Source organism: Lactuca virosa, chromosome 9, assembly GCF_052849685.1.
Source record: "Lactuca virosa cultivar CGN04683 chromosome 9, Lactuca_virosa_CGN04683_v6, whole genome shotgun sequence".
Classification (NCBI taxonomy): Eukaryota; Viridiplantae; Streptophyta; class Magnoliopsida; order Asterales; family Asteraceae; genus Lactuca; species Lactuca virosa.
The window spans coordinates 45,539,634-45,611,722 of NC_136434.1; the positions used below are offsets into that span (position 1 = coordinate 45,539,634).

A 72,089-nucleotide genomic window follows, 5' to 3' on the forward strand; every position below is an offset into this window, starting at 1 on the left:
CGGACTTTTCAGTACCGGGACTTCGATAATACGAAGCCCCCGGCCTATGATGGAGTCCAGAACCCGATCATAGCCATGAGGTGGCTATCTAATGTGGAGGGATGCTTATTCACGTGTTCATGCCCTGCTGACCAAAAGGTCAGATACGCTCTGAACCTCTTGAGGTCTGGAGCGAAGGACTGGTGGAGACTTGTTACAGGATCATACTCCGATGAGCAGAGGGCTGCAGTATCTTGGGATCAGTTTAGAGATATGTTCTGCGCCCGCTACATTCCTCGGGTCGAGCGGGAGAGGTTGGCTCAGGAGTTTCTGGATTTGAGACAGGGAACGGCGACGGTGACGGAGATCACCCGGATGTTTACCGAGAAGACGATGTTTTTCCTGGAGTTTGCTTCTGAGTGGGCTCAGATGATTCGTTATCTGAGCATGCTCAAGACTGACATCACACAGTTTGTTGCTACCCAGCGTTGTGATACTTTACTGGAGTTATAGGAGGCCGCTAGGCGGCGTGATCTTGAGATTGAGTTGCAGTTGAGAGAGCAGAGACAGGCCCCGACGTAGTTGCAGTCGGTGTCGAAGCGGTTCAAGACCGCCGATTCCAAGTCTAGAGGTCAGCACGGCCGCACTTGTGGGAAGTGCGGAAAGGCTCATTCTGGAGCATGTCGATCTGGTAGCAGGTGCCACAAATGTGGCAATGAGGGACATTATGCGAGGGATTGTCGTCAGTCTTCCCCGGTTCCGAGTATGAGGATCTGTTACCACTGTGATCAGGTTGGCTACATGAAGGTCAACTGTCTATTGCTGGCCGCCAAGCCGGCGCAGGCTCCCGCGCCAGCTACCTTGAGGATTACTGACGGGAGTCAGGGTAGAGCAGAGTCCCCGTGGGCTCGAGGACGCACTTTCAAACTCACGGCCGAGGAGGCCAGGACAGCGCAAGATATGGTGGCTGGTATGTTTCTATTCCTTATCTCATTGATTATATTCATTTTATGCTCATATGTTTGTACTTATGTTAGGTACGTTTTTAGTGAACTCCTTGCCTGATCTTGTATTGTTTGACTCGGGGGCGAGTCGGTCATTTGTCTCTCGATCGTTTAGTAGGGAGTTCGGTTTGCCTTTAGGAGAGCTAGAGTGTCCGTTGCGAGTCTCCATCGCCAACGAACACGGGATTTCTGCTTCTTCAGTCTATCGAGGTTGCGTTCTAAAGATCTTTGGGGTATCATTCCCGATTGACTTGATCCCAATTCCCATGGGGGTGTTTGCGTTATTGTGGGTATGGACTGGCTAAGTCGTTTCGGTGCCATGATCGACTGCTAGGGTCAGCGTGTAGTAGTTCGAACCCCAAGTGGAGGAGAGCTGGTTATCTATGGTGAGGGCACCAGGTTGGGTTCGGGGTTCTGCTCAACCGCCAGGGATCGACAATATATTCAGCATAGGTGTGCGGGTTATTTGGCGTATGTGGTGGATACGCGGGTCAGGGATCAGGTCTAGGTTTCAGAGGTTCCAGTCGTCAGAGAGTTCGTTGATGTGTTCCCGGAGGAATTACCCGGAGTGCCTCCTGAGAGGCAGGTCGAGTTCAGGATCGACCTTGTGCCAGGTGCGGCCCCAATTGCCAAGGCGTCGTATCGATTGGCACCACCTGAGATGCAGGAGTTGTCATCTTAGTTACAGGAGCTGCTAGGTAAGGAGTTCATCCGTCCGAGCAGTTCTCCATGGGGAGCACCGATTCTCTTCATCAAGAAGAAGGATGTATCACACTGGATGTGCATTGGTTACCGGGAGTTGAACAAGTTGATGGTGAAGAACCGTTATCCACTTCCGCGGATAGATGATCTTTTCGATCAGTTGCAGGGAACATCTTGGTTTTCCAAGATAGATATGAGGTCCGGGCATGAAGGTTTTTTACTAATGAATCGATAGTCAAACTCATTCCATACAGTATCTTTTACTCGATCAAAGCGGCGGATTTCTAAATTTTCATAGGGCCCTCTCGGAATTCCTTCTAGGGCCTGTTGAATATTTTTTATGGATTCTGTCATTTCACTGATTCGTACTAAATAACGAGCTAATGAATCCCCTTCTTTTTGCCATTGGACTTCCCAATCAAATTCGTCGTAACACTCATAATGATCAACTTTACGAAGATCCCATTGTATTCTGGAAGCTCATAGCGTGGGTCCCGACAAACCCCAATTTATTGCTTCCTCTCCACCAATAATGCCTACTCCTTCAACTCGTTCTAAAAACATGGGATTCCGTGTAATAAGCTTCTGATATTCAACAATTCCTGTTAAAAAATAATCGCAAAAATCCAAACATTTATCTATCCACCAATACGAAAAAAATTGTGCATCATTCGCATACCGGTGGCAGCTTCGAATAGGTCATATATCAATTCTCTTTCTCGAAAAATATAGAAGAAAGGAGTCTGCGCCCCAATATCTGCCATAAAAGGGCCAAGCTATAAGAAATGTGAAGCTATACGACTTAACTCCAACATAATGATTCTGATATAACTGGCCCTTTTAGGGACTTGAATATTTCCTAATTGCTCTGGTGCATTTACAGTTATTGCTTCTGTGAACATAGTAGCTAAATAATCCCAACATGTTACATAAGGCAAATATTGTATAATTGTTCGATTTTCTGCAATTTTTTCCTTACCTCTGTGTAAATAACCCAATATTGGTTCATAGTCAATAACATCTTCACCATCTAGAGTAACAATGAGTCGAAGAACACCGTGCATTGATGGGTGGTGAGGTCCCATATTGACTATCATGAGGTCTTTTCTTGTAGCTGGTCCGGTCATAGGTTTTTCCTGATTCATTCTTCCATGAATTGCTGAAAGCGAAAAGAAGTTCATCAAACTTTAAGCGATAATTCAAACTAAGTCTTCAAATTAACGAGTTTTTCTCTCTCGAATATTCAACTGACCTATTAACTCTTTATAACGTGCTCTATTTTTTTTGACAAATAAGCCAGCAACCGTTGACGTTTTCCCAGAATTTTCCGCAGACCTCTCTGAGATAAATAGTCTTTTTTGTGCAATTCCAAATGTGAAGTAAGTTTACATATCTTATTGGTGAAACTTACTACTTGAAATTCAACAGATCCTCTGTTTTCTTTGTTTTCTTCTTGTTCTTGAAAAATAATTGAAATAAATGAATTTTTTACCATAAAATAATTTCACACTCCCCTTTTTACAGATATTGATTTTATTAAGCAGTAACAATAATGTCAGAAATTTTAATGTAGTATACACAATATTCACAATTTTTTTATAGACTCCTGATTTTATCAATTAATAAATCCTATTTTGGAATTCATTTGTATAGTAAAAAGACGATACCAAATAGTTTAGTACGAAAATTCTGTTGATTAATTTCTAGCTTTAATTGATACGACATTTTTCCTATGTCATTTCCTTATTATTGCACTATCCTAGACTGGAATGTAAGACAGTGCATATGTTCATTTGGTTGCTTGCATATAACATGGATATATTTACATCACGGACAGAACTGATTGATAGAACAACAGAATATCTAGGAAACTCAAAATTGTTAATCATGGATACATAGATATCCTTAACATACTCAAGCGGCTCCCATTATTGGTATCAAACCAATACCGATTCATACAAGCTAAATCTTCTAATCAATAATTAGGCCAAAAAAGAACTTGAATTTAATTAATTCATTTTTTTATGTCAAAATCTTGATTTTCATCCAAAAATTGACTCCATTTTTTATCTTGTTCTCGTTGTAAACTAATGTGTTTCTATCCACACCAGTGTTATTCTTTAAATTCAAATTAAAAGAAATGAGAATTCTTAATTCTCTACGGCGTCTAGACGATAAAATTTTTTCAGGAACAAGCAAATCAGAATTCTTTTTGTCTATATTTTTAGCAACATTTTCTTGTTTTTGGTATCTTTGATTACTTTGGTACTTACTTTTATGAACCAATGAAATACCTATGATTTGATACATAAAAATTTGTCCGTCATTTTTTAGAGATAGGCGGGCAGGTTCCAGAATTAATATTCCTGTTTTCATTAATTGTGTAAGATTTAAATTCCTACTCATTATACCCAGATCCATTTCTTTCCTTTAAATATAGGATATAGTAATTTTCTGACATTTATGAGGCTAAGTAGTAGACCATATATCTGGATATTATTCATTATTTTTTGATTCAATTGATTGACACGTCCAGCCCATCTTAATTGCAAAGGAAAATCCCCTTTAAGGAATATTTTTAGTTTTTCGGTGGATTCTAAAAAGTATTCTTCAATATTGTTTTGATTATTTAATTCAAAATATTGTTTTGAATTTGATGGACTAAATTTGAAAAAAAATCCTCTTCTTGCTTTCCGTTGATATTTTGATTTTTCACTAAAATTGGAATTGATATTCAAATTAAAAAGAAGTAATTTGCTTGGAATAAACCAAGGTTTCTCTTTATATTTATGATAAAGTCTCACAAACTTTGGAAAGAAAAAAACTTTCGGATTGGATATGAGGCAATTTAAGATTAAGATTTTTTTCATTCATTCCCATCCAATCAAAAAATACATTTTTGTAATTTATTTCCAAATTTGAATCAATCGGAATATAAAAAAGACCATTATTATGAACTTTGTCCTTTATTTGGTCCTTATTTTTATCCTTTATTTGGTCCTTATTAGGTTCAACCTTAATATTTTTATTAATTTTATACAAAAATTTTCTATCTTTATTTATTTCCATATATATAATATCGCTTTTTCCTAAATAATTCTTGCTAGGAATATTCTTGAGCATCCTAAAAAAAATTTCTTTATTTCTGGTGGAATTTTCTTGGTTATTATTTGTTTCTAATGATGATCTATAAATATAGTAGTTATTTTTAGTTTCAGAATGAATATATTTATATGATAAAAGATCATATCTATAGTTTTTTTAAAATTATCCTATTTATTTGCTAATAAATAGACTTTCGAATTTTGTTTTTTTTTAATCAAGTAATTGGTCTTTTTCAGAGGAATACCATTTGTTTAAATCTTTATTTTGAGACGTCTGGCATTGGTTGATTCTATTTCGCCATTTTTGGGGGATTAATCTAGACGATGTAATCTGAGATAAATCGTATTGATAATGACCTCTTAACCAGTTTTTCCATGGATTCATTCTTATTATGTCTTAATTCGGAATGAAATATGTCTTGTCTTCCAAAAAAATCCTTTATTTCAGTCTTAAGAAAAAAAGACGGTTCATTTTATTGAAAAATAGATCTTAACTTATAGAAGTTAATAATCTGCGTTTGTGATAATTTGAAAAATACATATTTTTGTGACAAGTAAGATAAATCAAAAAAAATATCTGACTTCCGCTTACTATTTCTAAGATTATCAAAAGCCCTTTTTATAGTCATAGACAAAATAAAGTCAATTTTATTTTGTTTTGTTTTATTAATCCTTTCTTGATTTGTTTCATTATTGTTAATGTATTTATCATTATCAATAATTTTTTTGTTGATTGGATAAAAAGTTGTAGAGGGATTCTGCGCATATTAATGATACATAGAAAGATCTCTATGTATATTTTTTCAATGAAAAATTTAACTAATAATTCAATATTTTCAAAATTTTTTGGGATGATTCTGCATTATTAATTTTATTTTTTTTCATTATTTCTATTTCATTTCTGATTGTCTTTCTTCTATCAATCCTATGTTTCATTTCTTCTTCTGCCTGTGAATAATTTGTCCAACCTGTAGATCGAATTTGACTAAGTGATTCATGAATTATCTCATTGCTGATTATGGAATCCTTTTCTGTTTGAGTTTCACTTGATTCATATATTTTTCTAGATAGAAATAATGGAATTTTATTTCCTTTTAAAAGTTCTTTTATTTTTTGTTTTATAAAGAAAAATGCTTTTGCTTCTTTCTTTTTTATTTTTTTAAAAAATCTTCGAACTCTAAAATTTAATTTTCTGATTTCGACTTTATAGTCTATATCTTTAAAAATGGGTTCAAGAAAGGAAGGTGTTTTTCGAGGAGGACCAAAAGGATATTCCGTTTCCATTCCCAAAATTGTTAAAAAACAAGAATTAAAATCCTCTTGTTGCTTTAGATCTCTATCAGAATCATAGAGTCTTAGCTTAGATCTGTGCCAAGGTTTCAAATGAAAAGGATATAGGATTTTTATCTGAAAACCTCCGCTTAACCAATTTTTAGGAAATTTTGTTTTGGAGAATTGAAGACCATTAGAGCTGCATCTAGCACAAGAAAGTCGAAGTATATACTTTACTCGATACAAACTCTTTTTTTTTTGAAGATCCACTATGATAATGAGAAAGATTTCTGTATATACGCCCAAAGCGGTCAATAATATCAGAATATGAGAAATCGGCCCAAATCGCCTTACCAATAGAATGCCCCAATGCATTACAAAATTTAGATTTAGCTAATGATCCAATCAAAGGCATAATTGGAACAATAGTCTCAAACTTCTTAATAGCATTTTCAATTATAAATGCATTTTCTAGCATTTGACTGCGTACCATTGAAGGCTTTAGCCGCACACTTGAACGATAACCCAGAAAGTCAGGGGAATGATTGGATAATTGGTTTATATAAATCCTTCCTGGTTGAGACCACAGGTAAAAAGAAGATTTCGCGAAATTGACAAAGTAATAGTTCCATTTATTCATCAAAAGAAACGTCCCTTTTGAACCAAGAATGGATTTTCCTTGATACATAACATAATGCATGAAAGGATCTTTGAACAACCATAAATTCGCTTGAAAAGCCCTGGCAAAGACTTCCATACAGAGTGAGGGAGGAGGACATGACGTGGAGAAGACCGTGTTTCGGAGTCGTTATGGACATTACGAGTTTGTGGTGATGTCGTTTGGGCTCACCAACGCACCAGTAGTATTCATGGACCTGATGAATCGGGTATGCAGACTGATGCTCGATCGCTCGGTTATCGTGTTCATAGATGGCATCTTGGTGTATTCTAAGACCAAAGAGCAGCATGAGGAGCACCTCCGCGAGCTACTGAGAGTTTTGAGGCGAGAACGGATTTATTCCAAGTTCTCGAAATGCGAGTTTTGGTTGCGAGAGGTTCATTTCCTTGGAAATCTCGTTAACCAGGAGGGGATTTTGGTCGATCTGGACAAGATCGAGGCGGTGATGCAGTGGGAGGTTCTGAAATCTCCCTCGGATATCAGGAGTTTTCTGGGATTGGCAGGGTACTACCAATGATTTATACAAGATTTCTCCAAAATTACAGTACCCCTCACTCGTCTGACGAGGAAGGGGGTGAATTTTTGGTGGGGCCCTGAGCAACAAACAACATTTGAGACCCTCCGACAAAAACTTTGTGAGGCTCCATTTTTGACACTCCCTGAAGGAGTTGAGGATTTTGTGGTTTTCTATGATGCATCCATCACCGGATTGGGAGCGGTCCTCATGCAGAGACGACGAGTGATAGCCTATGCCTCGCGAAAGTTGAATTCGCATGAGACGAAATATCCCACACATGATCTTGAGTTGGGAGCGGTAGTTTTCGCCCTCAAGATCTGGAGACATTACCTCTACGGGATCTGATGTACCATATACACTGACCACAGGAGCTTGAGACACATCATGGATCAGCCGAACCTGAACATGAGGCAGCGCAGGTGGCTGGACGTAGTCAAGGATTATGAATGCGAGATTCTTTACCATCCTGGTAAAGCGAACGTTGTGGCGGACGCCCTGAGCCGCAAGTCGGCAGGATCTTCGGTTCCGGCGTAGTGTATGAGGATATCTGTGGATTCTCCACTTGTGAGCTTGATTAGGGAAGCTCATAATGAGGGTGTACGGCATGAGAATTGGAAAATTGAGAGGACCAGGGGTGAGATCACCAAATTCGTACAGAATAGTCGTGGTTTATTGACCCGTTGTGGTCGGGTTTGGGTTCTTGTGTCTGGTGGGGTTAGACACATTGTATTGGAGGAGGCTCATAAGTCTCGTCTTTCTATTCACCCGGAGGCCACCAAGATGTATTGGGATCTGAGTTTGAGTTACTGGTGGTCGTGCATGAAGAGAGAGATCGCTTGGTACGTCGAGAGGTGCTTGACCTGCAGGATGGTCAAGGCCGAGCATCATAGGTCGCATGGCAAGCTGCAACCCCTGGAGGTTTCCATGTGGAAATGGGAGTAGATCACGATGACTTTATCACCAAGTTGCCTAGGACGGTGAAGGGATATGATGCTATATGGGTCATCATGGATCGACTGACCAAGAGCACCCATTTCATGGCCATTCGGAAGAGTTCATCGGCCGAGAAATTGGCCGATGTATATATCCGCGAGATCGTTGCTCGCCATGGGGTGCCGGTCTCTATTGTCTCAGACCGTGATGTTCGATTCACCTCCCGTTTCTGGCAGAAGTTCCATGAGGGACTGGGCACGAGACTGCATTTTAGCACCGCCTACCATCCGTCGACAGACGGCCAGAGCGAGCGGACCATTCAGACCCTTGAGGATATGTTGAGGGCCTGTGCCATTGATTTTGGTGGGAGTTGGGACTCTTACCTACCCCTTGCAGAGTTCTCCTACAACAACATCTTTCACTCCAACATTGGTGCTCCGCCTTTTGAGTTGTTGTATGGGCGAAGATGGCGTACCCCAGTCTGTTGGGACGAGGTTGGTCATAGAATGATGGGTCAGACCGAGGTGGTTCTGCAGACTACCGAGATGATACAACAGATCAGGTAGCGGTTGCAGACTGCTCATAGTCGGCAGAAGAGTTACGCCGACCGGCGCCGATCTGAGTTGGAGTTTCAGGTCAGTGACATGGTGTTATTGAAGGTCTCACCCTGGAAGGGTGTGATCCGTTTCAGGAAGAGGGGAAAGTTGGGTCCCCGATACATTGGACCATTCCGGATTATTGCCATAGTTGGCAAGGTGGCGTATAGACTAGATCTTCCGGAGGAGCTCAGTCAGATTCACAACACTTTCTACGTTTCACAGTTGCGGAAGTGTATATTAGACAAGGGTACGGTAGTGTCGTTGGATGACATTCAGGTCGACTACCACTTGAATTACGTTGAGAAGCCAGTGGCTGTCTTAGAAAGGAAGATAAAGGTCATGCACAACAAGGAGATACCTTTGATTAAGGTACAGTGGCAACATCAGAGGGGATCCGAGTGGACTTGGGAGCCTGAGGCCGAAATGCGGGAGCATTATCCGGAATTGTTCACCGCAGCAGGCTTCGAGGACAAAACCTAGTTCAAGTGGGCGAGAGTTGTAACATCCCAAATTTTCAGGTATGAATTTAAAAGCTTATATGTATTTTTAGGGCAACTCGACGAGTTAGAAGGCTCCAACTCGTCATGTAGAATGTTTAATGCCCGCATATATTTTAATATCTACTCGACGAGTTGGAAGGCCCCAACTCGACGATTTGAAGGCTGGACATGAAAACCCTAATTTTTAGGGTTTGCACCCTATTTAAAGGCCTTAACTCTCATTATTGGCCTCCTACATCGCCTCCTTGTATAGAGAAAAAACCCTAGTTCGTGCTTTTGCCCTCTTTGTGTGTGTGTGAGCTTAGAGAGTGATTTTGGTGCTCTTTTGGAAGGAACAAGAAGCTTGAAGAAGTTGGATGAAGGGAGAGATTGTAGATTTAGTGTTTACTCTGTTTTGGCAACCATTCTGAGGTATAAAGTCGAAACCTTGGCCTCTTATTGCTTAGATCAACTTCTATGAAAAGATATTGTTATTCTTGGTCCATATTGGAGTCATTCTTGGAATGATGCATTATTTGAAGTTGCCACTTCAGATCTGGATGTTTTGTGGCTCTTTGAGCCTAAAGTTCCAAGCTTTATCAAGTATTGGCCCTCCTTCATGCCCTAAACCTCTTACTAAGCTATGAATAAGTGTTTTAGCCCCATGATGTCATGCATGGACGTAAAACTTACAGCTTTACGTGGTATCTCAACCCTAGAGGACCAAATCTATAGTTTGGAGGCATTAGACTCACTTGGAAAGCGACTGAATGGATGAAGACTAGGACAACTCGACGAGTTGCCTAGCTAACTCGACGAGTTGAGTCGGGTTTTCCCGCTTTCTGGATGATGAAGAACTCGACGAGTTACCCTGGTAACTCAGCGAGTTGTATCAAGCTTTTCATGATTTTTCTGAGATAGGAAGGAACTCGACGAGGCAGTAGATGCACTCGACGAGTTGGGTCAACATGGACTGTTGACCTTGACCACTGACCTTGACTGTTGACTTTGACTTTGACCATGGTTGACCAAGTTTGACCTTGAGGGTATTTCGGGATTTTGATGAGGTTAGTCACATGGTGGTTGTAGGCAGCCGAGATCGGAACTGAGAGTTGGGGTTTGATCTTCTTGATTCAACACTACTTGTGAGGTGAGTTTTCCTCACTGTACTAACTGTTGGGTTTTAGTATACTACAACATCCTATGGTGCACATACAACCCTAAATACCTTGGATCTATGTTTTCTCTATTATACATGCAAATGGTTTCCAAGGCATTAAACCTATAACTAGCATGCATTTGACATAAACCATATAATATACTAGTTAGGGAAACATACCTTTTATGTGGCTTGAAGTCTTGATGTATTTGGCCTTAAGAGCTTAGCACCAATAGTATGAAATGCCTCAAATGGAATCACAACACACCTAGGACAAAGGTGGCTCTTGAGAGAGAATTCCATGCACCAAAACACCTCTATATTTCTCTAAGAAAAGAAGTGGTGATTTTGGCTATGGAGTAACCTATTTATATGTAGGATTCCAAGGGTCATGGGTATAACCCATAATCCATACCCATGGGTTTTATGATCCATGGTTCATGTGGCCCAACTCTTTATGTATCCATACATAAACTTGGTCCAACATGGATCATAAGCCCAACACATATAAATATAACTAATTATCATAATTAGTCCCCATAGATTTAATTAGTCTCTTTTGATCACTAAATTAATTCCAAATTAATTCTTGATCGATACTAATTAAAACATATGATTTCATATTAATATATTATAACTTATAATATATTAATAAACCATAAATAACCTTCTCTCAAAAGTCCATCCTAACAAATTGTCCTGATGATATGCAACCCAAATGGACCATGCTACTCTCGGGTCAAGTACATACCAATAATAGTTATGGGCTTAGACATCTAATCCAACAGTCCCCCACTTGGATAAGTCTAAAACTATTATTGCAAGTACGACTTCATAACCCGACTAGCAATCGTAGCTCTTAAAGCCGCTGTCGAACTCTGAACAAATCAATGACGCGTCCATTAGATAAGGGATCATATATTCCTCCATTCTAGATATCATATGGACTGAGACATGGATTATAATCATTCTCTCTGTCCATTTGTTGTTTCTCGATTTTCGATTTATGATGACTGACTGATTGAACAAATCAAATCAGTCCTGGCTTGGCCAAGCACTCACATGTGTCATCGCTAAATCATCGAGGGCCCCACAGATATCGCTTTTATCCCGAAGGTAAAAGGAATGGATAAACTTCGACTCATATGGCTTGTTCTACTACTTGTTGAATCATACACAAAGGCACGTTTTATAACATCGAGTTACCAAATGCGTTTTCGTGCAATCAATGTATAACCAACTCATAGTAACAACTCATATCTCTAGGTTTGAAGAATATAAGATATTATCGTCTCATGATCACTCGTGATAAAATCCATGAAGTGATTCAAATGAGCGCGGGTTGAATCCAATACTCAGAACTTATGAGCACTCATGAGTGTTGTAGCACCACTTTGTCCACCAACTTGGACCTCTACAAACCAACCCATGACAGTCTTGATTCATATCTACTTCCAACATATGACCGACTGTGGATGGTTTGAATAACTTAATCATTCAGGAAGAGCGACTTAGTTATTTTGGAAGTCAAAACATGCAAAGTGAAACACAAGAATAAATGAATCAAATATGGTATCAAACCCTATGAATATAAATAAACACTTTTATTTATCACCATACTGATTACTTATTATTCATTGTTTCGGTTTTATCAACTTTATACTTGAATTAAAAACACTAGTTGTCCCATGCTCCAAGCATGTACACTATGTTTTTCTTAAACAATAGCTTTGCCATACACCAAGTATGCACTCTATGTTTGTCTATGATCCTTACTTTGTGAAATAAACCAATTGAACATAATTTCAATGATTCTAATTTCACACTCCCAAATCCTTATCGAAAAATGTGAGAATTTCAAATTCCTATCATTTATCGAAATCTGTTTGGATTTTAAACTTATATGCACTGACCCTCCTGTAATGAATATGTACAAAGTCACAAAGACTTGTCAACAGTCATTATAAGGTATTCCAATGGAGATCAACTCCATGGAAACTAAGTCTCATATTCAAAGTACATTGCTTTGGACATGCTTCTTGCATTAAGTTTTCTAATCTTACACAGATAACTTCCACCTATGGAGACAACTCCATATTCTCATTTTGACTATCACTTCTGAATAAGAGATGCCTCTTTTCAGAATATGTCAATATGGTCCTTCCAAAATTAGCACTATACTTCCAACTGTCCCTGAGCAACCAATCTTTGGTAAACCTCAGATTGTCCTCGACAATTGCTTAATCATTTTAGTCATATCCAATTCTAGACCTTTTCCCTTCTTAATGCCTCTGGGCATTTGGAAAAATTTAGAAATGACAAATATTATAGCACATGCAATCGATCGTGTACCCAAAGCAAATGGTACACGATTCATGATGTCTCACATAAAGACATGATTCTAGACTAGTCTTTTGCTACAATATTTTTATTTGCCATGTTTTCAAAATTTGACTATGAAGAGGGATGCCGTAATCATAATCGAATTTTGAGAACGCAATATATAGAATTTCCTTAAGTTGGACCAATCCAACATGAAATTCATATATATATATTTTTGACTAAAGATGATTAAGGTCTCAATCTAAGCCTTTAGAACTGAAATGAAGTATATCCTCTCCCTTAATTATAGCAAAACAACTTTTTCAATCCCTGCAGCCTCACGAATTGAAACTTTTGTTTTCTATAATTAACATTGCTAACTTGCAACACTAACAATAATTATCATGCTCCCACTAACATGATGATTATTAGCATAACACTTATGCTCCCACTAGCTTTGACATGTACTCAGAAATCAGCTGGACTTCTAGAAATCAATACTTTATTGACTTTCTTACCAAAGTTTAGATTTCTGATACGAGATGCTTTGATAAAACTTTATCAAAATCATACACCTTTCCTTAGATAGCATGCATGTGTGTCTAAACAATTTCAGAACTATGAAAAGGGATACCGTAATCATAGTCTCAATTGTTTAGACCTTTTGCCATCTGCTTCAAATCTACTTGGTGGAAGTGTTTCCTCACCATCATTTTCATGAATCGGAGAGAAACCTTATGACCCTTAGATTTTATGGTGTATGTGTTCTTATCCATGTGAATCGTCAAAACCATAGTCACAAGACAAGGATAATGACAAATCCAAACTCATATGGACTGAACTTATGCAATCTTAACTTCTTGCCACCTGGCAGTACAGGGCCTGCCATTGCTTCCAAGTTGTTATGCAACCAATTGAGAACTTTCAGAACTCCTATGCAAAGCCCACTTTAACTGGAATGGGCACAGAATATGTCAACACGATAGGTTATAAACCTCAAGTCGTGTGCTAGTGAAGAACCTCAGGTTTTATTCTTGATTAGTTCTTGAAATTCTTTTTAGGATCTTTAAGACTCCCACTATCCTCTTGACATATAAGACTATCTTGCCAAATATTCAAGAGATAGTGCGGATTCTTTATCAAGACAAACACTTCACACAATTGGCCTTAGTTGGTCTTTGTTTTATCCAAAACATCACAACTTACCAATTTCAAATGTACAAGAGTAGGACACTTTTACTCTTACATTTGACAAGTGTTTTAAACCTTTCTTTAAGATATGTCACTCAAGTTACAATCTTGGAGTATGACTCTAAGAATTGTTTTGGAACGAAGTATTACTCATCTTCCTGATCTAACCATTTCAACAATTCATGACTCCTCTTCTTAGTCATAAGAATGCACTAAGATGACCTTTAGAGGACTAATTGTGATATGATTTCTAAATCATTAAGATGATCACAAACATGATACTAAAGTACTCTCCCATCTTTTCAGATTTGAGAAACTTTTATCTTTCTGCCTAATTTGATTCTTCCCATTCGTTCTGCCATACATTGAGACTTTTCCAATGTTTCAGAATTATACTTAAACTTGTAAGTATAACCATATTTACTAAACTTTAGTAAATCAAATAGTCTTAACGAGCTTTGTGGTGGACATGACCAGTGCACAAGAATGTGTACTCAATCCTTTTAGTCCTTCACTTGACTCACACATCCATGTGAACAAATAATTAGTCTTGATTTTCCAATGCTTGAAAGTTCTCATTCATCATACTATTCAACTTGCATGATTCCAAGTTTCGGTCCAATTGAAACTTGGGTGATGAGGAACTTTCCTGATTTGGTAAATTTAGACACTACCACAAATGAAAGAATCAAATCCATTTTCCAATATTGCTGTCAGTGGAATCATATAAGCAACAATTTTCCACAAATGCCATTGTAAGGATACTTCAAATAAATAAAATTAAACAATTTTCTTTTATTTTAAAACTTTGCGGAAAAACTTATCCTTACAATCCACATGGAAAATTGTTGTTATCTATTCTTTAGCAATATATCATAACTTCTTAAGCAACTGCTTAAAATTCTGATGCGATCGAAATCCACCTTCGCGATCAGAATCAGCATATACTTCCTTTAAGATTTCTCTCTATTCTTTGATTCTTAAAACATCAACATGTGACCCAGTCACATCATGTAATGAGGATCTCAGAATAGAACTTAACAGAGTTAGATAATGGGCTCTACCTGATGTAGAGTCAAACTTATTGACTTTAACATCCTTAGGTAAATTTGGCAGCTTTGCAATCAACGCCCCTTCCTTTGGCAAAATAAACATATGGACCCTTTGGTAATGGGACTATCTCAGACTTAGCCTTTCTCTTTACCATTTGGTTAACCGGGTTGACTATGGCCAATCCCTTTCCATTGGGAAGAGAATGCTTTTTATGGATTTCCAGTGTCACCATTGTCACTGTCCATAAATTTTTTTGGAAGTTGATCTTCTAATCAAATTTGCTTTACTATCGTTCCAAATTATTGATGATTCAGCAGCACCAAGCAAATAGATATGATCATTAAGGTTCATGTCATAGTCTGTTTCATAGTAGTCCCAAAGGAACTCACTATGTGACTTAGAAAGTGATTGAACATCCAACTTTCTCAAGACTTTGAAACCCAACTCTCCCGACTTGTCAATATGTGACTTCATCTCTAAGATGTGATCACACATAGACCTTGCTTGCCATTAGGGCTTGAGTGACCTTGAACTTGTGGGTTAGGCAGAATAATTGGAGGAGGTGGAGGAAGAGAAGTATTACTTCCATGAGCCAAACTCGGGAAGTCATATTCATTAGGAAAGTTTGGTTTGGGAAGATCATTGTTGTCTAAACCAGACATCAACAATGGGAGAAATTCACGTAAAGTTGATTTAAGTCCTTAATATAACACCCAACATGATATATTAAGGCTAGGACCCAACAAACTATTTTATAACTTGGAAGAGGGATGCCGTAATCCAAGCTATAAAATATTTGAAGGTAGGTGAATGACGATTCACCAATTTCCACCAAGATAAACGAAATGTATTATTAGGTTTTAATTGGTTTTGAAACTCCTAGATTCTTTTGAGATTCATTGAACTTTTCAACGGCATGTTTCAATCTCGAGTGTGCCCTTCAGGTTTTGTGACTGGGATGTCGAGGATCACAAAACAAGGTGTGAAGTAACCATGCAAATATACTTGGTACCCTTAATATTTACCCCCTCAATCGATGTGCCGGTTAACCACACACGCTCCAACGATACTATGATAAAAATTAAGTTACCCTTTGCCTACCTTGTTAAGTCCATGTTAGTGTGCCGGTTAACCACACACGCTCCACTAACAGCTTAAACAAAGTGCTAGTGTAATTTCATGGATTAGCACCTTATTCACATTTTCCTAAGTAACTAAGATTGGGAATTTATAAGTGTTTAGTTACTTAGTATTTATCATTATACTTATAATGAAGGGAGAATTATAGTCCTTGTCCTACCTGTTCGGCTAACGACCCTCCACCCGTCAAGGAAGCGGTGAGTGAGAGTGGACACCCATTAAACTGCCATTTTATAGGCAGTAACCTTATACCCCCCTTATAGACCGGCTTCGTGAATGAGGACTACTAATGGTTCGACGAATTTATCTTATACATATCTATATAATTAAAATTATAATAATAGTATAAGGGTTGAATTTTAAACTTTTAAAATTCTAAGGTCTAGTTTGGAATTAAAGTATACATGGGGGGTAACTTTACAAATTCCAAAACTTGAGGACAAGTTTTGAAACCTTTCAAAACTCTTGGATTTTTCATAACTTATGAGTTTAATTAAGGTTTAATGAAAAAAAAATTCAAGTTCCATAACTTGAGGACAAGTTATGGAAGACATTAAATCATTTAATGTTGACATTAAAAATAGTGACTCTTCTATTTTCATAACCTATGAGACTTAATGACACTTTAAAAGGAAAACTCTTCACTTTCCATAACTTGAGGACAAGTTATGGAGTTCATAAAAACCATTAAGATCAAATATTCCAATTAACACAATAATCAAATAATTTTTCTATGATCTAGATTAAACTCATAAGTAAAGATAATTCACATCAATAATTTTCAAGAAATTAGATAATCATATAAACTAATACAAATCTTGAAACTTTGACAATTATCCTTTGAAGACTCTTGGAATTCATAACCTAAAGAGTTAATAAATGAGACATTTCACATCCATAACTTATGGAAGTTTCAAAACTCTTAAGATCATAACTTTAAAAAAAACTTTTGAGTTCCAAAATTTTATGACAAAATTTGTAACTCCTTAAAACCGTTTAGATCAAACTTTTAAAACAAATAAAATAATCATATCATTCTATCTTTTAATAAATTGACCTAATTCAACTCTTGTAGTAAAGTGACTCAAATTTTATAAATAATTAGTTTTTCATAAAATCAAGTAATTATCATAAAATTTGACAAACTTCATGTTTTTTTTTCTTTTTTTTTCCTTCAACTTGAAAAAAAAAATACATTTGCATCAAATATAATAGAAAACAACCCATGGCTCTGATACCACTGTTGGGTTTTAGTATACTACAACATCCTATGGTGCACATACAACCCTAAATACCTTGGATCTATGTTTTCTCTATTATACATGCAAATGGTTTCCAAGGCATTAAACCTATAACTAGCATGCATTTGACATAAACCATATAATATACTAGTTAGGGAAACATACCTTTTATGTGGCTTGAAGTCTTGATGTATTTAGCCTTAAGAGCTTAGCACCAATAGTATGAAATGCCTCAAATGGAATCACAACACACCTAGGACAAAGGTGGCTCTTGAGAGAGAATTCCATGCACCAAAACACCTCCATATTTCTCTAAGAAAAGAAGTGGTGATTTTGGCTATGGAGTAACCTATTTATATGTAGGATTCCAAGGGTCATGGGTATAACCCCTAATCCATACCCATGGGTTTTATGATCCATGGTTCATGTGGCCCAACTCTTTATGTATCCATACATAAACTTGGTCCAACATGGATCATAAGCCCAACACATATAAATATAACTAATTATCATAATTAGTCCCCATAGATTTAATTAGTCTCTTTTGATCACTAAATTAATTCCAAATTAATTCTTGATCGATACTAATTAAAACATATGATTTCATATTAATATATTATAACTTATAATATATTAATAAACCATAAATAACCTTCTCTCAAAAGTCCATCCTAACGAATTGTCCTGATGATATGCAACCCAAATGGACCATGCTACTCTCGGGTCAAGTACATACCAATAATAGTTATGGGCTTAGACATCTAATCCAACACTAACAGGGTCGAAGGCACCAATGCCGACCCTTTTAGGATTTTTATCTTGGTTTATTGTATGCTTGTATGCTGTAGTGATATGTTAGATCGGTATCCTGGTAGATAGGATGTTGCTATGTTATTGTGATCTCTTAGATCGGTATCCTGGTAGATAGGAATTTGCTATGATCTGTTAGATCTGTATCCTGGTAGATAGGATGATGTTATGCTTAGTGATCTATAAGATCTGCCTGTTTGTCCGTTGGCTGGTTATATGTTTAATTGTTATATATATATATATATATATATATATATATATATATATATATATATATATATATATATATATATGTCGACATGGTTTGTGTGTGGTGGGGTTGAGGCGGTCCTGCTTTGTGATGAAGGCCAATATACCATGGGCGGTCCGGATTGACTATAGGCCCTATGAGGCGGTCCAGTCAGGCCGAAGGCCCGACGAGTGGTCCGGATAGGCTGTAGGCCATGCGAGGCGGTCTAGTCATGCCGAAGGCTCGGGAGCGATCCAGATAGGTTGAAGGTCCTGCGATGCGGTCCAGTCAGGTTGAAGGCTCATTATGCATGTTTTTATTGGTTATGTTTATGTGGTGGTATTATGGGGAAGACTCACTAAGCGTTGGGTTTACAGTTATGGATTTTGTTTCAGGTACTTCAGATGATCGCGGGAAGGCGAAGGCTTGATCGTGCACCTCCTCGTTTTTCATGTTGTGATTTCTGGGAAAACTCTGATATTGGATTATTTTGAAAACAATTTGTAAACAATTGATGGTTTTGAAATGTTTGAAAAGTTTAAATTTTACCTAAATTTTATGGATGTTACAAAATAAAGGGAATTATTGAGTATTATGTGTGTTTTGTGTAGTTATATGTATTATACGTACTTACAATAATATAATAAAAATAGGAGTAAAATACGCGCCAAATAGAATAATAATTACGACGAATATCCTTGATGAAAGATGAAGTAGTCGAGATGAGGATTCCAGAGATATAAGGAACACTGAAATCCGACTTCGTATGAAGAAGTTATGCTTCCTCGAAGTTTCATAATTAAACCGACACGACTCTACGTATCAAAGAAAGTAAAACTTTAATAAATTACTTTTTAGCCTTAGTGATCTAAACGAAAGTTGTAGTAGTCGTTAAACCCAGAGCGTGTATATAGAGTACGTCCAAATCTAACTTCGTGAGAGGAATTTATGATTTTTCAATGTTTCAGCACAGCAATGTGCACATAGAAATTGAATTCTGGAACGATAGGTTATTAGAAAAATAATATAAAAGAGAGTTGAAGATCTCGTTAATAAGAGGTCGTCGATATAGAGAACATCTAGAACGAAGTCCGTATATAGGATTTATAATTTCCGTAGTGAATTCAACAGCCTAAGCCTATGAAAAATATAAAATTTTGATAGATTGAGAATTAGCTATTGGGATCTAAAGGAAAGTTGTAGAACACGTTGAAAGCTTTTCGGGGATATAAAGAACGTCAAAAACAAAGCTCGTATGAAAAAGTTATGCAATTTTGAAAATATAAAAAATCATGCGCGTGAGGTGTGCTATGCGTGCTGATAACGTGGCACCACGAAAGAGCGCCACATGGCCATGTCAGGACAACCGCCTTCTTTCGCGACATGCCAACGTGAACCAAGGAGATTTTGACATGTAGCACCATAGGAAAGTGACACGTGGCACCTTCTAGAAGAGGTGCATGTGGACGAGTGACACGGCGACACGTGGTAGAAGCCCATAGGAGCCAACACACCCATAGGGCACGTCGCGCTTTGTGTTTCTTTCCTATAAAATGCTTCACTCCCACACTCCTAAATAATTTTCTCTCAAGTATTCCTTACTTTTAGGCCATTTTCCCTTAGTTTCTGTGTTCTGGTGAAGCCCTGCAACCCCTGAGGTATTCAACCAAGTAGTAGCCATCAAGTAGGAGCCCTACGAGTGTGATTTATGAACTTTGGTCAAGAGGAACCTTTGTAAGTTAACATACACTTTAGTTCTTTCAGTGTAACTTATATTTATAGTCACAAGTCATTAATATGAACCCATAAATAAGAATTATCAGTAATTCCAAGTTATAATACTTATTGATCTACTTACGGGAGATGTGACTAGAATGGTTATGTTGGCTTGGTTGTTGGATTTCAGAAATGCTACACGCCGAAATGGTCATGCCTCCCAACTATCCTGTCCGGCTGATCTTTATTTGATAGAACTATTGGTATTTATTGGAATCATTGATAGGTCTAGGCTATCATTAGAAACGTTACACTAAGACTTAGTGATAATGATACTAGGTCACGTCAAAGTAAAGGTCAAGTTCTAGAAGCGAAGCGTTGTCCTAATTTCGAATCATCACGTTAACAAGTGAGTGCATAGTAACTTCGACTTACAGATAAATATGAATTGTCTAGATGATTATATGCTAAATATGCCTATTATTTGTACTTCCTGATACTTGTGCTAGAAGAAATATTATAACACGATTTTATTTGATCGTGTGTGTGTGTATATATATATATATATATATATATATATATATATATATAATTTTTATGCTTATAATATATTGTGTAGAAAATGGATGATAATGATGAAATAGATGAGATGAAATGATGATAAGATGAGAGGTGTTGACTTTATAGATGATCCAGTCGTCTAGTGGATTATAGATGACGACCACCGACTATTCTAGATAGTCCAGTGGAATGTTGGCAGACTCGCAAATCTGTAGGTGTTTCTGAATTATGCATTCACTAAAGATGTACTCTACCCCCCCCCCCCCCATGGTTGCCTTATTGACATGCATTTGCTAAGGAATCCCCTAAGCAGGATTGTCTACCCCGATGCTTACAATGACCCTTATGGTATGAAAGCCCATGTGTGTTGAGATGATTCTGATGAGAGGATAATGGAAAGTAGGCAAATATGTCAATTTACTATTGTAAGGCATGCAGTCTTTCGTTTATGCTTATGTACTGTATTGACAATGATATCCTAAGGTTTTAATGTAATAAAGTACATTTCTTCAGAAATGCTTTGATAATATTATTATCATGTTTTTTGGAACAAATTCCGAATTATAATTCTTTAAAAAGAATAATTTGATTTTTAATAAGCATAAATAAATAGGTATTTGCTGCCCATGTGTAACATCCATAAAATTCATGAAAAATTTAAACTTTTAAAACCAACCCATAAATCATCATTGCTTACAAAATAGTTTTAAAAACATGTTCAATATAAGAGTTTTCCCAAAATCATAAAACAAAACACGAGGAGGTGCACGATCACGCCTTCACCTTCCCGCGATCCCCTAAGGTACCTGAAACATAACCCAAAACTGTAAGCCCAAATCTTAGTGAGTTCCCCCAAAATACCAACACACAACAAATAACACATATACAATAATAACATGCAATGGGTCCACAGCTAACAGACTATATTACCCATAAGCCCACAACATAAGTCTGGATTGCTCTCGGACCACAACTTATGTCTGGCTTGCTCTCGAACCAGATCAGTCCTCGGACTGAATACCACTAAGCCCTCAGTACGAGTCTGGCATACCCTTCTCGACCCTCAGCTCGTATCTGGAATGCTCATTAGCCCTCAGTATGAGTCGGACATGCCATCCTCGACCCTCAACTCATATCTGGATTGCTCAAGGGTTTGTTGGTTACCACACGGAGTAGTACAACCTCAACCTAACCCACACAATATGTCGACATATAACATATAATAACATAAACAAATAATCAGACAGTATCACAGGTAGTCCTACAGATCTACCAGACTAGCATATCAAAACTAGCATGCATATCTATTCCATACTCAACATATCAATGAATATCAGGTTATCAAACCAATGGGTCGGCCTTGGTGCCTTCGACCCGTAAGTACAATGAGGAAAACTCACCTCACAGACTGAATAGAACTGATGAGGTCCGACTCCGAAATCTCAGTTCTCTAACTGATACCTGTTTCCACCAAGTGACCAATTCCATCAAGATCCCAAAATACCCTCAAGGTCCAACTTGGTCAAATTCAACGGTCAAGGTCAACAGTCCATGTTGACCCAACACATTGTGTTCCCCTTGGCCACTTCGTGTTCAACGAGCATCCAAACAGTCGGGAAAACCTTAGCCAACACGCCGTGTTGACTTGCAAACACGCCGTGTTCGCCTGAGTTCCAACAACTTAATACATTCAGCTGCCTTTTCGACTTCAAGAGCTCCAAAGCTCAGATCTAAACCAAAATGTGACTAGGAAGGGTAAAGTTTCCAACTTTATCCATTAGGACTACCAAAAAGGTCTAAAAACCCAAATCACAAGCTTGATAATGCAAGGCTTAACCAAAATACCCTTAATCCTTAAGATTTGAAGTCCATCCTTTCCAGAAGTGGTTCAACCACCTAAACCATCCCAAAGGTTGGTGTTTTTTATACATACATGTCCAATGTATATCTTGAACCCATATTAGGTCAAATTGAGGAGTTATGACCTAATCTCTATGCATGGCATCAAACCTTGATTATAGACAATATCCAAGACACTGCTAGGTCACCTTGACCTAGAGATTCATAAAGTTTCAAACTTTATGAGATCTAACCATTGCAACATTCAAGAACAAAGAGAAAAAGGGACAAAACTCAAGATCTAACAACTTTGAATGATAAAAATCGGGTCTTGGACACTTACAAAGGTCCAAAAGAGTGCCAAACTGAAGAATGGGGCTTGTTTGCTGAATCTTTGCTTCCTTCTTCCACCTTCTTCCTCCTTTAGCTTCAAAACACCAAATTAGCTTCACAAATGGGAGAGAAAATGATTAGGGTTTCTTTCAGAGCTTGAGGGGCTGATGGGGGCTGAGGGTGAACAAACCCTAGCCTCCACATTCCTTTAAATAGGGAGAAAAACCCGGAAGATTAGGGTTTCATTCCAGCCGTCAACACGCCGTGTTCCAAGAGGAAACACGTCGTGATGATTATGAATAATAGTCATGATGTTAATCAGGGAATACTTAACCTAGGGAAAAAATTGTCACATTATCCCTATTGATTATGAATGATACTTTCCTAGTGTCTTATAGAGTTTTCTTCAACTTCATCAGAAACTAGGTACAAGATTCGACGTTATTTGTCACATCCAGACAAAATGCTGTAGTGGGAGTCTGGTTGTTTCCGTTTATAACGACCGCTATGAAGATTCTATGTCAGTAATCCCTTCTTAGTGGCACGCTACTTATACTGATGTAAGTAATCCCTTCTTAGTGCCTTCGACCCATAATGTTTTGAAATTTGTTTTGTGGCTCTCTGATTGGTGCCTTCTACATTTTTTTGCAAAATAATAAAAACATTAGAAAATTTAAATAAACAATTGAAATTTAGAACAAAATTATCTTACCACACATCAGAGAGCCACAAAACAAAGTTCAAAACAATCCATAACACTTATACTGATGTTTGTGTAACTACCAAGGTTTGTTCTCGTAAAGTTATTCAAATAAGTAGGCAAGTTGACAAAACTTTCTTCGTTTTCGATATATGAGAAACTCATTTTTAATACGCTTATAAAACACAATTACGGATATGTGGTTGTAAGATATGGAATACACATGTTATGTAGGGGAGAAAAGTATATTGTTTTGGTGTTCAAAACATGTGTCTGGAATATATGTCCAGAATGTACAATACCATGTACAACAGCAGTTCCGTAATACGGATACACGGTTCGGAATATTAGTCCAACATATACGATTTTGACTATGATAATTTGAAATTGTTTACATGAATCGAGAACGATATGTTAAACATTTTGAACTCCAAACTAGGGATGTTATTCGGGTCGGAACCGAACCGAACCGACCCGAACCCGAATAAACCGAAAACTGAATAAGGGTAATTGTATGAACCGAAAACGAACCAAATAAGCAATACGAGTTCGGTTCGGTTCGGGTATTATTTGGTTCGGTTCGGTTACGGCCCGAATAACCCAAATAACATGTACAAGATGATTAAGGAGCCGAATAACCCGAATAACCCGAATAAACCAAATAACATTTACAAATAACATTTAAAATATGAATCTTAAGTTTTTATACATATCCAAAATAACATTTTTCAAACACGAATTAACTATTCGGGAATATTAATTGGTTGTTTTCCCTTTCCATCTCCGTTCTTTATCGCCTCTTCTGAAGCTTTCGCGACCTCATCGTCTTTCAAAATTTCATCAATGTTGTCCACATTTGGCTTTCTTGATTTCCTTACCCAATCTTGAGTGCAAACCAAAGCCTCAACTATATTTGCAGACAAATTTGTTCGATATGGATCCAATATCCACCCGCTTGTACTAAACGTCGCCTCTGACGCCACGGTAGAGATTTGCAGTCCCAAAATATCTATCAACATAAATATAGAAAATGTTAGAATATAATTATAAAAAAAGTATACAAATAATAAAGTTATACCTTTCGCCATACAGGATACAATAGGGTAACAAGATGCATTTTGTTTCTACCAAAGTAGAATATCAAAATCTTTATTGTATTTAACTGACTGCTCGTTTAGGTATCGTGTCAACTCCGTTTCCATTGATGCCGATGGGTAATCAGTTTGTACTATTAAATCACCCATGAAGTCGTTCTCGTCATCAATCACAACTACATCTTCATCACCAAGTGTTTGATTTTGAGAAGAGTCAGTATTGTCAATCTTTGATTTGTAGAAATAAAAAAAATTCTCAAATCTTTGTTGAAGACCCCGTATTAAGGCCTTAGCCTTCAAAATGACTTCCGAGTTGAGCATGGGATCTTTTTGTGGATTCTTCAACTTAATCAACTTCTCAAAAGCTTGTTGAAGAAAATCAAACTTGAAATCGTGGATCTAATATGATCGCAATGATGAGAAAAACCTCAATCGATCAAAGAGTAATGTCGTCGACTCGTCGATTTGGTGTAATACACTATTTTCGATTTGGTGTAATACGGATGATCGAATTCGATTTCGTTGATTTTTTTTGGTGTATTACGTGGGTTTTGTTGGGTAAGGATCGATAGAAAAGAAGACCGAATAAGCAATTGTGTTAGGAAAAAAATGTAACTTTTCATATTCGGTTCGGTCATTTTGGACCGAATAAGCCCTTATTCGGGTAACCCGGACCGAATAACCCGAAAACCGAATAAGCCTTATATAGATACCCGAAAACCGAATCAAATTGTTTTTCGGGTCTAATTTTGTTCGGTTCGGTTTGGGTTTTCGGACCAAATTCTCATCCCTACTCCAAACACTTCCTACCACATCTACTCTATTATAAATATAACACCGGCCGTATTTTTAAAAAATGTTATATTTAAAAAAAATATATTTTTATTAAAGTACTACGATTAGATTACTTTTTTTATTTTATCCCTTTTTCAAACAAATAATTCCGATCTTGCTAGGTTGACGGATTGGTCCCATATTATTCAAAGCCGAGCCGGTGGCTGTAGAAAGCAGAACCCTTACATGGCCAGACCAAACCATGAGAGAGAACCGGACGATAATAAAGGATCACCGCCGGAGGCTGCGGCGTGGGGGACGTGGGAGGAGCTTCTCCTAGCCTACGCCGTCAACCGATTCGGCACCAACAGCTGGGATTCTATATCGTCCGAGTTGAGGAAGCGGAGCACCGCCCAGATCGTCTTCACTCCTAAACACTGTAAACAAAAATACCAAGAACTCGAACGCCGTTTCGGCCAATCTAACGGTGACGATGTCGATATCGATGACGGCAGTGGGACAACCGCCGTCGCTGGTGTTCCTTGGATCGAAGAACTAAGAAAACTACGAGTCGCAGAACTACAGCGGGAGCTCCAAAATTTCGATATCTACATCTCGTAATAATTAAATCTAAAAAAACGCATATAGATCTAAACCTAATCTCCCGTCTGTTCGTTTTGTTTGATGAAACTATCATGTGAGTCAGAGATCTGATGATTCCAATGTGCTTTTGGTGCCAGGTCGTTGCAATTGAAGGTGAAGAAATTGACCGAAGATGGTGAAAAAAACGGTTGTGCAGAAAGGAATAAAAAGCCAGAATTAGGGCAAAAAATCGACGAGATTGAAATTAAAAAAGAAGAAGGGGAAGATAATAAATCGGCAGATCTGGTAATTTCCGGCGAGGAACAAGTTCCCGGCGTCGATGAATCCTACAGGGACAATCAATCGATGAACGGTTCAAACGGAAACCTAGAAACCGCCAGTCCGGTGCGTACCGTCGACGGAAAATCAGAATCGTCGCCACACTCGCCGATCAGACCGGAGGGTTCAAATAAGATTAGACCGGATACAAATGAACCGGTGAAGACCGAACCGAGCCAAGAACCCGAGTCAACAGTGAAGGATAATTCAGATGTACAAAGCTCGGCGAGTAAGTCGATGAAGGAGAGGAATGATAGAGTGCGACGCGGGAGCAGCAAAGGTGATGAAGATCAATCGAGAAACAGCATTCCTGTTAAATCCTTGCCGTTGATCGATATCTTGCAGAAAGTACAGAAGCTCGGCTCGGCGTTCCTTGATCGGCGGCTTGACAGACAGGTAACTAATTAATTAATTAATTAATTATCTTTTGTAGAAAAATTAAATAAATTTGTTAGTTTTGTTAATTCGTTTGAAATCTTTTTTTTATTGGGTTGGTAAATGGTAAAATATGGTTCTGATTTGGTTAAGTTCGGAACTTATGTTATAGCCTCTTAATCCATTAAGCACTTTATACAATTTGCAGGAAAAGCTAAAGTACAAGAACTTGATAAGAGAACACATAGATTTTGAGATATTACAAACAAGGCTAAAAGAAGGATGGTATTCAGATGGCAACAAGAACTTCTTTCGTGATCTTCTACTTCTCGTTAACAACATTTTCATCTTCTTCCCCAACGAATCCCAAGAATCCATTTCTGCAATCCATCTTCGGAAATTTATCATGAACGAAATGGCATCCAAGAAAAAACAAAAATCCGAATCACAACCCCCCAAATTGATTGTTTGTAAAAAACGCAGCTCAATTGCAGCTAAAGAAACGACAAATGAAAAAGAGTTATCAACCGAAAAAGAAAGAGAATTAGAATTGCCTTCGATTTCAAAGAAAATTAGTAAAAATAATAAGCCGGTTGAGTTGGAGGAGAAGAAGAAGAGTGCTGCGAAGTTTTTGAATAGAATGAAGGAAAGTTTGTCGGTTTCCAAGAATGAGGCGGCGGAAGTGGCGGCTGGTGGTGGTTCCGGGAATGATGGTGGAGGAGGGGGGCAAAAGAGAGGCGGTGAAGGGAAGAGGAGCTCGGGGCAACGGAAAGAAGCGGATAGTCCGACGAAGAAGAATGTAGGACGGCCGCCAAAGAAATCGGTGGCACAGCCTCCGGCGGGCGGTGGCTTAGGGAAGCGGAATCGGGACGATGGGGAGTCTGAGTCATTGGTTTCGAAACAAGGAAAGAAGAAATCGAAGAAATTATAGTGAAATAGGCAATTAGTTTTAAGGGTGGTGGTTTATTTTCACAAGTGTTTTAGTGTTTTACATTCACATTTTGTATCATTTGTTTGTTGATATTTAAATTACTTCTTCTTTTCTTTTATCTATTTTTTTTCTTATTAGAAAAAACCAATTAGGAAAGGACCTACCATTGTTCTTTTGCTAAACTTGGTAGTAAGGCTGGAATTGGTAGGTACCGATTTACTTTTTCACTAAACTGTGTACTGTATCAATTATAGTTGTTATAAAAAAATTTCTACAACTGTATAGTTGATACCAATTTGTTTGGCTACCAATAAGTTTGGTTGGGACATGTTGGTAATGGTATGGTCGAACATGTATAAGGGTTTTGTGAATGACGATTTTCGTGTTCTTAAGCATTGTGAAACTTCAATGAGGGTTTGTGAATAAGAGGTTGATAATGGTTAAGATTGAAAATTCATTCCAATATGATTTCATTAATTTCTATCATCAATTTATAAGTTAAAGCGATGGAGGAATATTCAACACGTCAATATAAGTTTAAAACTTTAAATTTTACTAATTCAGTAAATGCTAATATCAAAACTCGTAAATCGTAAGTAGCAAACATACTACAATTTTAAATATACAATATATATATATATATATATATATATATATATATATATATATATATATATATATATATATATATATGGTACTACCGAGGTATTGAAAGTTTTATATCACTATCGTACCATGATTTCATGTTTGGCATGGTACTACCAACCAAACTTATTGGTTACCGATATTTTTGGTTCGGTTGGTAACATGTTGGTTGGTTTTACGTGGTACATATTTGCCAGCCCAACTTGGTAGAAGCGAGGAGTAACGATTTTCATATTATCAACAATCAAATCATCACAAATTAAACGTTAGAACAACAAGAAGTAAACCAACATTAACATTCTTGGACGAATTTTTTTGAACATTATAATCTCTTTGATGTCATTCTTTAGTCTTTCTTGACATCTCTGAATAATATATACACTTTACTACAATGTAAACGAGTCGAGCTACTCGAGATCAACTTCCAAATAGTTTGACTCCAATTTAACCTTAGCTTTTGGGTTATTTATTAAACGAGCTTGAGCCATAACTACACCTTATGGTTTTTATTAGGCTCACAGACCTAAACGAGCTTATACACATTTTAAATAATATAATAATTATTTTTAATTTTATAATTATAATTAAATAATTCCTTTGGTAAATATTAAATATTAAATATCAAAAAATTGTAAATGAGCTTTTTAACAAGCTTGATATTTTGACTATTAATCGTGACGAGCTCGAGCCGAACTTATGCTTATTTAGGCTCGCCTGAAAAACAGGTCGAGCCCGAATTGAACTCGAGCATTTTAAATCCTCCACGAGCCGAGCTTGAACTTTGAAAATTAAGTCCGAAATGAGTCGTGTTAGAGCTCGAGCCCTATTAATTTTAAACAAGTCGAGCCTGAGCCTACCTGAGCTCGAGCTCGACTCGTTTACACCTCTATGCGTTACCAATAAGCAATATCTTTATATTTTTATTTTTTAAAATATAAATTATTTTAACATAAATTTCTAAAAAAAAATAGTTAAAAGCATATGATTTATATACTTTAAGTCAAAATATTCCACACAATTATCCCAAATTGAGTTTTCCAAATCCAAATAATGAGTTCAGGGACGAAAACTGGGAAGTTATATAAAAGCAGGGACTAATTGTGCATTTGACCCCGTAAATTAAATTCCGCCTCCAAGATCTAACACACACACACACACTCACAGTGTAGTGTGTGCCCAAAATGACGACGAGAGAGTCGGCGACGGTGGAATCCGGCAACGGTATCAACCTGGATGCTCGAATCTACAAACCAGCACACGAAGACAACGATTCAACCAGAGATGACCAAAAAATTGCAGTCGTTTTAGTCCACCCTTATTCAGTGTTAGGTGGTTGTCAAGGCCTTATGAAGGGCATTGCTCGTAATCTAGCTGATCATGGCATTCCCGCCGTCACCTTCGACATGAGAGGCGTCGGTAAGTCCACCGGCAGACCTTCCCTCACCGGATTCTCCGAAGTCTCCGACGTAGTTGCGATCTGCAAATGGACTTCTCACAACTTATCGTCAAATCGGATTCTACTTGTTGGTTCCTCCGCAGGTACACAAATGTATTCTAATCCACTTCCTTTGCATCATAATCTCCACTAAATAATAACCTTTATCATGATTAACAAATTCTACAACACTTGATCTTTAATATCGGAGCTAGGGTTTTCCATTATCCGTTTTCCGTTTTCCAAATCGATATAACTTTGTCAGTCACACTAAATCTGGAGTCAATTGATAAATTCCTTCGAACCCAGGTGCACCAATTGCAGGGTCTGCTGTTGATGAGGTAGATGAAGTTGTGGGTTACGTGAGCCTGGGTTACCCTTTTGGGTTAACTGCTTCGATTCTGTTTGGAAGGCACCATAAGGCGATATTACAATCTCCAAAACCTAAACTTTTTGTGATGGGGACGAAGGATGGGTTTACGAGTGTGAAACAGTTGGCCAACAAGATTAAAACTGCAGCAGGTCGTGCAGAGACACATCTTATTGAAGGAGTTAGTCATTTCCAAATGGAAGGTCCTGCTTATGATACTGAAATGGCCAATCTTATAGTCACATTCATTTCCTCATTGTGATATGAATATATGATATGATATACCAGATAACATGTGTCCTTGTAAGTTGTAATTCCTTATAACTTGTTGTATTGTATTATTCATCTGGTAAAGAAAATTGTGTCATTGTAGAACTATAAGCCAATAGTGTGATTAGTGTCCATGTTGCACCAACAGGTAACAGGATCACCTTGTATTGCTTTTACACCATTTCTTTTTCTTACACCCTTTTGCTCCAAAATGATGTGAAACATTCAGGTGCCAATTGTGCTTCTTTAATTTTAGTTTATTTAAGTGTATAGATAATTTTAGATGTAATAATTATTACGTGTAATAGTATCATGTATATTACAAAGATAACGACTTGAAAGGGTAATTAGCTTTCAATTTTGTTCACATTTAGTCATTAATTTTTTTTTTGTTTGATTTACTCATGAATTATTTGAAATTTGCTCACATTTTACATTTATGACCGTCTCCAACCTCTCATAAAGATAAAATGTAAACAATTTCAAGTAATTAATGGGTAAATTAAGTACGAAAAGAAGTTAATTGTATAAATATGAATAAAGTAGGAAGTTTGTTACCAAATATCTTGTGTCCGTAATTTTTTTTTTTAAATCATTTGAACCATGTTTTATTAATTGGGTGTTTAGATTTATTGCAAACTTTACTATTGCAAACTTTATATTTCCTACATATTTTATCATAATTTTTAAGCATCACAATAATCATTTTGATTGATACACCTCATATTTATTATCATGTTAAATACTCTAATATTTCATATATCATAGATACATTACTCTTGTTCAACATTGTTACTTTGTAACATATAACGTTATATTAGCTATATTCATGTCTTTAGAGAAATAAAAAAAATATATGTATAAAGACGAGGTGATTAAATGATCATACCAACACTATAATAAAGTTAATTTTACTCAAAGATTTGTAACATGTAACATATCGTTCTCACACATACTTCTTTTTAGAAAAATAAAAAGCTACAAACATAAGCTTTCACTTCCGGTCTAGGAGTAATGTGAGGCCAAGGTTTGCAACAAATTTAAACACTCATTTAACAAAAGATGATTGAAATGGTTTAAAATAAATGAAGACATAAGATATTTGATAATTTGATCACAACAAATATTGTGGGGTGTGAACGATGACAATAAGTATTTACCATCACATATAAATCTTCATATTTTATAATAACTAGTAAAAAAACCCATGCGTTGTCGCGGGTTTGTATGTGTATGCTAAATCAAATATACAAGCATGTTGTTGAACCAGTCATCTGCAGTTCGTTTCTACCTCTTCATGTACATCTTGAAGTTGAACCAACAGTCTGGAATTGATTTTGATGATTCAATTCCAACATCAAATGATTGCAAACCAGTGCGTACCTAACCATGAGTCGGCCTTAATGCAGCTCCTAACGATGTTGAATCTGCTCAAAAAGTTTTAACAAAAGAAAACCAAAACATTTCAAGAAACATAAGGGTATATTTGTCTTTTCGATTTACTTTACAACATGATTTACCTACCTGGTCTTTGTATTGTGTAGACATTGCAGCAAAAAAATGGAAGTTATACAACTCAAAAATGGTATGATTTGCCAACGCCCCTGCCTGTTATGATTATGCGTTTTAGAGGGGATAGCATCCCGAATCATTCTGCATGGCTTCTCATTAACAGGAATTGTCCTTTGATTAAGGTTCCAATATGCATGCAAAAAATTTATTATATAAATTTGAAAAAGTGTGCAATTAAATAAGATTATCTATCTGGTGAAGGTGAAAGCTAACTGTTTATTCTCATAATTCCCCACTACTTGCTAAATGACTATACTAACCTAAGAAGGAGGATCAAACCCCTTCACTTCACGCTCACTTACGCCATCCAAGGTGTCGAGTAATCAACAAGAGAAGTCACATGAGTAATCGACAAGATGAAATCCACAAAACCAAGCTAATAGCATCGAGTCTTAGTCAAAATTCTACACAATAAATAACCTTAATTTAACAAATTAGGTAAAATACTAGACTACACTTCCTTATCGAGTCTATGTCCAAAAGAACTTATTATATGGGCAAAAGAACATTTTGCCCATCAAAAACCCAAACCCAATACAGTTGACCAAAAGTCAAACTTGTCTAAAGTCAATTGTCACCGAATCGCATCCCAGATGCTAGTTGCAATGCGAACACGCCGCGACAAAACAATCGCGGGACACTCTAGACAACCACGTCGTGGTCAGCCCATTGTCGCGTCGCGGACGATCCTCTGGGAGAAAACTTAGTTTATTAAGCACTTAATCGTTACAGATCAAGGATCACAACCTCATATCTGATTTTTCTTAGTGATTTAATGGATAATGTTTACAACTTTATCCATTCCAAGGGCTAGATCTAACTAAATCTAAAACCCTAACAATATTAAGTCCATAAAAGCTCATAATTCCTTGCATGGTTGAATAGAACACAAGCAACCACATTTTTCTCTTTTCCTTAAGTACAAAAACATGTACATTAGCTATCCACAGTTTTGGAGTTGCTCAACTCCAAGAACATAAGGTCAAACTTGAATAAAGTTGGGATCTTGAAGACTTGAAGACTTACAATGTAGAAGAGAAGATTAGTAGATGGCTTCTTGAGCCGAGGATGAGAGCAAACACCATCCTTGAACACTTGAGAGCTTCTTAGACCACCAAAAGCTCTAAGAACACAAACATAAGATCATTGAAGCTAGGGTTTTGAGTTAAGAGGATGGAGGCTGGTGAAATGAGCAAACCCTAATCCTTACATTCCTTAAATAGAGCACAAGGCCCACGATCTAAGGTGTTGAGCTATGGTGGCCACTACACCACTAGAGACATAAATCGTGTCGCCAATAAACACCTTTATTCTTGCGCTATGATTGAAGGTTTTTCCCCAAAACCTTATTCTCTCTGCCTCAAAGTCGGTAGCTGATCAATCACGATGACGAGTGTTACAATATGTAAGTAATAAGAAAAAACTATTTGAACTGGCCTATGATATTCCGACAAACTTCGAATTACTAAAATCCATGGATAATCCGTTGAATATTTTTTATGGATTGTCGATGGACCTTATTCTGTTGTAAAACCATCGGTATTTTCGATAAAACTTTCCAAAATTTGGCATTAACGCACCAAAAATCACCACAAAGACATAACCGACAAAACTTGCCAAAATTAAGGACTTTTATGTCAAAAGCCCTATTACATAATTGTATAAATTTGTCGATAATATGTAAGTAATAAGAAAAAAAAACTATCTGAATTGACCAATGATATTCCGACAAACTTTAAATTACTAAAATCCATGGATAATCCGTTCAGTAATTTTTTTATGGATTGCCGATGGACCTTATTCTATTGTAAAACCATCGGTATTTTTTTAGAACTTTTATGTTGGTTTTTTTATTGTTAGAAATGGACATTATTCTATTGTAAAACCATCGAGGGTTCAAGTCTCGTCGTGGGAATAGGTGGAGTTAAGGAGTAGTTTAGAAGTAGATTATATTTTATTAAAAGTGTTATATATATATATATATATATATATATATATATATATATATATATATATAAAATGAGAACACCAAAAAGGTTGAGAACGCGAAAACAGTTCTGGACCAACCAATTTATAAGGTTAAATTACTAAATTAATATTTAAATTAAATTGCAACTCCTAAAATCTAGGGATAATGATTTTAGTTACTTAAAATTTGCCTTTAATTTAAATATTTTCGCTATATTAAAATATACCAAAAAGATACTTGGGTAATTTTACCAGGTTGATCCTTAAAATCAACCACCATCATCTCTCACGTCTCTATACCTACGCTCATGTCCTTTTGAAGAGAACCCTAATTCATACATCTTCTTCACCGATCCAGCAACTTTGCATTCGTCAAAACTAGTGAACCACCACCACCTCCATCATCATCGTCCCAACGCACCACCGCTACCACTTATCATCTCCGAACAACCACCACCACCGAAGATGTCGTCGTTCATGCTCGTAAAACCCATGGTCTATCCTTCTTCGCCAGATCGTTCTTCCAAAGCATTATCGACATCCTTTTCGGGTGATCATGTCGACTGCACTTTCTAATATTGCCTATGTTCATCTTCGTCTTCATTTGTTTTTGTTTTTTTTTTTTTTTCTGAAATTAGGGTTTTTTAACCATCGATTTTGGGCTATTAAGGATTTTGTAGATCGATTTTGTCATCAATGAGTTAATGAAGTGCTCCACCATAAATTGCCTAATAATCAACGAAAGAGATAGCCAAGCAAACCAGAAATCAGATTCAAAGGAAAAGGTTGTGCACCTAACATGTTTGCTAAAATTCGCGAGGGAGGCAGGGTATCGTGGAACTCAACGATATATGGATTTTTCGAGGGTCCTTGGTGAAGGATTTGAGTCAGATGAGAATGAACAACATATATTATTTTCTATCTTTTTCTAGATGTAAAGTATATTCTATGTAACTATATTCATTAGTGATTAAATGTAAATTCATTTGTGAATAAAAGTATTTATTTATGATTACATGTATTCATTTGTGAAAAATGATAAAATTTTAGACAATTTTTGTTTTAAATTGATGAAAAAAAAACATTGGATTTATTTTTCATGTGTACTATTTGTGAATATATATATATATATATATATATATATATATATATATATATATATATATATATATATATATATATATATTCATGTGTGATTATGAATAGAAGTTTAATCATTTGTGATGGAGCACGAACCTGTTTGCACAAAAATTTTATTTGTAAATACAAGTGTATTTATTTGTAATTGAAGTTGTATTTACTTCTTTTTGAAAAGAAAAAGCGTAGGTTATTAATTTTGGGGAAAAAGATAAAAAAATACCCTTTTTGTTCCATTAACTAAAAACATTATTAATTTTTTAAGTAACTAAAATCATTATTCCTAGATTTTAGGAGTTGCAATTTAATTTAAATATTAAATAAGTAAGTTAACCTTATAAATTGGTTGATCTAGAATTATTCTCGCGTTCTCAACCTTTTAGGTGTTCTCATTTGATCATATATATATATATATATATATATATATATATATATATATATATATATATATATATATATATATATATATATATATATATATATATGACAAAATTGCAAAAATGGTCCCTGTGGTATGCATTTTTTGGGGTTTTAGTCCAAACCCTGACTTTTTTGGCTTCGTGGTCCTTTTGACCATGTTTGTACGTAGATTTGGTCACTCGTAAAATTAAAATGACTAAATTGCCCTTATTAGATTTATTTTCTATTTTCTTTTTTTTTGTATAAGTATTTTTATATATTAAATAAAGATAGGGGCTCCCCCCTCTCTCTCTCTCTCTCTCTCTCTCTCTCTCTCCTAAAATCCATTCTCACGGCACCACCACCCGTTTTTGATTTAGGGACTTTAACGACTTGCTTCAAGAATTTTAAATGCCAAATTGATGGCTTAAACAGAAATTTGTGAAGCCAAATTACTTAAAAACAATGAGCATAACTAAGAACTACAAGTTGCAGCATGGAAAGATCATTCTGACAAAAGATCAAACACTTGGTGGGCATCAACCATACTTTGTGTTCATGGGTTGCGGAGCTTTACTGAGTAATCTTTCACGTTCTTTTTTTCTTACATCATTCAATTCCCCATTCTTTCAACTTTAAAGCTAAACCATTTCCATGAATGGTTTAAGGGTGAACCCACCAGACAAATCGATTCTGCATAAAAAATTAAAACCAATTTTCTCAAACTCATAGGGTACACCCAAAACTTGCGACTCAAGTATGTGTGTGTGAGTGAGTTTGATGTGAAGACAATCAGGAAAACATTCGGATTACCAAGCTTACCGGAACTTTGATCTTGATCTCGATCTCCCCTACCCCCTTTCTCTCTCAATTCTAGGAAATTAAGAAAATTGAATCGATGCACCATTCTATCTACATTTTCTTATAGATAGAACTGGGAGAGAAGTGGAAATGGTAGTTTAGCAAAGGACCAAAACCACAACCAAAATACCAGGAGGGCATATTAGTCATTTTAGTTTAGCAAAGGACCAAAACCACAACCAAAATACATCAAAAGGACCACCAATCCAAAAAATCATGGTTTGGACTAAAACCCCAAAAAATTGCACACCACAGGGACCATTTTTGCAGTTATATATATATATATATATATATATATATATATATATATATATATATATATATATATATATATATATATATATATATATATATATATATATATATATATATATTGTGACATCCCCATTTTCACGGCCAGAAAAGACCGATTTTGTTTATGCTTTATAAAAGTCAGAGTACCCTTTTTAATAAAAATGTTGCAGAATTTGTTCCCAGAAAAACATGATAAATACGTTATCAAAGCATTTCCGAATAAATGTATTTTATTCATTTTAAAACATTGAGATGTCATCGTCAATACAGAAACATAAGCATAAACAGAACTTACATTCATTATCACTAGTGATTTATATCTCCTTAATCTCTCAGTGTAATGTAACTTCATATCGACACCTGTGATTCAAATAAACTGAGTGGGTCAGGTTAGGAAACCTGGTGAGTACATAGATGTTGGAGCATGGAAATGTTCTACAAATAATGAGTGATAGTTAGGTTGTATTTTCCCTTTATTGTATTTATGGTGTAAATACTCTCCCTCCTATATAAAGGGAGAGTTGGTCATTTATTACTTTAGCTAGCTTATTTTACTTTTCTTAGAAGATTACTTTTCTCACAATATAATCTAGAGAGAGAGAGAAGTTGGTGGGTTCTCCCACCCAGGGAGAGTTTCTCTCCCACCATGTTCTTCATGAATATCAATATTATTCTCTCTTTCTTCTTAGTCTTCTTCAACGAACTCATAATATGTTCTTCGTGTTCATACTTACAAAAACACGATAAATCTCAAGATCATTCTTCCGCATCCATTGTTCGTATAAAAATGGGTCTCAACAATTGGTATCAGAGCCGTACCTTGAAGATCTCACGATTAGTTCAAGGGAACGACTCCCGTTCGGTGATTATATTGTGATTTTTCCGTGTTTCTGCAAGAAAAAGTTTTCGGGTTTCTTACCGGAATTTTTTTTTATGAAGTTCGTTCTTAGTTCTATTTTCTGGGTGATTCTTACTTAATAAAATAAATTATTGTTGCTGCTGCTGCTCGTTCTATTTTTTGCTGGAAAAAGATGTTCTTAAAAGATTATTATTGTTGCTGTTGAAGAAATGAAGAAAAATGGGAGAAAAAATTATTTTTGTGGTCTCCAAAATGTTGAAGAAATTGTTCCAGAAGGTATTTCTTCTTGGAAATGAGAAGACACAAATTTAATGAGCTTATTATTCTTGAAGAAAGTGGAGAAAATCATTTTTTTTTGGAGATTTTATGTTCCAGCAACTCTTATCATTATGAGGTATGAAGCTCTTGATTCTCATATTTTAGTTGCTGTAGATCTTCAATTTGAATTGTTTGGACGTAAGTTGTTGTTTGCATAAAGCACTTTGTCCTTTTTACTCTTTTGGGTAAAGAGTATTCCACTTATATTTGCCTTCCCAAGCAAAAACCATGTGACTTAGAATGCTTTATAAAAAGATTCCCTCATTAAAATATGAATAAATGGCCTTTGCGGTACCATTTTCATGGAAAAATAACGTTTTTCGTCATATATTCAGCCCTTCTCGGAGCCCCGAACCGCAGCCAAAAACTGCCTACCGGAGCCTCCTAAGAAGCCTCCCCGCAGCCCCTCTCAGGCCTTGGTCCGCAGCCCTTCTCAGCCTTGGACCGCAGTGTTAGGTGCATTTCATGTACCCATTTTGTAGCTTTATTTCATAAAAGTACATTGCATATAGGCTTAAACTCATGCATTTTGCATGTTTTTCGGGATTTTTCATGAGGCAATTTCATTCAAATACTTTTGTGATATTTCAGGGACTTTTGGAGGTAGGATATTGTTGGAGGAGGTAAATAAAAGTTGCGGACAAAATTTCAGGACTTGCGGAGCACCGAGGAACAAGATATCAAAGAAATGAAGATTTTGGCTTTACAGAGATTTACACGGTCGTGTAAATGCAAGCCTTGCGTTTACACGGGCCATGTAAACGTAGATTTCTGCACAGTATATTTTTGCGTTTACGCGGGCCGTGTAAATGACAGTGTTAATTTACGCGGGCCGTGTAAACGTAAATGCGAGTTTTTAAGCAGTTTTTCACCATTTTTAAAGAGGGGAACCGACTTTTTACTTTTAGGGGTCGACTTTTGGGCAGAGGGAAGGCGATTTTCAGAGCTTTTGGAAGTAGATTAACACTTGGGAACATTTGATTTCATTTTGTAAGAACTTTAATTTCATTTTCTAGATTTGTGATCTTGTTCTAGCCATGATTGGCTAGAACCCTAGATTCTCCAACTTTATGTCTTGACTTCTAGTTGTGATTTCAATCATATGACTTGATGTTTTCTTTCAATTTTCTATCTAGTGAATTTGATTTTGTTTCAATTGAATGTTTGATTCTAATTGTGATTCTTATTGGCCATTCGAATTAGGGTTAGATCATTCAAGTTATCTAATTGCAAAATCCGTAATTGTTTTGTAAATTGGACTAGGTAACAAGCACTAAACTGATTTCTATTAAATGAATTTAGTGTAAATCTTATTCACACATTCTTATGCTCCCGAGCTTATGAGGAGTATTGAGTGTTGTTGGGAACATTCACATAAAGTTTAATGCAATCTTTCAACCTAATTCTAAGAGTTTGTTTAGATTAGATTGGTAAGGTTAGGATTAATCAAAGAGCTTGTTTTGGTTAATTATTGTGGTGAATGGGAAGTGTTAGAGCTTGTTAACACTTTCAAGTACCAACTTAGATAGAATTAAACAAATATCTTGTCATCCATGGAATCACATTGCTAATTTGTCTTGCATAGAGTTGGAGTACTTACAAATCTTGAACTTATTTCACTTAATCAATCATTTACTTATTGCTTTATTCTATAGTTTAAATCATTGCTTATAAATTCCCCCCATTCTGTGACCATTTTTGTACCTTACGCAAAAAGGTATAAACACTTGTCCCGTGTCTCTGTGGATCGACCCTACTTACCTTGTACTACGTTTTTAGTGCATAGTAGTAGTGTTTAAGGAGTCATTTGTACCCTTTATTTGTTGGGTTTGTCACGCCTAACACGCAGCCTAGCCTTCCTGCTGATCTGCTGACCGAAGCCACCCTCTTAGCTTTCTGACCGAAGTCTACTGACCGAAGTCTTCTTGCTCGGACCGCAGCGCCGGACCGCAGACGCTCCACTGCAGTTCGGACCGCAACATCCTTCTTCGCACCGCATCCTAGCTGCTCCTCGCCTACCGCAGTACCTTCACTACCGCAGCCTTCGCACCATCCGAACCTTCACTTCGTCCGCAACCCACCTAATCAACGACCACCTCACCGCACCCACCTCCTTGACCCGCAACACCCAGCAGACCTCGGATCCTCCTTCTCCATCAACAGCCTCCTCCTTCAGCCCTCCTCCTCCCTTCTCCTTCAGCTCCCTCTTCAGCCCTCCCCTCCTCCCCTCTCCTTCTTTTTCCTCCCCTCCCTCATTTCTCCCTTCCTTTTCTTTTAAAAACCTTTTTTTTAAGACTTTATTTTTTTTAATTCCGTTTTTTTTCTCAACATTATTTTTTTAATTAAATTTTTTTTTCTTTCAGCCAATTATTTTTTTTAGCCAATTATTTTTTTAACACCATTTTTTTTATTTAGCCATTTTTTATTAAAACCAATTATTTTTTTTAACACCAATTTTTTCCACAACCGAACCTTGGATTGTCACATTGGTTCATTTCATGCCGGTTATTATTGGAAGAATACTCCTACCGCAGTCGGACTTCATATTATTTTTGTGATGCTTGCACCGCAACGGCGATTGATCAACAAAGTTGTTTCACATTCTTCACTTTATGGGATATTATGACTTGGCGCTCTTGATTTTTGGTTGACGAATCATGTATCTTGATCATGTGGACTTTATTCTCTATTGAAGACCACTTCAAGTGTTCCGGCACCGCAGTTTGGATATTTGGATATATATTTTTGGCACAACAGATTATTCTCAGCACAGCTTCAGCAACTATGTCACCCGCCTCCTCATGACCACAAGAGTATCTCTTTTACTCTTTCTCGTTTCTTATCGAGACCCTTCATACATCTAGGGAGAGCTTCTCTGTTAGCTCTTGGTATCCGACACTCTCCATCCGATGATTTGTTGATTTTTGATATCCGATCATTGGTTATCAAAAATAGGGAGAGAATATTATCCGGATTTGGTTATTATGATTGTTTGAGGTTGGATTTTTGAAGACTTTTGAAGACGATTATTTATCTAGTGATGCGATGTGGCACTTATTTTTGGTCTTTACGGATCAAATTTTTGGCATTACTCGATGTTTTCCGATCCAGATTATTTATTATTCGGACTCTACCACATGATGATTTTGTGTTCGCATCCTGTTCAGATCTTATGGTTTCACGAGTTTGGATTTGTGATATGTTGAAGACGAAGATTATTTTGGCAATGTGACGTGGCACTTATTTTTGGTCCTTGGATCAAATTTTCGGCATTGCTGGACCATGTTTTTGGACTCACATTATTTTTATCCGGACTTCATGTTATGGATGCTTCACATTTTTAGCAGGTTATTCTTTGAAGAATCTCGGTGTATTATGATTCGAGAACTCGAGATGTTTTTCAGACTTTTGAAGCCGAAGTGTTTCTTTTATTGGATCTTCTACTTGCTCATGGTGACCTTCTTCTTCGGGTAATTATGACTGGTTTGAAGATTTGGATCTTATTTTTCTGCTTCATTGGTTGTGCTTTGAAGCCGAAGACCTTCATTGTTAGAGATTCATGGCCAGTTTCAGACTTCACAGACACTTCAGAGTTTCAGAGACATTTCAGCTTTTGGTTCTCACTACGTTTCATTTTATTACCACACTTGCTAGTCGGATTACTATATTATAGCCTTGTATTACTTATTGGATCTCTCATAATTTGTAAGCATTTAGGGAGAGAATGTTGGAGCATGGAAATGCTCTACAAATAATGACTGATAGTTAGGTTGTATTTTCCCTTTATTGTATTTATGGTGTAAATACTCTCCCTCCTATATAAAGGGAGAGTTGGTCATTTATTACTTTAGCTAGCTTATCTTTTCCTTAGTTAGAGTTACACTTCTTACAATGTAATCTCTAGAGAGAGAAAGTTGGTGGGTTCTCCCACCCAGGGAGAGTTTCTCTCCCACCATGTTCTTCATTAATATATTTTATTCTCTTTTGTTCTTAGTCTTTTTATGAACTCATAATATGTTCTTCGTGTTCATACTTCCAAAAACACGATTAATCTCGAGATATCATTCTTCCGCATTCACCGTTCGTTATAAAAATGGGTCTCTACAATAGGGTTTTCAACCCACAATAATATAATTATTATGTTTAAACATCAAACAATCAACCCAATTACCCATCCCCATTATCTTCTTTACTCTTAAGGATCTACCCTAAGAATCAACTATTCCTCGTTCATTCATTCCTAAGGATCATCCTAAGGAATCGACACGAAGTCCATCGTCACCGGGGTTTGGGCACTAAGTCTGCATAGTCGCCAGGATTTATATAACAGGCACTAAGTCAGCATAGTCGCCAGGGTTTAGGCACTAAGTCTGCATAGTCGCCAGGGTTTAGGCAACAGACACTAAGTCCGCATAGTCGCCAGGATTTAGGCACTAAGTCTGCATAGTCGCCAGGGTTTAGGCACCAAGTCTGCATGATCGCCAAGGTTTAGGCACCAAGTCTGCATGGTCGCCAGGGTTTAGAGTACACCGGGTGAACACATCGCTCACAACACCTACAGGTTGCGAGCCTGCTAGTGTTCCACTGGACTGTCTAGAATAGTCTGTGGTTGTCATCCATACTCTGGTAGATGACGGGGCCAACATTTGGGTAAAAGGCTTCTCACATCGTCCACCTCTCACCCTCACCTCATGGTCTATTTCACCTCTCACCTCATCATCCGACTCATATTTCATGTACCCATATTTACCCAACATATTTTGTAGATATAAAATATATATAGTTTAAATCATTTAAAACATGTATAAAATTGTTCATCCAACATAGATAACAAGTATACATGTAAGATTCACACATAGCACGTAATTTATATTAAATACTTCATATCTATGTGTAAGATGAAAGTAACTATGCACTCACCTGGTAAGGTAGTGACTCGGTACTCGGACAACACTTCGTTATCTCAAAACAATTTTCCCTTGACAAAACCTAGTATCAATACCACTAGAGTTTAGTCCGATGTTAACCGCGACTATTTAATAGTCTGGCTATTATTACTATTATATATGCGTTTAAAGAATATTTTCCAACCACTATGTACAGACAGGGGCCAGACATAAAACACCGGAGGGCAGGACCATTTTGGCATATAACACTTCTGAAATCCAACAACCCTATGCGGCCCTTTAAATCAGATTTCCCGTACCGCGAGTGGTTAAAAAAGATATTATAACGACACTTATATAACTCATAATAATAGCCCAAATATTTATTATAAGGTCCTAATAACATTACTATATTTAAACATAAGCTATACTTAAGGTAGGGTAAGCATATCTCACTTACCAGGGGTTTGGCTAGGAGCCGGGCTCTGCAGGGGCATAACTTCCAAGCCGAAAGCTCTTCTTCTCAAAGCCTTCCGGCACTCCGGGACTCGCCTCTAACACCTAGGAGGTGCTAGGGAAGGGGGAAGAGGGTTTGGGGGTAATGGGAGAGAAAAAGTATGAAAGGTGTGAGTTTTGGGGGTGATTTATGCCTCTATTTATAGGCTGTCTGGGCCGATTCACGTCGTGAGAAATGGTGCTCACGTCATGAGCCTTGCGTAGGCTCCAAGGCGAAGTCTGGTGCTGACACGTGGCTCCGGACGCAGGTAAAACAACCAATCTTTAAAAATTCATAACTTTCGCATATGAACTCCGTTTTTGACGTTCTTTATATCCACGCGTAGGTAAAGATAAGATCTACAACTTTCCTTTTGACTCCATCGGCTAATTCTTGACTGATTTTAAATTTAATAGTATGAGAAGATTACACTGTTAAATGTCCTCGTAAAATTCGTAACTTCTTCATACAAACTCCGTTTTCGTCTGTCTTTTTATCGTTGAGTTCCTATTAATGAGATCTTCAACTCTCATTTAGGTCGTGTAAGTCAAAAAACCGCTCGAACTAAAATTCGAGTTTCGGGTCGTGCACTACTAAGCCAAATCTTAGAAAATCCATAACTTCCTCATACGAAGTCAGATTTGGGCGCTCTTTTCATGCACACTCTCGGTTTAACGTATTCTACGACTTTCATTTAGATCGCTAAGGCTAAAAGTCGATCTATCGTAAATTCACTATTTACGTCACCCGGTGTCGTGCCGGTTCTGTCGCGAAACTTCGACAGGTCATAACTCCTTCGTTATAACTCGGATTTCGGCGTTCTTTATATGTACGGAACCCTTGTAACATATACTATAACTTGGTTAAGATTAATCCTTCTAAATAATCTTCCATCAAAAAGTCATTTTTGACGCCCATTGTCTCTAAATTGACTAGCCCGGATCTGCGGGTGTTACATATATATATATATATATATATATATATATATATATATATATATATATATATATATATATATATATATATATATAGGGCTTGGTTATAATGTGGATGGACAACTATTGTGCGGACGTGTGGACAGTGCTATTCTATGAGAATTACTAATAGAATAAGTTGTTTAGTATTGTGAATACGTTCAACCTCACACAACTATTGTCATTTTCATGCATTCTCACTTATTTTTATTCATTTTTGTTCTCACACATCGTTTTTCTTCATTCTTACATAATATGACTTAATAAACATTCTGACAATATTCTGACAGAATGAGAATAATAATAATAAAAAGTTTATAATAACCTTATAGACGATTTAATTAGTAAGAATGCATGATAATGACAATAATTATATAAAATTGAACGTATTCACATTATTAAACAATATATTTTCTTTGTCATTCTCACAGAATAGCATTGTCCACACGTCCACACAATAGATGTCAATCCACATTTGAACCTATCTCTCTCTCCCCTCTCTCTATATATATATATATATATATATATATATATATATATATATATATATATATATATATATATATCCCTATCATCATACATACTTATAAAGCTAGCATGTTTCCTTGAACCTCATGCATTTAAAACCCCCATAAAAATTTGCAAACACCTCATGCATTTGAAACCTCCTATTTTAATGAATACCACTCAAAGTCTCTTAATAATGATTAACAATTCAAAGGTTTTATAACTTATATAATATATTTAATAAACAATTAATGAATACTCTACTATAAAAAGGTCAATCTTTTTGAGTAGACACACAAATACAAATCACATACAAAATTCACAAAGAAAACAAGTTTAAAGTTTTTTGTGTTGGTTTGAGGGCTTTGAACAATTTTTCGAGCCATGTTATTATGTTGAAGTTTTTAATTTGTAAGTTTATTATATACTAATTCTTTTTTGTATTTTCTTGATTTAAGTATTCTTTTAAGAATATCATTGTATGTTGTGGTTGAAATTTTAATGTAAATTAGATTAGATTCATGTTATCGATCATATGTTATGGAAGATGATATATATAATATTTAATTAACTATTGTATTCATGTTTGTATGTTCATGTTGCTTCAAAACAATAATTAATTAAAAATCATGGATATGTCATATTATCCATATTATCCATGTAAGCCATTTTTAAAATGCAAATTGTCTGTCTTATCACTTTATATTTTAGTATATGTTTAACATTTTAATTATAACAATAAGTGTTTTTTAAAAGTTTCTTTCAATTATTAATAATAACAAGTGGTTTTAAAATTAATAAGCAATAATTATAAATAATAAAATCAAATTACATGGATATGTCATATTATCCATGCAAGTCTCTTTTGAAATGCAAATTGTCTATCTTATCACTTTATTATTTAGTTTATGTTTCACATTTTAATAATAATATTAAGTGTTTTTTAAAAGTCTTCTTTAACTTATTATTAATAATAAGTGGTTTAAAACTAATGAATAACAATTTTAAATGATAATAACATCAAATTATAAATTACATTTAGCTATAAATAAATTATATTATAAATGAACATTATTATTGAAATTAGAAAATGATCGCATAAGTAAAAATATAATTAATCAATAATAATAATTGTTAAAAATAATACTAAATAGATAATTATATTTAATTCTATTAATGAGGAATGTGGGTTGATGTCAATGAATATTATTGTTCAAAATAATAGAGATTATATATATATATATATATATATATATATATATATATATATATATATATATTAGTGTAAAAATATTATCTCAAAGTTAATGTCAATAACATAACCATTTTAAACATATATTTTTCAATATTTTAACAATTTATGTTTAATCTTCGTTGCGCAACGCGCGAGAATTCGTCTAGTTGTAATAAAAGAATAGTTTTATTCTTCTTTTGACATGTGTCATTCTATTAGGTCTCCTAATTAATGCATATGTTATTCTCTTTTTGACATGTGTCACCCTATTATGTCTTCTAATTAGTGTATGTCATTTGTCAACATATTGATTCTTTATTTCAAATTTCAAATTTTAAAATTTTCACTCTAATAACATTAAATTAATAACATTAGAATAGAAATTAAAATAAAATTAATACAAATTATAAAGTGATATAATTTCACATATTTATTTAAATCAATGATTATAATTTTATATAACTACAAAAATCTTTTAATTAATAATTTATTTAAAATAATTGATTAATAATTTTGAGTTTTTATTATAAAAGTTCAATTAATTGTGTAACCATGGTTTCCACGGGTTATAAACTAGTATATATATATATATATATATATATATATATATATATATATATATATATATATATATATATATATATATATATATAGGAAAAGTGAATATACCCTTAAGGGTATATAGCTTAGGTACCCAAAAGATAAAAAACTATGTCGTTTTTTCTTTTTCATTACCGATTCCTTGTAAAAGAAAAAAAATGCAATTTTCTTAAAATGATCAACTTCCTGCTCCTGCTTGACTGCTTCGTGCTTCGCTTCCTTCAATTCTGCTGATTTCCTATCTACTAACCCTTATACGATTGCTTCTGGTTCGTAATTGAAAGGTAAGGGTTGCTTCTGGTTCGTAATTGAAATTATTTACGATTGCTTCCACTCCCAATCCCACAGCCCAAAGCGAAACATCTTCTCTCTTCAAACCCAATTCCACCAACGTTTGTTTCCCCACACGTCTTGTAAAGCAATTCCATTCATAAAACATATAACTAAAATCCGACGTCGTTTCCAAGTTAATCTGTCAATCTGTCCTTTTTTCTTCCTCGTGCTCGCATCTATCAACTGAGCCACCAAACCATCATTATCATATCGACCCAATGGGCTTTACTGTAAGGGAAGGATCTTAATTTCATATCGAGCTCACTTATTGTTTGATTATCATCAAGAAATCGATGGACTTCGAGAAGCTGAGCTTGGTAAATCGTTCATTGGCACTAGCAAGAGAGGAATCGGGCCATATTACTCCAGCAAGGTCATCTGAAATGGCATAAGAGTATGCGATTTGAAGCATATGGACACCTTTCCTGATAAGCTTGATCTTTCGTTCCAATGGTTTGTCATCCACTTGATTTCACGCCTATGGATTATCCTACCAGGTTTGTGAATTACACTCTTAATCCGAAATAAATCAATCTCATATTCTTTTCTTCTTTCCCTTGTACACTATGTATATAGTGACTTAGGTTTGATGAGGAATGTGGAATCAAAATCACTACCGAAAATTGTAGGCTAAACTACTGACCCACCAGGTGTTCGATTAAATGCATCAGTGATACGAGCCCCAATTTTTTTGACTTTGGATTGGCAAAAATTCTTGCAAGTGAGAAAGGGGAAACGACAAACCGAGTAATTAGAATACAGTATGTATATGCGTGTAAAGATTTCTATCCAACTCTTTTTTTGAAAAAAAACACACAACTTTATGTGTATTGAATATAAACTGCTTTCTTATGTGTACACAGGCAGTGGTGGTTATACGTCTCCAAAATACATAATGAATGGCCATTTTTCTACCAAGTTTGATATTTATAACTTTGGTCTTTTGGCTTTGGAGATGATAAATGGGAAAAAAATTGGGGATTTCAACATCCTGATCGTAACTTGAGCCTACTAAGTCATGTAAGTTTGATGTTTACAACTTTGGTCTTTTGGCTTTGGCTTATGGACTGAAAGAAGTTCCTTGAAACTGATGAAACCTGTATTAGACTGTTTATGTGATTTGTTGTTGCTGTTGTATTTTTGCTTCTTTTTGTCTTCACAGCTACATGAGCTTCAACATGTTTTGAATTCCCATTGTTTCTTGCAAAGATTAGAAGGGTATTTATGTCTTTTGCACAGAAATGGCTATTCACTAGCACAAAATTTACAAAAAACATCATACCTTTAATTGTGGGACCCGAAATTCGTATGCAATGATGCCCTCTTTATTCACAACTGTCTAGATTCTGGGATAGTTTTTCTGTTGTTAAATAGAACAAGTTAAAAAATAAATGATTAAAAGTGATAGAAATCATTTAAGCCCTGATGTCAAGGGGACAAAAAAATGTATCTATTTCCATTTCCGTTTGACAAATTATAAATGCAAAGTTATTCTCATGTGCAGGTTATTACCATTGCAAAGATCTTGGGTTGCACGGAGACACCATAGAAGCTGAAGATTGTATTAGATGATGTAATCATGTATTAGTTAGGACATAATTTGTAAAGGTTTTTTTGACGAATTGTATATGTTGACATAAATTGTATAGAAAAGTATTGTTTTTGTTGGATTGAGCTGAAATTGCAACCCACTTTTCTTATTTATTCGAAATAGCAATGTACTTATAAATACTTTCGCTTTTAACCCACAATAATATCATATTTTTGTTTTTAACCCATAATAGCATCATATTTTCGTTTTCACCCACAATAGCATCATAATTTTGTTTTTCACCCACAATAACATCATAATTTTGTTTTTCACCCACAATAGCATCATAATTTTGTTTTTAACCCACAATAGCATCATATTTTCGTTTTTAACCCACAATAGTATCATATTTTCGTTTTTAACCCACAATAGTATCATATTTTCGTTTTTACCCACAATAGCATCAATAATTTTGTTTTTCACCCACAATAGCATCATAATTTCGTTTTTAACCCACAATACCGTCATAATTTTGTTTTTAACCCACAATAGCATCATATTCTCGTTTTTCACCCACAATAGAATCATATTTTCATTTTTCACCCACAATGGCAACCTAATTTCAGTTTTGACACGTATTTTCGAATTTTGACCCATTATTATCACATACTTATAGTTTTTAATCCAAAATGACATCCTACTTTCATTTTGAAACACATAAGAACAACTAACATGCAATTTTAAACACAAAAATCATAAATAATCAACAAATTTTCATTTAAAAACTATAAAAAAATGTTAAGAAACATAAAACATTTCTAGATTATTCATATATTGTTAACCAAAAAAAATGTCAAAATGCCAAGAAGCATATCGAATTTTCCTTTGCTCACAAAAACAACACAACTCATCGTTATGTCTCTTCCAACGATTCATCTGCCTGATACATGTAAAAAAAATATTGTTAATATAATTATTAGAGTTCTAAATCATTAAAATTAAATTAAATTAATATTAAAAGTACCTTTCTTTTGGAACAACTAGTAGCGTAATGACCCAATCCTTGACAGTAAGAGCATGTACGTTTTTTAGGGCTTCAAAAGAAGACCTAATTCTACTAGAAATTTTAGGACGCCCTTTTGTGGTAGTTGGACCAAGAGGATCACAGACAGATAACTGTGACATCATATCTATTTGTGAAACTCCCATACAAGAACCTTGAGATGCATTATCCAAAGACATAGATTTCTTTTGATTTGTTTGATCATCCAAAAGACTTATCAATAGCATATTGAGTTTTTGTATCTCTGAAGGGGAGTCTCTAGCTTGTTCAGTTAGTTTAGTAAAATTTGAATGGACACACCATAGTGTGTAAGCACTAACTCCATTTTTATTATTCATTTCTCCGAGTCTGATACTACCACTACTCAGTTTGTACCTAACATTAAGGGTCAATCGTGGTAAAATATAGTGACTCGGGAGTTCTTTAACATGCTTCTTCTTCATCACATATAGGCTATTTTTACATAAAATCCCATTTGTCTCATACTTAGCACATGAACATGTGACGCTGACTTGATCCAAAGAACGAAAGGTAACAATGCGCCAATATTTATTATCAACATCTAAGTGCCCAACTCGGTATGCTTTCTTCGGTAGTTTTTCCTATAGTCTCATGAGTCAAATTGGTAATAACTTCGGTCCATTCTTTTTTGAAAGTATCAAACATCTTTCTAGTATAAAATTGACCTGCTTTTGCTTCGATTGGATGTATTGAAGAAAGAACCGGCCTCGAGTTCATAGTCTTGAAGTCTTCATCTTCTTCGGCGGCCCTTCGAGACTCAACTGCTTTGTCGTATTGTACAACAAATTCATTCAACATGGTCATCGAATTAACAAATCCATCAAAAAATGAATTGATACTCTCACTTCGTCCGGTTGTTGTCATACCAGCAAGAAAGTATCCGTCAAGAAGGGTTTAACCCAATGTATACGTTGGTTATACATGTCACTAATCCAACAATTACTTTCCAATTCATACTTATTACACATAACCTCCCATCTTGCTTCAAATTGTTCAATGGTGTCACTATTTACCCATTGTTTGTGCGTTTCTTGAAAATCGCTATAACGGGAAACATACGATCGAAGGTGCTCAGTTTCATGCTTCATGATATGCCATGAACTAAAACGATGTCGAGTATTCGGAAACACTTTTTTTATTGCATTTCTCATTGCTTTGTCTTGATCTGTTATAATTTCCTTCAGATACTTATTAAACATACATTTGAGGAAATGTTCAAATAACCATTCAAATGTCTCTTCCTTTTCATTTTCAAGCAATGCTCCACCAAAAAGTATAGACTGTCCATGATGATTCACCCCAGTAAAGGGAGCAAAAGGCATCTTGAACTTGTTAGTCATATAAGTGACATCAAACACAACAACATCTCTGAATTTTGTATAAGCATCTCTTGATCTACCATCAGCCCAAAAGATATTTCTAGGATACCCATCATCAGACAAATCCACGACAAAATATTGGTCACTATCAACTAATGTTTTATATTGAAAATGTTTTATAAGTCCATAGAACTCATTTCCTTTATGTTGCTTTCGTTTCTCAGATAAGACATCGGCACATTGCTTTGAAGTAACATCAACTACATTTGAGAAGGTTTCAACCCTGCTTGACCAAATTGCACCATAAGAGATTTACCTTCTATTGAACGGTGGAAACTGTTATGAGATCGATGCTTCATAACCTTCGTAGGTGTTATGGTCAAGTCGTGATTGTGTGTGTCATTAAACGAGTCCACCAACCATTTCCCATCCTCCTGTCTTGTTATTCGAAGCTTTGCTTGACATCCAGTTCTAACATCTCTACGACGTTTTTTCTCATTTTCACTTGAAGCATTTTTGTCCATCCTTTTGAAACCTTCTTTGTTGCATACATATATCTTCCGAAAAGGCTCATTTGTTTTAGGATTTTTAATTGTGTCATCTCTACGTATACCAAAGCCATGTAAAAATGAATAATCATTATAAAATGTATAAGCATCGTCGGGTGTATCAAAAACCTTTCCAAGTATACTTTCATTGTTAACTTCATCTTCGTCAAATTCAATGTTCTCACCGATACTATTTATTTTTTCACATTCATATGTTGCTTCCACGTAATCATTTGTGCCACTATCTTCGGTTATATATGGTTCTATAGCTTGATTAGTTGCTTCAGCTTCACTCATTGTGGTCTGCAATAGACAACGATGCATATTTTCAAATAAAAGATTAACACCAAATTTTTTTATATTGAATATAATGGAAACATTATACATAAAAAAACACAATAACAACCAATTGCAATTTGTATGAATTCTTGTTAATTGCAATTTGTATGAATTCATGTGAATTACAATTTGTATGATTTACCTTAATTGGCTTCCATGGAATCGGAGCACAAAAAAACCATTCGTTAAAATACATTACAACTCGGAACAGAAAAAGATCATTCGTTAAAATACATTACAACCGATGACTTCATATTCAATTTGTTTGTTGCTTTTTATTATCAATTTTTCATTGTTTGCAATAAGTTGGATCAAATTCATCCAAGTTAACCCAAAACAAAGACTTTAGAAGGCACCATGAAGTTAACTCTTTAGAATAATGAATTGCCTAAACCAGCTATAACCAATCAAACTATTTTTATTAATGAAGTATATGTCTTCAGCAAAATAAATAAATAAATAAATAAATAATAATAATAATAATAATAATAATAATAATAATAATAATAATAATAATGACGCTACATTAAAGACCACACATAGAACCAAAAAAATTGAAATTAAGGGCTACAAATAACTTTGTAAACTTAATATATGTGTATGAATTGCAAACGATTCCAATTAATAATAAAAAAATACAAACCTTGAAAAATCACAATTAGTAGGTATAAAAAACAAACGTGTGTATATTACCTAAAAGAGACGGTCGTATGAATGAAAAAAATAGGGAAGCAAGATTATGATTTCAATTCCTTGTGAATTGCAATTTCCTTTTTATTTTAATTGGTTGTGAATTGCAATTTTTTTTGAACTCCCTGAATTGCGATTCCAGATTCTATCATTCGTTTTAAGTTGATTCTGATTTCTTGATGATGGAACGATTGGAATGTGATCACGATTAAGGAAACTACGTTCTTTTTTTAAGGATTTATTTTATTTAGCAAATTAACCCACTAATCAAAACTACGTAGTTTTAAATAATGGGTACCTAATCTTATATACCCTTAAGGGTATATTCACTTTTCCATATATATATATATATATATATATATATATATATATATATATATATAGAGAGAGAGAGAGAGGTAGGTTCAAATGTTTCTCACATCTATTGTGTGCTAGAATGCACCAATAGGAATTTAGTATTACTTATATGTATATTAAATGCTATCTATACTTATAACTCAATTTTATGGAAACTAATTAAATTCGTTATTAATGTCAACAATAATATTCTTTCAGAATAAATTCATATCTAGAAGAATAAGAGTGTATTCTAGTAGAATGTGAGTGTGTTCTAGTAGAATACACTCTCGTTCTTCATATTTCATGCAACTCTATTGTATTTTAAGTGAGTGAGTCCTGAAACAAAATACGAACTCATATATAAAACCTAGATGCGAATTCATTCTAAAAGAATGTTACTGCTGACATTAATAACGGATTTAATTAGTTTCCATGAAAAAAGAATTATAATTATGGATATCATTTAATATACATATAATTATGGAAATCATTTAATATCTATATTTATTTAATTAAATAATTATTTAATTTTACAAAATTCTTATTGGTGCATTCTAGCACACAATAAATATAACAAACAAAATAACCTAGCCCTATATATATATATATATATATATATATATATATATATATATATATATATATATATATATATATATATATGGTGAGTTTCAATAGAGAACCATAATTAACCAAGGAACCAATCGTGAGCGTCGGAAATCATAACGATCAACGGGCAAGGAAATAGATGTACACTTTTACATTGGACGCACACACACCAGATTATACCAAAAAATTCACCCTTTACAAAAAAACCCACCACTTTTTTTCGTTTAAAATTTTTTAGACCATGTTTTTTATCAAAAAAAACCGAATATACCGTTGTTCACGATTTTTCGTCCTCTTTCCATAGAGATTAATGATGATATATAAAAAACGAACTTTTTTTTTTCGAAAAAAACTCACTTCATTTTCTTTGATTAAAAAAATTAAGGTCTATTTTTTATAGAAAAAATTAATAAATATATCAAAATTCATATTTTTTGTACTTTTTAAACATAGATTCATATTCATGTTAAAAAAAAAAACGATATTTCAGTTCAGATTCACATTGTGAACCTGTTCAGATTCATATTGTAAACCTGTTCAGATTCACATTGTGAACCTCCTCAGATTCACAGTGTGCATAATAATAACTCAGATTCACAGTGTGAATCTGAACTGATCGGAGCTTTTTCACATTGTGAATGTTAAAATTTGAAATATTTACAGTTTAGATTCACAGTGTGAATCTACACTGATCGAGGTTTTTTTTTTTTTTTTTTTGTGAACATTCTCAGATTCACAATGTGCATAATAGTAATTCAGATTCACAATGTGAATCTGAACTGTTCGAGATTTTTCATATTGTGAATGTTAAAAATGGAATATTTACAGTTTAGATTCACAGTGTGAATCTACATTGTTCGAGGTTTTTTTTTGTTTAATTGGTGTTGATGTTTATTTTTTTGATAAAAATAAACTTAAATATCGAAAAACTAAGAAAATTAAGGGGTTTTTTTCGAGAAAAAAAAGTTCGGTTTTTATATATCATCATGGATCTCTATGGAAAGAGGATGAAAAATCGTGAACAACGGTATATTCGGTTTTTTTTTCGATAAAAAACTTGGCCTAAAAAAAATTTTAAATGAAAAAAAAGAAGTGAATTTTGTTATAATCCGGTACATGTGCGTCTATTATAAAATTTTACAATCCTTACTTTTGCCGTTGATCGCTTTAAATTCCGACGCTTTGGATTGGTTCCTTGGTTCCTTGATTAATAATGGTTATCTGTTGAACTTTTCTATATATATATATATATATATATATATATATATATATATATATATATATATATATATATATATATATATATATATATATATATATTATTGATTAAAACATTATAAGGATATTTAACGAGTTGAGTAAGTAAAACAGAAAAAAAGTTGAGCTAAAAGAGAACATTTCAAATGAATCGAAAGACATTCAAAATGTATTTTTAGTAAATTCATCGGTTATTTATGAAAATAATAGTTGTACATTTCTTGGATGAATCAATTTTTAAAATGAAAGAAGCATAAGATTGAAAACATTCTGTGTTATCAAAATAAACGTTTCAACCAATTTTCCATCACAGTAGCATTTTGTCGATAAAAGATCAGATAATCATTTTATTCATATTAAAATACTACTATAATTTCTGGAGCAAATGTGGATATATTTAGATTAAGGGTCTAACTGAAACATAACTCCTAAAGATCTTCCACTTATAAACACAAGAATTGCAGAATTACAAACAACCCCCTCTTCTGCAATCTTCTCAAAATTCCATCTTTGAAGCTCAGAACCCCCACTCCCTCCACCATGCATCCATTGTGTTAACTATACCACCCCAACCCCTTAAGAAATAAGGGAAATAAGTCTATAAAGCGATCAAGAATTACCTTCTCATTCACACACTTCTAGCCATCATTTCTTGAAATCTCCTGTAAGATTCTTGTTTTTCCAATCTGAATTTCTCATGGCAATTCGCTATAAACTTGTCTGCAAGACGATCGATCTCATTCATCTCATCAACAGTAATCCCAGAGCCCTTATTCCCATGATCATCACTCTTGTTCTTCTCTTCCAGCCATTGGAGGTACCCTGAGAGCTGCGACTCATGAGGAGCCATTTCATCAGCAAAGGAACCCCAGGTTGAATCATAGTAGACTTGACCATTAAACGGGTTGGGTGAAGTCATCGGGACAACATGTGATGAACACCAGTTGTAGTGCAACCTAAACGATCCAAAGTAGAGCTTATTCTTGTTTTTGTTCTTCTTCAAGATCAGTGGTTCCAGGAAGTTGACATTGTTGAGGTGGATCTGTTTGAGAAGCTCGATGATTATGGTCTTGGCCTTGGTGAGGGCCCTTGCTAGTCGGAAGATGTGGGAGAAGATGAAGTTGTGGATTAGGGTTTTGAATTTCATGGAGGTTGCTAAAGAGGAAGATGATGATGGAGAAGGTGATGGAGCTCTAATGGCGAAAGGATGAGGGGATGAATATGGAGGGAGTGTTTTGAGTTGAGATGGGGTTGCCATTTTGTTGCTTTTTTTTTTTTGGGAGATGTGTTTGGAGTCTTAGTTTCAAATGGTATTTATAAGGGCAACAACATGATTACCAAATTTCCCCACTAATCATGTATGTGTTCATTGAATAATTTGATTTTACATGGATATCCTTAAATTAAATATATATATTTATGTAACAAAGTTTTTTTTTTTTTTTTTTTTTTTTTTTTTTTTCAGTTTATATAATAAGGTGGGTCGAGACGAAATACACTATCATTCTATGAACAAAACATACGACATTTTATGTATAACATATTTAACTATCTATGATTCATGTTAATTATTTGTATAGATTGAAAAGTTGTTGCATAGATTCATATAAATTTTAAAATTTGTTACATAAATTGATAAAATATAAAATATTGTTGCAATTTTTTATTTAGCAAATGTTATATTATTACACACTACTTGAAAATTTACCTGAAAATTTAATTTTTATTTGATAAGTTAACTAATAAAAATATGATTTACTAAGACTAGCTATATAAATTTAATTGACATAAAAATACATATTATGTATAAGGAAATAAACATATAAGGATATATTTTGAAAATTTATAGAAAAACCATATGAACTAATTAATAAATTATTTTAATTATTTTTTTAAAAATAATCTATAAGTTAGCTTATAAGCTATTTTAATGTTCTTATCAATAATTATATTGTAATAAATTTAAAAAATTAAACTAATTTATGTCACAAACAAATAAACACCGACTAAATAACATGTTTTAAATTAAAATGTTATATATTTTGGCTTTAGAATAGAACATGTTTGTATATTTGTTATAGAAAACAACTTTAAAACATAATTTTAAAAATATATAACGCTATACTATATATACAATTAACTTGTTGTAATTGTTGTATAATGTTTGTAAAATTATATTGGTGTATATTATTTTTCTAAATTATTGTATTTGTGATATATTTTTTATATTTAATAGTTAATTAGAGTATATATAAATCAAATTTTAATATATCGGGAGGGAGAGTAGGTAATTTGAATAAAAGGGACAACCACTTTGCAGTTTCTGTAGGTGTCCACTTCGGTTCTTTTTTTCTTTTTCCTTTTACACTCTTATGTTTTTCTTGATCTTATTCTGGACCACTGTTGATTGTTACTAGACCCGACCCGACAAGACCAACTTCTGCTACAATGTCTTTCTTTCTTGGATCAAAGTCATGCATTAAAAGTTGCACCATAAAAGACAATGAACTTGTAACTTTAGAACGAAACTCACCAACACAAACAATTTCAAATTTCTGTAGGCTCATTTCCATAATTTAAGCTTGTAATCTATCAACCATGAAAACTTTTAATTCAACATTTGTTTTAGAGTTTTTGAAACACAAATACACACGAAAAATCGATTTCTTGTATAAACAAACCAAGTGATCTTTAGATACCATGTTTCTAGTGGTGGTTATAAACAATACTTATGACTGTTTGTACTTTACCCATTATCCACTATGCATACAAGTAGATAAGGACAACAATGATTAATGAACATGGGTACATCTATAAAAAAAAATTAAGCTGAGTCAGATTCAAAATTCAAAATATATCTTATATTATCGTATAATTAACTTCTTTTTAACTTTAGAACTTTTTTTTACATTTGTATCAAAACAATATTAAAATCCACAAATTTGAAAGATGCAATTCTTTTCCTCAAATTTTATCATTACAAGAGTATTGATTTCTAGTGACGACGGGGTCGCTAATATAAAGGTTATTGAATTGTATGTGTATATTGAATGAAGTAAAGGCCATATATAGGCTGATTACACAGTTGTGGTCATCCACATTTATAGGAGAAGTCATAGGATCTAAGACTAGGTATTTGACTATACACATGACTAAGTATTTACAATTTGATTAAATCGAATTATGTGGGCCCTGATGGATCGGATGATCCATTATCCGTAATACGCCCCCGCAAGATGGAGGATCGATCGGAGACACCAATCTTGGATCTATTGCGCAGAAACGGTGCTCGAGAGAGTGGCTTGGTAAGCATGTCGGCCAGTTGATCTTGGGAGTTGATGTGGAGTACGCGAAGAAGGCCAGTAGATACATGTTCCCGGACAAAATGATAGTCAAGTGCTACATGCTTCATTCGTGAGTGGTACACCGGATTAGCACATACATATGTGGCACCTGTGTTATCACAAAATAAAGTAGGCGTGGTTTTGACAATAATACCCAATTCTTGTAACAGTTGTTTTAACCAGATCAGTTCAGCACCAGCATTGGCTAGAGCTTTATATTCCGCCTTAGTAGATGACCTTGATACCGACTTTTGCCTTGTGGATCTCCAAGAAACAATATTAGACCCAAGATAGAGAATATATGCAGTAGTAGACCTACCTGCATCGTGCACACCATTCCAGTCGGAGTCTGAAAAGACCGTGAGTGTCATAGGAGAATTACGGTTTAGGAAGAGACCATGATGAATAGTGCCTTTTAGATAGCGAAGGAGACGTTTGAGTGCTTGCCAATGGGACTGACGCGGAGCATGCATAAATTGAGACAACTTATTTATGGCAAAGGAAATATCAGGACGGGTGAAGGCCAGGTATTGAAGAGACCCAACAAGTTTTCTGTAAGGTGTAGCATCTACTGTAGGAGTAGAGTCAATAGCAATTAAGGGTTCAGATGTACTTAGTGGAGTAGTAACATCTTTTGCTCCTTCCATATGAAACTGAGTTAAAATATCTTGAATATGGCGGTGTTGAGATAGAAATAATACCGAGGTGGTGGGAATTACTTCGACGCCAAGAAAATGATGAAGCGTTCCAAGATCTTTGAGGGAAAATTTGTTGCTTAGAGTTGTGATGAAGGAGGTCAAGAAACTAGAATTATTTCCAGTGAGGACAATATCATCAACGTAAACAAGAAAGTAGCAGATGATGTTGTTTGAGTGGTAAATGAATAGGGAAGCATCAGCTAAGGACTTTTTGAAACCAAACTGTAAAAGAAAGGTGGTGAGTTCAGTGTACCAGGCTCTAGGTGCCTGTTTCAGGCCATAGATGGATTTTTTTAGTTTACAAATGTGAGTGGGAAACTGAGGGTGAGTATATCCAGGCGGTTGAGTCATAAAGACTTCTTCATGAAGAGTTCCTTGAAGGAACGCATTATTGACATCAAGTTGACGAAGTGGCCAATTGTTGGAAAGAGCAATGGAAAGTATGGTTCGGATAGTAACAGGTTTGGTAACTGGGCTGAAGGTGTCAAAATAGTCTTTTCCATACTGTTGGAGAAAGCCTTTTGCGACAAGCCTAGCTTTGTATTTGTCAATAGAGCCATCTGGTTTGCGTTTGATGCGAAATACCCACTTGCAGCCAATAAGAGTGCAAGATGTGGGAGGAACAAGGTCCCAAGTTTTGTTGTGAATGAGGGCATTAAATTCAGCATCCATAGCTTTACGCCACTTTTGGATCTTCTAGAGCTTGATTGTGTGTTGTAGGTTCAATAGTAGGTGGGATAGGATGAAGAGTGGTTGAGTTAATGAGATTGGCATTGAAATATTTGGGGTTACGTTTTCTGTCTCGTGGTGGAGGAAAGGGGCTGGTTCGATTTTGTTGAGTGGGTATGGGTTGTGGTGAGGTTGAAATAGGTGAAGCGGGAGGAGACACTGATGGTACAGGTTGAGTTTCTGAAGAATTGGTTTCATTTGAAGTTGGTGCAACAGAAGATTGAGTTTCTGCTTGAGGAGGGGTTGAATTTATGGTAGGTAAGACTCGAGAAAGTCTAGTTGGTGATGGTGAAGTAATAGGTGAGGAATTAATGAGAAAAAACTCATTTGTGGTAGGTAAAGTAGTTGGCGGTTCATCAATGTGATAAGAAAAAATATTCTCAATAAACTCCACATGACGAGAGTGATAAAGTTTTTAAGAGATTGGATCATAACATTTATACGCAGATTTTGATGAGGAGTAACCTAGGAAAATGCATTTAGCGGAGCCAGGATGAAGTTTTGTAGCAGCATATGGACGAAGCCATGGGAAACACAAACAACCAAAAGGTTTTAGCTTGGTGTATGTTGGTAAGGTATGATATAGTTGCTGGTATGGAGACTTGTGATGGAGGATGGATGTGGGTAATCTATTGATCAAATGAATAGCCGTTTGGGAGGCATAAGACCAAAAAGTAAGCGGAAGTTGTGCATGATGTAGAAGAGACAGACCTGTCTCTACAATGTGGCGATGTCGTCTTTATGCCACTCCATTCTGTTCTGGGTGTGGGGAGGGGTAGTGAAATGAGAGATACCTTGCTCTTGGAGATACTTAGTGAGAGCAACGTATTCACCACCATTGTATGTGAACAGAGAAATAAGAGGGGTATTATGGTATTTTTCAACTAAAGTTTTAAATTGAGGGAATAGGATAGAGACATCCGATTTTTGTTTCATCGAATAGATCCATATGTATTTAGAGTAAAAATCAACAAAAAATGACATACTAGGCATAGCCATCAATGGACATTTGAACATGACCCCAGACATCTGAATAGACTAGTTCAAGTGGTTTTGAGACAGTAAATGAATTGCTACCAAATGGTAGTTTATGACTTTTATTGATAGAACAAGCATCACAATGAAATGAGCTAGTTGACATTTTAGTAGATTCTAATTTTAAACTTTGAAGAAGTTGCTTGAGAACTTTGATGGAAGGATGACCAAGCTTGTGATGCCAGGATAGAAGCGATCCAGGTGAAGTTGTAACTGAGTTTATTTGAGGAAGACTGCGAAGAGTGTTAATAGCTGCATAGTAAACATCATTGACGTTCACTCCCCACATTAGACACGCCCCCGTGCGAAGGTCCTTGACCACAAAATGATAAGGAAAAAATTCAACAGAAATACAGTTAGATTTGCAGAGTTTAGCAATGGAAATAAGGTTACTGCGCAATTTAGGAACAAATAAAATATTTTGCAAGTTTAAAGATCGTGATTGAGTGGGAATAGACGAATGACCAGTATGAGAGATGGGAAGACTTGTACCATTTCCTAAGACAATTTCATCGGGTCCTCCATATTCCGATAGAGTGTGAAATGAGGCAGGGTTGGATGCTACATGATGAGAGGCACCAGTATCAAACATCGATGGTGATGTTGGTGAAGTTGACCCAGCTGTGGACATGTTCACTGTTGGAGAAGATGCAGTCATGGAGATAGTGATATTGTTGTCTTTTAGGAACCTTGCTAGTTTCCTGCATTCTTTAGTCTGGTGACCTGGAATATTGCAATATTGGCAATAGTAAGAATTTCTATTACCACGAGAAGGGTTGTTTCCATTGGAGGTGCCTTGATAACGATTGAGTCTGGGTCCTGAAGTGTTGGACCTATCAGATGAACGATTGTCATTGTGGGGCTTGGAAGTGAAGCGATTTTGCTTTGTTTGAGTGTTGTTGACTGTGGTTATTATCGATGGTTGTTGGGTTTCTTTGAAGGTCCGCTCATGATCCACGAGTTTATCAAATAAATCAGGAAAGGTAATAGGAGTATCTCTGATTTTTAGGGTTGCGGAGATATGGGCATAATCTTCACCTCATTGGCCCAGTATGTGAACGACCAAATCTTCATCATCCACTGGGCTTTGGGCTAAGGCCAATTCATCAGCAATTTGTTTCATCTCGTTAAGGAATTCCGCAACCGGTCGAGACCCTCTTGGATTATTTGCAAGTCTGGATTTGAGTGAGATGATACGAGATCTGGAGACACTTGCATAGCTGTCGTTAAGCCTCTTGAATGCTTGTCGAGCAGTCTCTGCTGAGGAAACGATGGGTTGAATGGTGTCGGTGCAGCTGCCAAGTAGGGCACCGAGCAAAATTTGATCCTGGCGGTACCAAGGACGATAAGGTGGATTAGATTTGGTGGCATCATCACCGGTCAGAAATTGAGATGGGGATTCTTTTGATCCATCAACATGCCTGTCAAGACCCAGGCCAATTAGAGTAGCCATAACTTGCTTTTGCCAAACCGGGAAATTGAAAGCTGTAAGTTTGATAGGGAAGTGTGTTTGTGTTGTGACTTCAATGATAGACATTACTCAATTGTGAGAGAGATGAAGATGTTTGGATCGAATAGGGCTCAAAGGAGCCGATGACGCTCTGATACCATATAAAGGTTATTGAATTGTATGTGTATATTGAATGAAGTAAAGGCCATATATAGGTTGATTACACAGTTGTGGTCATCCACATTTACAGGAGAAGTCATAGAATCTAAGACTAGGTATTTGACTATACACATGACTAAGTATTTACAATTTGATTAAATCGAATTATGTGGGCCCTGATGGATCGGATGATCCATTATCCGTAATAGCTAAAGGTCTAGATTGTTATCTCTAATACTTTAGCAGCCACGTCTCGCCGTTAAATTGTCAGTGTTGTTGGTTCGTCGCTAATGCTCCAACTGTTGCCACTATTGCCTTCTGTCGTCACTAATGCCACATGTCACCACTAATGTTCCGTCGCCACTAATGTCGTTCTTCACCACTAAGGGCATCCACAATGCATTGAACTCTATAGAGTTCAATCGATTGCCACATCATCTTTCTACAATCCATACAACTCTATCATTTTTTTTCCTACAATGCATTTAACTCTACAAAGTTCAATATAATGTTACAAAATGTAATTTATAGTAAATATTTAAGAATTAAAAACTTTCCTTTTCCCATTGAAGAGTTCAAAGACCATTGAACTCCAAATCTGTTGAATACCAAAGTGACATCTCACAATGGTAGAGTTTCATCTATTGAATGACATATAGACTTGTCACCTCATTCAACTCTCCATTGAACTCACCATTGTGGATGCTCTAATTGTATTGTTCTATTTTTTTAGTTTTTTTAGTATTTGGCATTAAAAATGCAGAAAAAATGGTATAAAAATATAAAACTGTTACGAAATATTAACTGAAGAAAAATAGATAGAAACATTAGAATTTAATAATACGGCATCTCAAAATATTAATCCAAACATTAAGTGCAAGAGATGTTATAATTCTAACAAAACATTACATAAATCCTAAAAGTAGCTACATGGCATCCTCGCTCCCCTCATTCTCTCCGATATCATTTCGTGGTGGCAACGATCGAAACCATTCTTCAAGTGGCGCACTACATGTCGGGTCTTTTAACATTGTTTGAAGCATAAAGAACAACATAATCTTATAAGTTAAACCGACAACTTACCAAAATATAAGCAAAGTAAAAAATATATTACCAACACATACATATATTATACACACATACATTCCAAAGTGCATACAAAATACACATATACATATATAATTTTATATTTACATATATACATTATACATACAAAAGCATTATACATACATTATACACATACATACATGATACACATATAGATAAATAATACACATACAAAAAAACATAAATACATATATAACACACATATACATACTAATGCACATACAAATATACATCTACATACACAAAATCAACACTATCTATATATATATATATATATATATATATATATATATATATATATATATATATAAACATAATATAGAGAACCTGTGCTGGCTAACTCCGACGAGAACTGTAACACTCTTGAATTTGGTATGTTTCCTTTAGCCCCTTAATGCAATATTCATTCCATTATAGTCCCTAGCTAGTACGCGGGGCGTACTCTATGAGTACACTTAGCGTACTAGCCAGCTTCTGGATCGAGCATGTACCCACGTACGTTGGGCATACGTGGGAGTACGCACGGTGTACGCAAGGCAGGGACAAACCCTAATTTTTAGGGTTTGTGCCCTATTTAAACAACTTATAAACACCTTTGGACATTTTATTGATCAGCCTCCATCACCCTATGCCCTAATATCGGACCCCTAAGTGTATTTGGTGAGATTTGAGCTTGAAAGTGAGTTTTTTGGTATTTTGTGGTGAAGAAGAATAAGAGGAACACTTGGAGGTTGCTTGGGAATAGCTTGAGATTGTAGATCCAAAGTTATCTTCATTGTAGCAATCCTTTTAAAGTAAAAATCTCTCATCTTGAGGGTCCTTTATGCTAGATCTATGGTATGGTGTTATTTATGTATTTTTGGGTCTTTTAAGTCATATATGAAGTTATGGTCTACTCCAGAAGCTATGGATGTTAGATCCTTGCTCATTTGAGGTCCCTTGTCCATAAAAATGAAACCTTTATGGGTTAGTTTGGTCCATGCAAGTTTTAGGGTTCTTAATATGGTTCCTTTTGAGTTTTGGGTCTTAATAAGTCCTGCATGGTGGTATAGTTGTCAAATTTACATGTTAAGTCACCTTCTAGAATCATATATGAGAATATGGCGTGTTGGCTTAACCGAATAAGTGCTTAATGAGTTGGGTTGGTTATATGTCGAGTACGTGGGGCGTACTCAGCTCGTACGTTGAGCGTACTAGTCCCGGTTGGAGTACGCCAAGCGTAAGCCTGAGTACGCCCAGCGTACTCAACTGTTTGACTTTTGCATTGACTTTCACAGGTTTGGGCCATATTTTGGGCTATTAGGATTTGGGCCTTGTTGGGCCATTGAACTTCTGACTTTGGGCGATGGATAGTCTATGAACTTTCTTGGGATTGGGTCCATGATGATTTTTGGGCCCAATTTGGAAGTTGGGCCTTATTAGGCTTTGTAATGTTATTTAGGAAATTGGGCCTTTTGAGCAAATGGATTGGGCCTTGGTTTTGGGTCAAGTAAGAAAAAGGGTAAAATGGTCTTTTACCTTGGATATTGGACAAATATCTTAGATTATCGATTATGGGTCGAGATCCAATTATTAATTGGATATTATTTGATGATTTTAGTGCGGGGAATTTCCGGATCAGCAGACTGAGATTTTATCTGAGCGATTCTGCAGCTTGAGGTGAGTTTCCTCACTATGTTTAGCAGGTCGAAGGCACCAATGCCAGCCTATGGTTTGTTTTGTTTAGGATGCTAGTTGTATGCGTGACTCTTACATGTGTTATGTGTTTATATGATTATCGGGCGGAGCCTAATGATTGTATTGTATGGTATTTATCTTTGTGATTTTTATTCATGTGTTTATACGTTATATGTATACCGGGCGGGGCCCGATGCCAGGCGGGGCCTGGTGAATGACAAATCTGTTTATCGAGCGGGGCTCGATGCCTAGGGGGCCCGATGTCAGGCGGGGCAGGTGTCGGGCGAGGCCTATTATATGTTTTATATGTATGGTATGTGGTATTTTGGGGAACTCACTAAGCTTTGTGCTTACGGTTTTCAATTTATGTTTCGGGTACTTCTGGTTCGAAGGGGAAGAGCCCGATATTATTAATACACTCTGATTCACTATGGTTTTTATAATGTTGTTTCAGATAATGGTTTTATTAATTTAAAAATCGAAATTTTTGGTCTTATTTTTGGGACGTTATAAGTTGGTATCAGAGCCTTAATTTGAGGGATTCGGACATACTCTCGGGTGTGTCTGAACTTAAACTGAGGTTTTGGTAGAATTTTCAAAAGAAATATTTTATAAAAAGGTTTTTCTAATAAACGAAAAAGGGTGTGGTTCATGGAATCGACCGAGCTCAAGTAAGTTTTCCCAAAATACCCATACATGTTTTATGATATGCTTTGATTTGTGAATCTGTGAAATCGCATGTTAGTTAGGGCTAAGGATCTGCTCATGATTTGCATGATATAATGCTAGGAGAGATGCCTTTATATGCCTACTATATGAGCTTATAGACTTGCATGCTAGTACTGATAAGTCAATGATAGGATGGCATGTTTAGGTTATGTTTGTTCCGATTACTCGACGCTCTAATGTTGCTTGCTTTGTGCTTTTAGGAGTTCCTATTAACTTCAGCTAACTAGTAAGCGAATATACTAAGTTACATGTTGTTGAGACTAAATAATTTTAGAAGGTTAGGTTTTATCTCTATTGCACAACTCTTGTTTGAGTCCAACCGTTGTAGTGTGAGACCTTTCATTAGAAGAATTATCTGGTGCTGGTGATATGTAATTGTATTTGTGATGCTAGTTAGAGGATGTTAGAGGGAGTTCCTTCTGCAGCTGATGGCGGGGAGTAGTATGGTGGTTGCCCTAGGAAAACCTAGGAAGAGATTTAGTGTTGGGAGCCTTGTCATGTTGGGGATTCTATGTGGGGATAAGGAGTGACTTGGAGGATTCAAAGCGATCCTTGAGGAAAGTACGAATAGATGTGGAAGGTAGTATGGGCCCGTACTAATGGAAGCAGAGACTTCTCGATGTATATATGTATGTATGTTCTGATGGTTTGCGTGGTCTATTTTAGTATGATAGCCACACGAGGAGGTTCTGGCAGTGGTTCTGGTTCGTTATCTGGAGTCGGATAGTTGGATGAGCAGATGTGAGAGTTTATTTCGTTTGAGATTACCCGCAACATACTCCAGCAAACTCCTGTGATCTTTGGCACGATCAAGGAGGGTATCATGGAGGTGTTGGAGGAGCGTTTAGGCTCTTTCCATTCCGAGATGGTGGCTTTGATTAGGGCACGTTTGTTGACTTTCAGGGAGTTCCGAGCATGCTGGGCTCCAGAGTACTTCGGGGAGAAGGACCCGATCGCGAGTAGGCGATGGTTACCGGATGTCGTTAACGCCTTCCGCACCAACAGTTGTCCCGAAGGGGCAAAGGTCAGAATTACTTCCTGTATTCTGAAGGACAGAGCTTGAGATTGGTAGGAGGAGGTTGGGCGCTCAGTGGGTGATGCGGCAGTTGATTCGATGACATGGGATGATTTTGTGACTAGATTTTGAGCTGAGTTTGCATCGGTGATTGAGATGCAGCAGTTGGCGAGGGAGTTCCAAGACCTTCGCCAGACTACTGAGACAGTGGCTGAGATCACCGCGATGTTCCGCGAGAGGGTGGTGTTGGTTCTGCAGTATGTGGCGGACGAGGAGATGAAGAAGGCGAGATACCATGAGATGTTGAGTAGTGATATTCGACAGTTTGGGAGCCGGTCCAGTTGCAAAAGCACTGGATGATATGATTGTGATGGCTAAAGAAAGAGAGAGAGAGAGAGAGAGAGAGAGAGAGAGAGAGGTTGATTTGTAGATAGAGAGGAAGAGGAAGTCAGATCAGGCTCAGGATTCAGGGAGTGTGGGCAAGATACCCAAGGTATTTGACTCGAGGTCGAGGGGCCAGCTGGGTCGGAGCTACTGTGGCAAGTACGGAAAAATGCACGATGAGGTGTGCATGGTGGGTGGTTCTGGATGCTTCAAGTGCGGCCGGATGAATCATATCAGCAGGGATTGTACTACTACATCTACCACCACCACCCCGGTATCTGACCTGATTTGCTTCCATTGCAATCAGAGGAGCCATAAGAAGGCCAATTTCCCAATGCTGACAGCAGCGGGACCAGTGGTAGCACCCACTCCAACGATACTTCGAATTACTGATGGCTGCCAGGGCAAGGCGGATGCACCTGTTGTGAGGAGCAAGGGTTTCCAGTTGACAGCCGAGGAGGCTCGTATAACACCTGATGTGGTGACGGGTATGTATCTTTTCCTTATCTCTTTATTTATGTTGATTTTATGCTTATATTTGTATGTTTTGTTTTAGGATCGTTCTTTGTGAACGATATCTCTGCCTTGGTATTGTTTGATTCGGGGGCTACCCGATCATTTGTATCCCTTGCGTTCAGCAAGTGGTTTGTTGGAGCTCCGGGGGAGCTGGATTTTACATTAAAGGTTGAGATTGCATATGATAAATCAGTTCGGGCATTGAGGGTTCATCAGGGTTGTATTTGAGATGTTCAGCAAGCAGTATCCAATTGATTTGGTTCCTATCCCTACGCGCAGGAACAAGATTATTGTGGGGATGGACTAGTTGAGCCCCAATAGGGCAGTGATTGATTGTGAGTATCAGTTGGTGCGTATTCGAACCCCAAGTGGGGGAGAGTTAGTGGCTCGGAGAGAGAGAGAGCTCAGCGTGGGCTGATTCTATGTTCAAAAGCTAGGGCCAGGCGTTATCTGCAGCAGGGTTGTTCTGGATTTGTTGCCTTTGTTATGGGTACCCGGGAGAAGGGTAAGGTTGTTGTGGATGATGTGTCGGTTGTTAAAGAGTACCCATATGTGTTCCCGAAAGATTTTTATACGGTGCCTCCGGAGAGGCAGGTGGAGTTTAGGATTGACCTGGTTCTGGGTGCGGCTCCGATAGCCAAAGCACCGTATTGGTTGGCTCCTCCAGAGATGTAAGAGTTGTCTACATAGCTGCAGGAGCTATTAGACAAGGGGTTCATTCGACCGAGCAGTTTGCCATGGGGAGCACCGATCCTGTTTATAAAGAAGAAGGATGGATCTCATCGAATTTGTATTGACTACTGGGAGCTGAATAAGCTAACGGTGAAGAACCGTTATCCACTCCCGAGGATTGATGATTTGTTTGACCAGCTTCGGGGTGTATCTTGGTTTTCCAAGATTAACCTTCGTTCGGGTTATCATCAGATGAGGGTCAGAGAGAAGGATGTGCAGAAGACGGACTTTCGGACTCGCTATGGTCATTACGAGTTCGTGGTGATGCCCTACAGGCTCACCAATTCTCCAACCGCGTTCATGGACCTCATGAACCGCGTATGCAAGCCGATGTTGGATCGGTCTGTGATTGTGTTTATTGATGACATCCTGGTCTATTCTAAGACCCAGGAATTGCATGAGGAGCATTTGATGGATGTGTTGGAGACTTTGAGGAGGGAGAGACTTTTTGCAAAGTTCTCCAAGTGTGAGTCCTGGTTGCGCGAGGTGCAGTTTCTGGGGCACTTTGTCAACCACAATGGTGTTTTGGTCGATCCGGCCAAGGTCGAGGCCGTGATGAGGTGGGAGGTTCCGAGGTCTCCATATGAGATTTGGAGTTTCCTTGGGTTGGCAGGCTACTATCGGAGGTTCATTCAGGATTTCTCCAAGATAGCGGTTCCTCTGACTCAGTTGACGAAGAAGATAATCACTTTTCGTTGGGAGGCTGAGCAGCAAGCAACCTTTGAGACCCCGAGACAGAGATTGTGTGAGGCGTCGATTTTGACCCTGCCGGAGAGTGTCAAGGATTTCGTGGTTTATTGTGATGTGTCGATCACAGGTTTGGGTGCAATTTTGATGTAGAGGGGTCGTGTGATCGCTTACGCTTCGAGGCAGCTGAAGCCTCATGAGGCGAATTATACGACGCATGATTTAGAGCTAGGGGTTGTGTTTTTTGCCCTCAAGATTTGGCGACATTGCCTCTATGGGTTCCACTGTAGTATTTACACGGATCACGAGAGTCTGGGGTATTTGATGGATCAGACGAATCTGAACATGAGGCAACACTGGTGGTTGGATATGGTGAAGGGTTATGATTGTGAAATTATTTACCATCGGGGGAAGGCCAATGTGGTGGCCGATGCTCTTAGCCGCAAGGCGGTCACGACTCCGATCAGGGATATTTGTTTGAGGATGACTATGATTACTCCACTCTTGGAGCAGATTCAAGAGGCCTATTTCGAGGCTATGAAGGAAGAGCATCGGAAGAGTGAGCGCATAGTGGATCAGGTGGCTTTCTTTGATTATGATATCCGAGGGTTATTGACTCTCCATCGGAGAGTTTGGGTTATGTATTAGAGTGTTGTGCGTCGGGTTCTGATGGATTAGGCGCACAAATCGAGATTCTCTATCCATCCCGGGGCGACGAAGATGTATAGCGATCTTCGTCCTGATTATTGGTGGCCCTGCATGAAGCGGGATGTAGCTTGGCATGTGGAGAGGTGATTGACTTGCAGGAAAGTCAAGGTCGAACATCAGTGGCCTCACGGCAAGATGCATCTGTTAGACATCCCCGTTTGGAAATAGGAGGAGATTACCATGGATTTCATTACGAAGTTGCCTCGGACCGCGCGCAGAGTGGATTTGATTTGGGTCATTGTGGATTGATTGACCAAGAGCGCGCATTTTACTCCGATTCAGGAGAGTATCTCTGCGGAGAAGTTGGCCAAGATATACATCAGGGAGGTTGTGCTAAGGTATGGGGTGCCGGTGTTTGTGGTTTCAGACAAGGACGTTCGGTTTACTTCCAGATTTTGAAAGAGGTTCCACGACAAGTTGGGTACTTGTCTGCATTTCAGCACGACCTTCCACCCGCAGACTGACGGACATAGTGAGTGGACTATCCATACCTTGGAGGATATGCTTCGGGCGTGTATTTTGGATTTTAGTGGGAGTTGGGATATGTATCTTACGTTAGTGGAGTTTTCATATAACAACAGTTATCACGCCAGCATTGATCGACCTCCTTTTGAGATGCTCTATGGGAGGAAATGCAGGACCATGATATGTTGGGGTGAGGTCGGTCAGTGAGTCATGGGGAGTACCGAAGTGGTACTCAAGACTACTGAGTTGATTCGGCAGGTTCAGAGTAGACCCCAGACAACTTAGAGTCGGCAAAAGAGCTATGTCTATAAGCGCCGATCAGATCTAGAGTTCCAGTTTGGGGATATGGTTCTCCTGAAGGTGTCACCTTGGAAAGGTGTCATCCGATTCAGGAAGAGGGGCAAGTTGGGCCCCAGGTACATCAGTCCTTTCAGGGTTTTGGCCCGGGTGGGCCGGGTTGCTTATCGCTTGGATCTTTCTGAGGAGCTTAGTCAAATCCATAGCATTTTCCATGTCTCTCAGCTGCGGAAATAGTGGACGATTTCGCAGTGGTTACATTGGAGGATATTCAGGTGGATGATCGTCTGAATTATATCGAAAGACCGGTGGCGATTCTTGATCGGAAGACAAAAACCTTGAGGAACAAGGTTGTTGAGTTGGTGAAAGTTCAGTGGCAACATCGAAAGGGCGCAGAATGGACGTGGGAGCCGGATGATGATATGAGGGAGCATTACATGGAGTTATTTGGAGCAGCAGACACCGAGGACGAAGTCTGACTCAAGTGGGGGAGAACTGTAACACTCTATAATTTGATATGTTTCCTTTAGCTCCTTAATGCAAAATTCATTCCATTATAGTCCCTAGCTAGTACGCAGGGGATACTCTATGAGTACTCTTAGCGTACTAGCCCGCTTCCGAATTGAGCATGCACCCACATACGTTGGGCGTATGCACGCCGTACGGAAGGCAGGGAAAAACCCTAAGGGTGCGTTTGGTTGGCAGGAAATGAATGGAATTCGAGGGAAAAGGATTCCAATTCCCTCGAATTCATGCGTTTGGTTGAACTTAGAGGAGGGAAAAGGATTCCTAAATGAAATAAACTTTCCACCATATGGAGGAAAGTGAATTCCTTCCAAAGTTGGATGGAAAACATTCCTTCTCATGAAGGAAAGTGGCAGATTACAAAAATACCCCTTGTACTTATCAAAAAACCCACCACCACCACTATCACTGACCACCACCACCGCCGCTACAACCGCCACCACCGCCACCACCACCACCACTCCACCACCACCGCTGCCGCCCCACCGACTACCGACCACCACCACCACTACCACCGTCGATGCCGCCATAGCCACTACCACCGCCTCCATTGCAACGACCGCCGCCACCGCCACCGACCACCACTACCACCGCCATGAACACCACCCACCGCCACCACCACCCACCATCACCGTCACCGCCATCACCCACCGCCACTGCCTCTGATGCCACCACCACTACCATCGTCGTCGTTACCACCGTCGCCGCCGCCACCGACCACCATCACCATTTCCGCCACCACCACCATTACCATTACCCACCACCACTACTAATACCATCACCCACCACCGCCGCCACAACCACCACCACCAATAACACTACCACCACCACCACTACCAACGCTGCCACCATCGCTGGTACAACCACCCTCACCAGCCGCCACCACCACCACCAGTACATCACTGTCGTCGCTGTCGCCACCAGTTGCCACTACCACCATCACCACCACTTTCGCTACTACAATCAATGCCACCACCACCATCACCACCACCATCGCCGCCACCATCACCGCTGAAATTTTACTGTTTTTATAATTTTCATAATGTATCTTTACATTTAAGTTAGAAAACAAGGTAAAATTAAGCAAAACATGCAAAAAGGGTAATTATGTCATTTTACATGAATTCCAATTCCATTTCCTACGAACCAAACAGAATTTAGAATTAATTCCAATTCCATTTCCTGCCAACCAAACAACATATGGAATTGGATTCAAATTCCCAACAGATTCCTTTTCCAATTCCAATTCAAATTCCTTCAGCAACATTCTGTGAACCAAACAACACCTAATTTTTAGGGTT

General features: G+C 36.6%; 4 protein-coding genes and 1 pseudogene across 4 annotated transcripts; 2 read left to right on the forward strand and 3 right to left on the reverse strand.

The window, feature by feature from the left end:
• Positions 1–5,000: 5,000 nt before the first annotated feature.
• On the reverse strand, positions 5,001–6,818 carry LOC145139191 (maturase K pseudogene; annotated as a pseudogene).
• An 18,760-nt stretch (positions 6,819–25,578) lies between these two features.
• LOC145137641 (uncharacterized) lies at positions 25,579–27,775 on the forward strand. The gene is made up of 3 exons (XM_079071770.1): positions 25,579–26,047; positions 26,171–26,747; positions 26,935–27,775. The coding sequence occupies exons 1-3, from the start codon at positions 25,677–25,679 to the stop codon at positions 27,655–27,657; spliced, it is 1,671 nt and encodes a 556-aa protein (XP_078927896.1). The 5' UTR covers positions 25,579–25,676; the 3' UTR covers positions 27,658–27,775.
• Positions 27,776–29,429: 1,654 nt separating this feature from the next.
• On the forward strand, positions 29,430–30,553 carry LOC145141394 (alpha/beta-Hydrolases superfamily protein). Its single transcript, XM_079074685.1, has 2 exons — positions 29,430–29,841; positions 30,047–30,553. Exons 1-2 carry the CDS (start codon positions 29,484–29,486, stop codon positions 30,367–30,369), a joined length of 681 nt encoding a protein of 226 aa, XP_078930811.1. The 5' UTR covers positions 29,430–29,483; the 3' UTR covers positions 30,370–30,553.
• A 19,737-nt stretch (positions 30,554–50,290) lies between these two features.
• On the reverse strand, positions 50,291–51,594 carry LOC145139192 (protein FAR1-RELATED SEQUENCE 5-like). The gene is made up of 2 exons (XM_079073105.1): positions 51,170–51,594; positions 50,291–51,032 (listed from the first exon to the last, which is right to left on the reverse strand). The coding sequence occupies exons 1-2, from the start codon at positions 51,592–51,594 to the stop codon at positions 50,291–50,293; spliced, it is 1,167 nt and encodes a 388-aa protein (XP_078929231.1).
• Positions 51,595–54,849: 3,255 nt separating this feature from the next.
• LOC145138180 (uncharacterized) lies at positions 54,850–55,806 on the reverse strand. The gene has a single exon (XM_079072306.1). The coding sequence runs from the start codon at positions 55,787–55,789 to the stop codon at positions 55,160–55,162; it is 630 nt and encodes a 209-aa protein (XP_078928432.1). The 5' UTR covers positions 55,790–55,806; the 3' UTR covers positions 54,850–55,159.
• Positions 55,807–72,089: the final 16,283 nt, after the last annotated feature.

Bases quoted from the DNA above. Each gene is read 5' to 3' on its own strand.
- LOC145137641 (XM_079071770.1), top strand. From the start codon at position 25,677: ATGGCCAGACCAAACCATGAGAGAGAACCGGACGATAATAAAGGATCA. The intron at 26,048-26,170 runs GTAATAATTAAA...TTTTGGTGCCAG, and splicing joins AATTTCGATATCTACATCTC to GTCGTTGCAATTGAAGGTGA. The intron at 26,748-26,934 runs GTAACTAATTAA...TACAATTTGCAG, and splicing joins ATCGGCGGCTTGACAGACAG to GAAAAGCTAAAGTACAAGAA.
- LOC145141394 (XM_079074685.1), top strand. From the start codon at position 29,484: ATGACGACGAGAGAGTCGGCGACGGTGGAATCCGGCAACGGTATCAAC. The intron at 29,842-30,046 runs GTACACAAATGT...CTTCGAACCCAG, and splicing joins ACTTGTTGGTTCCTCCGCAG to GTGCACCAATTGCAGGGTCT.
- LOC145139192 (XM_079073105.1), bottom strand. From the start codon at position 51,594: ATGAGTGAAGCTGAAGCAACTAATCAAGCTATAGAACCATATATAACC. The intron at 51,033-51,169 runs GTTGGTGGACTC...TTGGTCAAGCAG, and splicing joins AGACAGGAGGATGGGAAATG to GGTTGAAACCTTCTCAAATG.
- LOC145138180 (XM_079072306.1), bottom strand. From the start codon at position 55,789: ATGGCAACCCCATCTCAACTCAAAACACTCCCTCCATATTCATCCCCT.